This window comes from Arabidopsis lyrata (genome assembly GCF_000004255.2).
Source record: "Arabidopsis lyrata subsp. lyrata unplaced genomic scaffold ARALYscaffold_6, whole genome shotgun sequence".
Lineage (NCBI taxonomy): Eukaryota > Viridiplantae > Streptophyta > Magnoliopsida > Brassicales > Brassicaceae > Arabidopsis > Arabidopsis lyrata.
Genome location: NW_003302550.1, coordinates 18,374,381 through 18,446,469, shown reverse-complemented (window position 1 = coordinate 18,446,469; position 72,089 = coordinate 18,374,381). Strand labels below are relative to the sequence as shown.

General features: G+C 36.4%; 5 protein-coding genes and 1 pseudogene across 5 annotated transcripts; 3 read left to right on the top strand and 3 right to left on the bottom strand.

Moving 5' to 3' along the window:
• Positions 1 to 4,375: 4,375 nt before the first annotated feature.
• Positions 4,376 to 5,869, bottom strand: LOC110227398. The gene is made up of 2 exons (XM_021021490.1): positions 5,132 to 5,869; positions 4,376 to 4,942 (listed from the first exon to the last, which is right to left on the bottom strand). Exons 1-2 carry the CDS (start codon positions 5,867 to 5,869, stop codon positions 4,376 to 4,378), a joined length of 1,305 nt encoding a protein of 434 aa, XP_020877149.1.
• A 17,173-nt stretch (positions 5,870 to 23,042) lies between these two features.
• On the top strand, positions 23,043 to 24,015 carry LOC9308462 (extensin-3). Its single transcript, XM_021021849.1, has one exon. It carries the CDS (start codon positions 23,100 to 23,102, stop codon positions 23,826 to 23,828), a length of 729 nt encoding a protein of 242 aa, XP_020877508.1. The 5' UTR covers positions 23,043 to 23,099; the 3' UTR covers positions 23,829 to 24,015.
• A 6,221-nt stretch (positions 24,016 to 30,236) lies between these two features.
• LOC110227490 (extensin-2-like) lies at positions 30,237 to 31,170 on the top strand. Its single transcript, XM_021021848.1, has one exon. The coding sequence runs from the start codon at positions 30,278 to 30,280 to the stop codon at positions 31,010 to 31,012; it is 735 nt and encodes a 244-aa protein (XP_020877507.1). The 5' UTR covers positions 30,237 to 30,277; the 3' UTR covers positions 31,013 to 31,170.
• A 5,106-nt stretch (positions 31,171 to 36,276) lies between these two features.
• On the top strand, positions 36,277 to 37,901 carry LOC110227397. Its single transcript, XM_021021489.1, has 3 exons — positions 36,277 to 36,637; positions 36,727 to 36,854; positions 36,936 to 37,901. Exons 1-3 carry the CDS (start codon positions 36,277 to 36,279, stop codon positions 37,899 to 37,901), a joined length of 1,455 nt encoding a protein of 484 aa, XP_020877148.1.
• An 18,122-nt stretch (positions 37,902 to 56,023) lies between these two features.
• LOC9308461 lies at positions 56,024 to 58,996 on the bottom strand (annotated as a pseudogene).
• Positions 58,997 to 59,565: 569 nt separating this feature from the next.
• LOC9310597 (putative transcription elongation factor SPT5 homolog 1) lies at positions 59,566 to 65,674 on the bottom strand. The gene is made up of 22 exons (XM_021021791.1): positions 65,172 to 65,674; positions 64,743 to 64,975; positions 64,464 to 64,610; positions 64,180 to 64,341; positions 64,025 to 64,108; positions 63,760 to 63,830; positions 63,298 to 63,655; positions 63,046 to 63,201; positions 62,871 to 62,968; positions 62,741 to 62,789; positions 62,450 to 62,602; positions 62,227 to 62,370; positions 62,037 to 62,139; positions 61,609 to 61,767; positions 61,486 to 61,531; positions 61,312 to 61,406; positions 61,117 to 61,195; positions 60,826 to 60,880; positions 60,590 to 60,707; positions 60,373 to 60,510; positions 60,142 to 60,236; positions 59,566 to 59,938 (listed from the first exon to the last, which is right to left on the bottom strand). Exons 1-22 carry the CDS (start codon positions 65,497 to 65,499, stop codon positions 59,693 to 59,695), a joined length of 3,117 nt encoding a protein of 1,038 aa, XP_020877450.1. The 5' UTR covers positions 65,500 to 65,674; the 3' UTR covers positions 59,566 to 59,692.
• Positions 65,675 to 72,089: the final 6,415 nt, after the last annotated feature.

Sequence of the window (72,089 nt, the reverse complement as noted above, 5' to 3'; positions counted from 1 at the left end):
GCCTATTTCAGGATTGAGCTTGGTAGAACGTGTTAGGTTTGAGCCGACAAGAGTAGTATCTCATGTAGTTCCAGGCCACGTTTTTGGACTTGGTAGGACTAGGTGAGAACTTATATGGGAATTGCTATTGAGTGTGAAAAGAGAAAAGAAAAGAAACGGGTTAGATTCTTTAGGAGAAGGAAGCTGAAATTCATATTGATCTAGTGAATTTGTTTGGGAAGCATAGAATTGTTAAGTTATGCTCTAAAAAAATTGGCAACGAAAACATAAAAGAAAAAAATGATAAGAGCCACAGAGTTTAAGAAAAACTTCTCCTTAAAGACAGAGCCAAAAGAAAAGATGAGTTGATCCGAGAAATAATCGAGATGCGCCTTTAGAGCAAAAGGGTAGACTTAGGATCATCAATGGGTTTAGAGATAGGACCATCTACTTGTTATTCACCATTTATGTCATTGGATAGATGTGATGCTATTCTTGTATGCATAGGTTGGCGCTTACCTTTAGCATTCTTCTAAAGCTCATTCCCTTTTCTTTGAGAGTCCCCTGATATTGAAAACTTAACCACCTCAAAGGGATCATCTTTGTCTCATAACCCGTCCTTAGCCAAATGAGTTCCCTAACGATGCATTGCTTGATTCATGTTTTTGAACTTAAATGAATGTTAAAGGGATTGGCTGATCTTGACGCTTATTGCAATTGAGTATAGGTTTACATCATAACAGAGCATGGCTAAAGTTTTCGAGTCGAAGTCAATCGCATCGCATCTTAAAACTATTAACTTGGACATTGAGCTTATTTACTTTATCTTCTGCTTTGGTTCTGAGTCCCTAACTTCAAACCTCTCCTTCCTGCTATGTCTTCCTGTTTGCTTGAGGGCAAACAAAGGCTAAGTTTGGGGGAGTTGATGTGTCTATAATTTGCATGTCTTCTACATTCATTCATCATTGTTTTGAGTCTAGTTTCATAACATTCATCACTGTTTTATATCATTCTTCATTATTCTTGCAAACTTTGCATGATTAGGATAGGTTTGCATACATTTTGCATTTCTGAGTTGTTTTCAGGTGATTTGAAGCTGTTGGCGATCAAATTGGAAGAAACGAGCCGGAATCAGAAGAGTATACTCGACCACAAGGTCGAGTGCCTTCTGCAGCACTTACTCGACCATGTGGTCGAGTGAAAGAAGCCACCATCTTCTTGGTCTACTCGACCACACCACTCGACCTTGTGGTCGAGTGACAGCAGCTGCCATCCTCCACATTCACTCGACCAGGTCACTCGATCACAGCACTCGACCCCGTGGTCGAGTGACGCAGCACCAGGACTCCTGAAGCACTCGACCACCTCACTCTACCATTCACTCGATCACGTCTTCAAAGTCTTCTCAAATCCGCACTCAACCAGACAAGCTGAGCATAAGGAAGAGAAGAGGAGAAGAAGAAGTGTTTGGAAGCGGTTTAGAGTTTCACTCGATCACAAGCCCCAACTTTGGCCCGTTATCGCTTTATGGTCTGATCGAGTGGATTCGCGACCCATCTCTTATCTTTACTTTGTATAAATAAGTCTTCGAGGGTTTTGTCCCGAGACATCTAGTTTTTGCTTCGATTTTTCGTTTCTGTTTAACCTAGTTACTCTATCACTTCACCGCTTTTTTCCTGCGACTTTGTTTTCACTTTCAAGTATTTGTTATTTGAGTTTTTCGTTTGATCCCTTATCATTTCTGTCATATGATGTTTTCAATTGTTTCGTTGTTGTTGTCTTTGATTATGTCTGAGTAGTGAACTATATTTCTGGGGATGGGATAGAGTAGTCGTGGTTGCCTAGGTCGTTTTTAGATGGTTGAGTTTAGATTGTGTGAATCCCTTCTGAATTAGTTGCGCTTATTGCTTGTTCCTTTCTGATCAACTGGAATATGAATCCAGACATTCCCGCACCCAAAAGGTGTTTGATGGAATGTGTGATCTACTAATTCCTGAGATACTCGTCTTTGGGCCTGTTCTTTTCTCAATCGCTGCGACAGCAACCATACCGGAGTGAAACGACAATGGTTGTAACAGCCAATAAAGTAAAACTACAGACAAAGACTGAAACGGAGATGCCGCTGGAATAAATGGAGGTGTCGCTGCAGTGATGGAGGAGTCGCCAAAAAATTCAGCGACTAGAAAATCAAAACACGTCGTCTCCTCCGTACAATCAGCGACTGAACTTTTGTAAAAAACCTGCTGTCCGTTCCTCATTTCCTTCTTTAATTTCCAGTCGCTTGATTCAATTCCAGCGATCAACAAAAGAACAGGCCCTTTATCCCAAGGGATTGGCCGTTTAGAGCGAGTATTGGCTTTAACAAGTTAATTCGATATTGCCTGCATAGTTAGAGATAGCTAATGGTGATTAGGTCTGTGTCTAGCTCTGCTTGAGGATTTGTTGCACGGTAGTGAATAAATCTGCTTTCGAACTTGTTGTTTAGGGATAGCTTATTTGAAGTTTTGTCAACCATTTAAAGAGATTAAGGAGACCACACTATTCAATTATCCCATCCTTAGGAATCTCTTATCTAATTGATTTCTCTGTTTTCATTGCTATTGATTTATTGTTATCCTTGCCTGTTTTCGCATTTCTCACCTGTTATCACCATTTCACTCGACCACATCCGTGTCTAGCAACAGACTGTGTGGTAGAGTGCTTTTGTTGCAGTTTCTGTGTCTAGCAACAGACTGTGTGGTCGAGTGATTTCTGTAATTCTGCATTTTTTCCTGTTTTCTGCATGATCAATTAGGATTGTTAGAGACACCAAAACCTGCAATTGCTTGGCTTGACTTAGTGACTTCTGATCACATCTCATCTGTTTGCATCACACCTGATTGGATTGACAACTTTCACTACTACAACGACATGATAGTGCTTTAGGATTAATTGATCTGAAAAACCTATTATCATATAACAAGGCAGATGAATTCGTGGAATCCAAAGGGTTTTCCCTACATATAAGAAAACAGTTAAGCTTAGCTAGTAAAGGTTTACGAGTTCAAAAGTAAGGTAAATATATGAGATTGGAACTTATAGATCATGGTGAATATGTAATTCTAATTTATCCATCTTTTCAAGAGTGACCAGTTCAAAAGGATCATAAGCTACAGGAGAAAGAATTTTACTACGCACAATCCGCTTAACTAATGAACTCCCAACGTATGGGTCCAGCTGGGTAGAAGCAAGGTGTCTAGGCCAACATGGACGGTCAACATAATCTTCTTTAGAACAAAAGACTACCAACTTGTTTAGTGCGGCTGTTAAGTTCTTCTCTTTTTCTTTCTCTTCAGGATCAGACCACTCTGAGTCATCTGGTTTTGGTTTTTTCTTCTCAGATAAAGGAGTCAACTTTGACTTTTTGGGTGATGGTGGTTCCTTTTTTATGCATCTGCCAAGGAGAGAAGTCTTCTGTTTATGCAACATAGACTTACTCATTACTCCCGCTGAAGATCCTGAGTCCAAATCTAGATTTAGATTTTTCTTCTCAGATAAAGAAGTCAACTTTGACTTTTTGGGTGATGGTGGTTCCTTTTTTATGCATCTGCCAAGGGGAGAAGTCTTCTGATTATGCAACATAGACTTACTCATTACTCCCGCTGAAGTTCATGTATCTCTTCTATCCCAATCAGCTATTTTCGCCTCAGAGAAGGGCTTGAATTGTTTAGCAGGAGATGACGTTTCACCAATCAGATTATGCATTATAGAGTCACTCATTAACCCACCTATTGGATCCTTTACCAAAGGTGACATGCTCCCTGAATCTTCCTCCATAAACAACTTCTTGAACGTCTTCGTTGGGTCAACACATTCTGTTGTCTTTGATTTCTTTGAACCTGCTTTTCTTTTTCCCTTTCCCTTTTCCTTTTCCCTCCTGACGACTACGAAAATGGGAAAACCTTCTTGAGAAGTCTGCTTCTCCTGCTTATGCCATGACTAAATAAACATAGTTCAATCTAGACAAATAGATAGTGAGATTAAACAAATGCTAACATTTAAGTCTCCATTAACTACCCAATTATATTTTACAAGTTCACTTTTAAAAACAATGAGTTCAGGATTCATAATTCATAAGTAAATAAAGAGATATAAACTTGACCATTACAAATGCTAACATTTAAATCTCCATTTACCACTCAATTAAGTTTTACAAGTTCACTTTTAAAAACAATGAGTTCAGGAATCATAAGTAAATAAAGAGACACTACAAGCTTGAAAAATGTGACTCACAAAGCAACTAACTTGCGGTTTTCTGCATACATAAAACAGGCTCTTTGTGAAAATTTTGAATTATATTTACTTCATATGCTTCCTAATTAAATAGAGGATGTACACATCATACCTCATCGTTGGTTCATGTCCCTTCTTCTGAACCAATTGCAAAATCTTCTTCGCTCTCATCATTCTTCTCTTCTGCCTTCTTCCTCAGCTTCTCCACATCACCATACAGATCTGTCACACTTTTCTTCAGCTCTTCGCATTTTAGGTCTACTTTCTCAAGCCCAGCCACGAAATTGGTGTTCAATGTTTTCATTTCTTCAGACAAACTGCCTATCATCTTAAAAAGTCTCTCCATTTCTTGTTCCTCCAGAACCTCTTCTCCACTATCATCACTCACATCTCTTAATTGCTTCCCACTATTAGCTTTCTTCTTTATACGTTTCTCTGTCTCTGTTTTTCTCTTCTTAGGTGGGTCAACAAAATCATCCTCAGTGTCCACTTCCTTCTTCCTCTTTCCAGTTTTCTTCCCAATCTCCGGATCACCAAAACCACTTTCTTTTAAACCACCATTAATAATATCATGCAGGAGATTATCCACCAGCTTATTAGCACCTACACCTTCCCCATATACAACATTCTCTCCAGGCCAAACATAATAAATCTCTGCCATAGGCCTCACCACTAAATGCTGCACCTTGATCTACATGAGGAGAACATAAATAAGCTATTTAAGTGTTATAACTACATATGGGTAATGTAAGTTGAGGAGAACAAATATACCTTCTTCTTTCTCAGTTTCTCTGTATTAAAGAAATTATTTAAATAGATTCTTGGACGACCACCATTCCATTGCAAGAGAGGCACCACCATTCCATTGCAAGAGAGGCACTGGTTCCGGTTCATCTTCATCGCCATCACCATCGTCCGGTACTTTGTTCCCATGTGATTTCGCAAGATGTGGAATACTGTCAAATGCCCATATATTCAGGACATGCGGACAGCCATGGATAGCATAATGAATTCTATCATACTTCAAAACTTTTATTGACTCAATAAGCTCCTTAAAACCAACTCGCCCCCATGGAAATCTCTCAAATGCCTCTGTGTCAAGCACTCTCTTGGCATAGTCCAAAGGTATCCTACTTGACCTAGATATCCCCAATATACCTACATGCACCACGAACAACAGACCAAGCATCTTCTTCTTTTCTAAACTCCAACTCCTACAACTATTTAATGCTGACTCCAACTCATTCCAGTTTGGCCCCTTCTCTGCAGCCAACTTTAAATCTCCCCAAAACTCTCTGTGGTCAACCGCCACTATGTCCTCTACAATAATTTTCGCACAATTCAAACCAGTTATGTCTTCATATTCGTGAAGCGTAAACCTTATTGGACTCCCTTCAATGAGACACCAAATCTCATATGGCCTACTGATTGCCAATTGATGAGTTAACAGGTGATGCACAAGCTTTGCCCACCATACAAAAAAACTGTCAGCAAGCTTCAACAATACTCCCACTTTAGACTGATCACGTATCTGAGAGTAAGCATCTTCCCCAATCTTCTCTTTCAATCTTGCTAAACTCTCCAAGGTGCAGTTAATATGCATGCTCCTTCCCTTCATTGGTGCTTTCCCTGAAACATAAAGTCTTTTGGGGTAGCTCTTCTTCGGAATTACTGCACAAAGTACAACTTCATTATGTCTCTCTTTTGTAACTCTACTACATACTTACAAAGAAACTCTATCCTATATTTCTATCATTAGATTATCAACCCCGCCAAATTCAAATACATAATTTGTTACCTTCTTCTCCCATTTTTTCACTCGCTTGATCAACTAATCAATCCACCTCTTTATCCCATCGGAACATAAATCAGAAAACAGAACGATTAGGTTTCAAATTATTCCAACAGCTACCTATTTCAAATCCCTCAAAGCTTAATATAAGGGTTTACTAAGAAATTCTTACCACATTCGCCGCCGTCAATCCCCGCCGTTTCTTCGTCGTAACCTCCCCATCGCAAATTGTACACAAATCTATCTGTAAAAAAAATAACGATTTCTACTTTAAAATCATAGCAGAGTTTGATACTTTTGCTAAAATAATAGCAGAACAACTCAAACTCATTAATTGAAACACAACCGGATATCTTACCGGAATTTCTCCCTATCGCCCGACTGTTGTTCTTGACACACACCCAAACACAAACACTCTTTTCCACTTTCTCACTCTTCTTAATTAATCTCGATTAACGGTTCTTTTTTCAATTCTAAATGGGAAACATGTAAATAAAATAGTTAGAGAGGCTTAAAAGACTTTTGGCAACTTTTAAGTGTTATTTGAGTAAGACATGTAAATAACACATGTAAATAACTCCACGGGTGTTATCTCAGTAGTTAAGTCACTTTTAAGTGTTATTTGAGAACATTTTCTCTTACTTTATTGGTTTAGTAACCTATGTTTTCTTAAACCAGTATTTTTTTGGCATTTTAAAAATATTTATAAGAAAATCAAATATTGTGATATATCTTAAAATGATGATGTACTCTATAATAAAATAATATAATAAGAATATAGAAATGAGAAACACCACAAATTTTCTAATTTTTAAATATAATGTCAATCTAAAAGCACATAACTTCAAGTGTGAAAGTGATGGAGTAAGATAACGTCCATTTTATGGGAGATAAATAAAACATTACTGAAAAATGGAAGAAAAGATAACAAAAATAAATCAAGTGGGCGGGGTTAGGTACTATATTTTGAAAATATATTAAAACTATGTAGTTATAAAAGTATATATAACGGAATAGCGTATTACAGAAGAAATTTGTTTTTTTTTCAAATATAGATAAATGAAAAAAAGAAAGAAATTTTTTTTGGACAGTATTCTAATGATTTTACATTTAATGAAAGTGGACAGTATTTTTGAAAAAGAAAGAAATTTTTTTTGGACAGTATTTTTGAAAAAATCAATGATTTAACATGTAATGAAAGTGGATTATTTTTTAAATAATAAGATTATTTTATTGGTTTATTAACCTATGTTTTCTTAAACCAGTATTTTTTGGCATTTAAAAAATATTTATAAGAAAATCAAATATTGTGATATATCTTAAAATGATGATGTACTCTATAATAAGAATATAGAAATGAGAAACACCACAATTTGTCTAATTTTGAAATATAATGTCAATCTAAAAGCACATAATTTCAAGTGTGAAAGTGATGAAGTAAGATAACGCCTATTTTATGGGAGATAAACAAAACATTACTGAAAAATGGAAGAAAAGATAACAAAAATAAATCAAGTGGGCGGGGTTAGGTACTATATTTTGAAAATATATTAAAACTATGTAGTTATAAAAGTCTATATAACGGAATAGCGTATTACAGAAGAAATTTTTTTTTTTTTTCAAATATAGTTAAATGAAGAAAAAAAGAAAGAAAAACAATTTTGGACAGTATTCTAAAACAATGTGTCACATCTTTGTGATTACTTAATTTCACTTAAACAATATTCCATTTGCAAATTTATTATATTAAAAAAAGATACCATAACATCAATATTTAAAATTTACAAAATGTAATATAATAGTGTATCCAAATTTAAATTGACGATTTCGAAGTCTACATACTCAACTGCAAGACACATTCATAAACTACATTAAACAAAGATTCCAAATGTCATAATGGGTGCTATTTAAACTGCTTCTATTCTACCACAATCCATTCAAAAATAAATCTTATACTATTATTTCGGAAGTATATTAAAGAAACTAACATTGCCCATTGTAAAATGCTACTTAAGAAGATTGGTTATGTGTGAATTTTAGATGATGGACCTGGAATTTTTGGTTAGTTCCGCTTCTTATTTATTTTATTTTTTACCATTGGATATAAAATTCCAAAGACCAAATTAATTCTGCTCATTAAAGATAAAAAAGGCAAATACTAATTTATGTAATTAAATTATAAAAAAAAAAAACATTATTAATTTTCATAAATGCAGTAACCAATCAAAATGAACATATAAGATTTGATATCTAACTTACCTTATTAATTCGTTATTAATCATTATATTTAACCTTTCATCTTTATATGATTATATTTTTATGAAACAAATAAATCATCATATCATCCATATAATTAAAAAAGTATATTTTTTTCCACATATACCATGATTTGAATTTTTAAAACTGAATATAAATAGTTTAATCTATGAAGAAAAAATTATAACGGGTCAAAAATTCAGACTTCAGTAATATATTCGATATCACTTTTAATCTTTGAGATGATGTTCTAAGTAACAGATCAGAATTTTAATATTTATATTCTATTTCATACATTTCTTTTTTTTTGAAATGTATTTTTTATATATTACATTAAAAAATTTAAATATTTTAATTTGGAATATTTAATAATAACCAAACTTGATATTTTTGAAAAATATCATAAATATTAATATATCAAAATCTTAAGAATTATAAATACTTTAATTTCATTTTTAAATAGGTATATTTAAAATATTTATAGTAGGTGGTGTGTTCAATGTAATGGATTATATGATGGAAAGACTTATGATCCTGATAACATTTAAATAGTTATATTCAATTTCATACAATTCTTTTTTGAAATTTATAATTTTATGCACTATAATAAAAAATTTAAATATTTAATTTGGAACATTAAAAAATAGTTTAACCTGATATTTTTAAAGATATCATTTAATAGATTAAAATTTAAAAATTATAAATATGCTAATTTGTATTTTTTAAACATATATAATTAAAAAATTATAGTAGCGGGTTAAATATAATGAATTATATGATAGAAAGACTTATGGCGTGTTGAAATTCTATGATGAAATAGTTTAAATAAAGTTTGACACCTCTAAATATTTGAAAATTTGATTATGCAAGCAATTTTGAAAATAACGAATGATAGATTGTGCAAACAATTTTTTCATTGAGATTCTAAAATGAAAATATGGACTCCACCCATGGGTTGAATTAGGTATTATTATATACCAAAAATATGTTCTTAATATATTGGAATATCCGAATAATTGTTAAATTCCGTAATTACAAATCTCCATTTAAACGACCAAAAAATTAAAAATTAAAAAAGAGACTTCCTAAACTAACTCAAATAATAGCTAACTTCCTTAATTAATTTAAAATAACCTACATTTTAGATGCGGATCATTTACGATATTTTAATTTTGTTCAAACCGAATTATATGCAATCTCATTTTGTGGTTGTTAACATATATAAACTCATCGTTCAAACAGTATTAATTTTTAAAAAATAATATTACTTTTTGTTTCTATATCTTAAAAAAAATATGCATAATTGAATATTATATATATATAAATATATATTCATTCGAATATTATATAAGGACTGACAAAAATAATAATTCACTTACTACTATAATATATCAAAACTTTATTTCAAAATATATAAATATAAATTTTGTACTAAATAATATTTAACATCTACTCTGTTAAAAATAAGAATAAGACACAAAAGTTGAAATTGCAGTTTTATTACATGGTAATTATCATCTCTTACTACTAGAAGATGCTCATTGATGTCTCTCAAATCATCCACGTCAGCTTCCAAAAACTCATTCCTTAGATTACCACGTGGCATACGCCAAAACTCAATTATATTGTAATAGAAGTAAGTTATTTAATAAAAAACTGAGACTTGCCTTGGCACTTGACAGCTGCGCTTGGAGGAGGTTCGAAAAAGGGTTTTTAACTATCCCACTTTATTTTCCATTTTTCTTATCGGCTTTAGCTGAAATAAAACTGAGAGTTTTAAATCAAAAGAATTTGTGACAACTGACTGCTATGATGTGGAGGATCTGTTAGCATAATAAGAGTAAGAAGAAGGCTGAAGAAAGACTGCAACAATATGTTCATTTGTTTTACTATGAAAGGTGTAATGTGTGTTTTCTACAGATTTGTGAAAGAAAATTTACTAATGAACTTACCTTTATTCCATGTTTTAGATTTAGGATCTTTACATGATTTAGACCTCTCATTAAAAATTTAATGCTGGTTAGCATATTCTTTAGCTACTAATGTTAAGGCCATGACGGTTTCTTACATAATAAGAAAAACTTAGTCATCACATGAATGAACGTACGTAATACCTCAATTACCATGTCTTTGTGTAATATAAGAAACTTTTTCTCTACAATAACCTCATTTTTATTATATTTCCTTGTAAATGTGAATTAGTACTGGTTCTGTATATGCATGTTGTCTTTCAGGGTTTCAAGTCTTTCGATTGTTGTTAATGATAGCAACCTGCGTACTTCTTGTTCATTCTCTTTTATGTCGTTGAACAGGGTTGATGCGGATCTGAAACACGTAGGAGTTATTGGTGAACGAAGATTCAAACCCTTCTTGATGGAAAGTGAATCCAATTACCCTAATTTGGTTAGTACTATACATAGTTTATACCCTATACTACTAGAGCTATTTGGTTTATTGTCTAAGTCATGTGTATTTCAAATTGTTAAATGAAAAATATGAAGCATATCATTGCTAATATTTAATATTTAATATTTAACTATGTAAAATGCGTAAGACTTGATGGCTATTGTTATGATGTGCTCTTCATTCTTTCAGAGTTATGTTGTTTTAGCTCATCAGTAAAGAAATGTTTAAAAAGTAAGTGAAAGGATGTGAATTGAAATATGGAAGTGGTAAAATCCACCGGAAGGCACTTTACTAACAACTAGATCATCACTCGTACTACAGTACGGGTTGAATTTCATTTATTATAAAATTTATAAATGTTATGTTTTAGAATAAAGCTATGATATATTATAATAGTAAGTTAAAAAATAGTTTTTTTTTGTCAGTCCCTATATATAATAGTCCTTTTTCTATAGTATTTAATTATGAATATTTTTTTTAAAGATATGAAAACAGAAAATAAGATTATTTTTTCAAAATTAATATTGTTTAGTTAACTTATGTTAACAACCACAAAATTAGATTGCATATAATTCAGTTAGATCAAAAATCAAAATATCATAAATGAATCGCATCTAAAACGTATATTATTTTGAATTAATTAAGAAAGTTAGCTATTATTTTGAATTAATTTAGGAAATTCTTTTTTCAATTTCTAATTTTTTGGTTGTTGAGATATTTGTTTGAACTAATTACGGAATTTACCAATTATTTGCATAATCGAATATGTTATGAACATATATTTGGTATATAATAATTTCAAATTCAATCTGTGCGTGGACTCTATATTTTACTTTTAGAATCCCAATGAAAATATTGTTAGCATAATCTATTATTCGTTTTTTTCTAAAATTGCTTGCATAATCAAAATTTCAAATATTTAGAGGTGTCAAACTTTACTTAACCCATCTCATCATATAATCTTAACAGGCCGTCTGTTATAAGGATCATAACTTTTTATTAGCATAAATAGGACTCCAGTAAGCATCGGAGTAGATCTCTACTAAACAAAGCCAAATTCATGCATTACTACTTTGCGTCTACATACACTTAAACTTTATAAAATCAAAAGAATTGACGGACTCTTCTAGTTTCCCCCGTGCACGTGGGGGACAGCCTCCACTATTAATACATTACATTTAACCCGTCGTCTGATATAAATATTTTCAATATATCTTTTTAGAAAATCAAATTAAAGTATTTGTAATTTTTTCATTTTTTTAATCTATTGAATATTTATTATATTCTTTAAAATATTAATTAAACTATTTTGAAATGTTTCAAATTAAAATCTTTAATCTTTTTATTGTAGTATATAAAATTATGAATTTCAAAAAAAGTTATATGAAATTAAATATAAATATTCAAATAGTTGTAAGGATCATAACTCATTTCATCATATAATACATTATGTTTAACCCGCCGCCTATTATAAATATTTTTTTAAAAAAAAAATCAAATTAATATTAGAGTATTGATAATTTTTAATTAATCTATTAAGTATTGATGATATTCTTTAAAAATATCAAGTAAAACTAATTTTAAATGTTGCAAATTAAAGTATTTAAAAAGTTTATAAATGTTGCAAATTAAAATGTTGCAAACTAAAATGTTGCAAATTTTAAATGTTGTAAATTAAAATATTTAAAAAGTTTATTATAGTATATAAAATTATACATTTCAAAAAAATAAATGTAAGAAATTGAATATAAGTATTCAAATTCTGACCCGTTACTCATTCAAAAGTTTTGTTGAATTTATTTTTGTCTAAAAGGAATATATTACTCAAATCTGAATTTTTGACCCGTTAAATTTTTTCCTTCATAGATTGAACAATTTATATTCGTTTTTAAAAATTCAAATCTTGGCATATGCGAACAAAAATTTTTACTTTTTTTTTTTGTTATCCGGATGATATGATGATTTATTTGTTTCATAAAAATAGAATCATATAAAGATGAGAGGTGAAGTATAATGATTAATAACAAATTAATACGGTAAGTTTAGGGGTGTCAAAATGGTTTAAAATTGATGGATCAATCCAAACCAATCCAACTTATGGATCTAATGAGTTGAAAATTTGGATATTAATGGATTAATGGATTGAATGGTTTAATGAGTTTCATGAGTTGGATTGAAATGGTTTGGTTAAAATGGATTAATAGGTTATCCATAACCAAACCAATAAAAATTAAATAATTGAATATCAAATATGTAAACCAAATATAACCGAATTGAATAGCTAAACCGATTTTAGTAAACCGAAACAAACATAATTTTCTTAAATTGCTTAACCTTCGATCTCTCTCGGCGTCAAATCTCTCACTGTCGATCTCTCTCAATCTTATGGTTTCACCGGCAAATCCATCGACAATGTTAAACGACGAAGCCAACAACGCCGTTTACCGGCAAAGCCACTGACACTCGAATCCCTCATCGCCACTCATGGAGTCTTTGGACGTCGTTTTGGGACATCAAGTCGAACTGTCGATTGCGTTAGTGTAACCGTGTTGCAAGCGTAAACGTTTTTTTGTGATCAATTTATGAACAAATGATCATAGATACAAGTATTTCGATGGCATTGATAATGACAATTTCGACTACACTCTATGACGGAACTTCGCTATGGTGAGTGATGATCAAATTAGTTGATGATGTTGATGATGATGACGATGACGATGACGATGACGATGATGATGACGATGACGATGACGATGACGACGACGACGACGATGACGACGACGACGACGACGACGACGACGACGACGACGACGACGACGACGACGACGACGACGACGACGGTGACGGTGACGGTGACGGTGACGGTGACGGTGATGGTGATGGTGACGACGACGACTATGACGATGACGATGACGATGATGATGATGGTGGTGAATTGATGACGATGGAGTGATGAAGATGATGATGGAGTGATGATGATGATGGTGGTGGTAACATGATAGTTACTAATTATCAATTAATTAGGATTTAAATTATAAGAAAACTATGTTATGGATCAACTCATTAAATCCATTAATCCATTCATTTAAATGAGTTATGGGTTAATCCAAACTATTTGCTAAATGAATTGGATTGATTCATTAACCATTAAACACTAAATCAATATGGATATGGGTTGGTTTGGTTTGGTTTAACCAACTTGACACCCCTAGGTAAGTTAGATATCAAATCTTATATGTTCATTTTGATTGGTCATTCTTTTTAAAAAATTAATAATATATTTTCGTTTTTATAATTTAATTAAATTACTTAAATTAAATAAATTAGTATTTTACTTGTTTATCCTTAATTAGCTGAATTAATTTACTCTTTAAAATTTTATCTCTAATGGCATTCCAATGTAATAACTTACAAAAAGCAAGGTTAATTCTAAAATGTACTCCCCACATATGGGATTTACAAAATCTCGAATTAATATTTGAAGATGTTCCAACTAACTTAACATATTTTCTCCATACCAAAAAAAAAAAAAAAACTTAACATATTTTCAAGGCACTAAAACAACTTTTAACGGATAGGTTTGGTTGAAAAAAAAGATATGTTCAGTTCTTTCATATATGATTATAGATATTATCGCATATGAGACCAAATTAAGCGGTCAGATTCTTAGACCGTAATCTATAATTACTTTGAAAAATCACAAAAAAAAAATCACGCATAGCTTTCTGATTTTCTTCTACTGGCTCTTGATATTCAGATTTTGTCTTCGCGTACTTCATTGAACTCTTTCTTTTCTTTTTAAAGTTCCTTTTTAATTAACATCAAATTTGCAATCATTTGAAAAATTTAGGCAAAATGAGTTTTAACTTTTATGTATATATGTAAGATTCCAAATACTTTGACCAAAAACCCGAAAAAATCGCCATATATTTTTTTTTTGGCCGTTTAATATCTGTGATTTTAAATTTGAAATATAAATACCTCATTTAATTTCGATTGCCTTTTAAAACTATCGTTTTTAAAAAGTTGGTAATTTCGAACCCGAAACTTAACAGTCATTACTGGACGTAACGGAATTATTTAACAGTGTTAAATTTTAACGGGAAAAAACCCAAAAAAACCGCCATCTATTATTATTTTGGTCGTTTAATACATGTAATTTTAAAATTGGAATAAAAATACCTCGATTATTAAATTTTGTCTTTAAAAATATTCGTTTATAAAGGTTGGTAGAATCTTACCCATGGGTTAACAGCCGTTAATACGGATAACAGAATCTCTAACCGCCGTTGAAAGTTAACTCTACATATTTAAATTGATATATATTGTCTGTTTAATTACCGATACGAATAAATTGACTTCACATGGTGGCAATAAGCAGGTTGAGTTCCCCTCTAAACCCGGGAACGAATCCCACCTATCATACTTTTTTGATTTTTTTTTAATAAAATATTTCATTTTCTCTTTCAGAGAAACCCTAATGCCGCCGACAACAGAACTTCGGCCACGAAAGACGGCTGGTGTTTAGGTCTAGGTTTCGATCAATGGCTCATACCATATAATCTTGTGAATTTGACTATGATTATTGATTGAAGAGAGTTACATAAATACAGAGAGAATACTCACAAGAATAGAAAGAAGATATTTGTACAGTTATTGAAAATGATACGGAGGAGAGATTTGAGTCAATCAAATCTTCCTTTACATATATAGATAACTCTAATATCTTCTCCCTCAACAACGATCCGCCGCATCTTTTCACCAGATTGAGAGCCTGATCGACTTCGTCGGCTCCGTCGACTGGGTGCGGCAGAGATAGGAAAGGGAAGCTGGCGACGAGAAAAAAATGGAAAAATAAAATAAAAAAGTGTGGCATGTGCAATTCGATCCCAAGTTTATGAGTAAACAATAATATATATATATATATATATATATATATATATATATATATGTGTGGAGATAACTTTTAACTATGGATAGAAATTTTGTTACCCGTGTTAACGGCTGTTAACTCGTGGGTAAGATTCTACCAATCTTTATAACACGAATATTTTTAAAGACAAACTTTAATAAGAAAAGTATTTTTATTCCAATTTCAAAACTAAATGTATTAAACGGCCAAAATAATAATAGATGGCGGTTTTTTTGGGTTTTTTCCGATTAAAATTTAACACTGTTAAATAATTCCGTTACGTCCAGTAACGACTGTTAAGTTTCGGGTTCGAAATTACTAAGTTTTTAAAAACAATAGTTTTAAAAGACAATCGAAATTAAATGAGATATTTTTATTCCAAATTTAAAAACACAGGTATTAAATGGCCAAAAAAAAAATAGACGGTGATTTTTTTTGTATTTTTTCCCCAAATACTTTTGTAAAAAGTTTGTTTCTTGTCCCTTCAAAGCGCAACAAATGAAAGGTCAATAATCTATCCTGATAACATATTTGGATGTGACATGAACTGGATAATATGTTAAATGCGATGGAGAAGCTTATTGCAAGACTGCTTCGTCAAAGATCTACAATCTCATTGGAAAAAATCATAAAAAAAAATCAGACATCTTAAGTTGAATTAGAGAAGGCGATAAACATGGCATGTGTGCTCTGATAGAATATAGGGATATATTCTGTTATAACTACTTAGATAAACTCGTAAATATTGTTTCCTATATCCCTGATTTTGGGGAAAAGGGGATTTTCATACCCGTACTATCTGCGTCGTGGATTTTCATACCTGGACAATTTTGTAGGGTATTTTGTAACCTAAACTTCAATAAAATTTGAATTTCATACATATATTTGATACAACGTGCAAAAATCGGAGTCAATCTAACAGGTATTAGTCAACTCCGTTACGGTGCTGAGTCATCGTACACGTGTACGCTAACATGTCTCAAAACAACGTCGTTTTCATACCCGTACTGTCTACGCCGTAAATTTTCATACCTGGACAATTTTGTAAGGTATTTTACAACCTAAACTTCAATAAAATTTGAATCTCATACCTATACTTGATATAACGTGCAAAAATCCGTAACGGAGTTGACTAACACTCGTTAGATTGACTCCGATTTTTGCACGTTGTATCAAGTATAGGTATGAAATTCAGATTTTATTGAAGTTTAGGTTATAAAATACCCTACAAAATTGTCTAGGTATGAAAATCCACGGCGCAGATAGTACGGGTATGAAAATCCCCTTTTTCCCCTTTGACTATTTAACATCTTTGACTGTTTAAAGCCTTGTAAACTGTCAAACTGTTTGACTGTTTGACACGCTCATCTGATAGAGATTCAACCTGAAAATCCCCTAGAATTTCTCCTCTCCTTATTCTCCTTCTTCTAAAGCGTAACTGCTAACTGTTCTTGGGAGATTTTGATTTTGAAACCAACTTCAGATTTTCGAGTTTCGTTTCTCTTTCGTAACCACATTCGGTTTCTCATTTCCGATAATGCCTCCAAAGAAAACTGGATTAAAGAGGAAGAGAGAAGTACCAACGACGGAGCAGCAGCCATCGTCGACAGAGTAGCAGCCATCCTCGACGGAGCATCCATCTTCGATTGCGCAGCCATCCTCGACCTCAAGTCCGGTTTTAGAGCCATAGAATGAGGAAGAAGAGAGTGAAGAAGAAGAGAGCGAAGAAGAAGAGAGCGAAGAAGAAGAAGAGAAAGAAGAAAGGAATGGGGAAGGGAATGAGGAAAGAGAGGAGTCCTCCTCCGATGATGGTAGTAGATCCTTGTGCGGAGAGTCCTCCTCCGATGAGAGTAAGGAGGATGAGATTGTAGTGGAAAATACGCCGGAAAATGCTATGGTAAGTATTTGAATAGTGTGAAACTGGTAGAACAGAGTAAAACTATGTATATATCTGGGTACTACTTGTAGAACAGGGTAAAACTATTATTTATTGGTAAAACTGGTCGAACTGGGAATACTATGTGTTTGAATTCTGGGTATAACTGGTAATACTAGGGCATTACTATATGTTTGATTTCTGGGTAATATTGATATTACTAGGGTATAACTATATGTATGAATTCTGGGTAACACTGGTATTACTAAGGTATAACTATGTGTATATTTACAGGGTAATACTGGTAATACTATTCACAGAATAATGATATATGAATGAATGTCTGTTCTGTTGCAGGAGATCGACGATGAAGGTCGCATGTATAGCTTGATGATGAAGACATCATGGGAAAAGATAACTCTCTCCATGTTAGAAGCTTACCCAAGATTGAATGTTCAAAATGACTGGAGAAGATGCTACGTCAGTAGAGCCATTTGGGAGAAAATTTCGACTTTTTAATTTATTCCACACGGTCTTCTACTTCTTATCTAGCATTGTTACTGGGCACACAAAGATTGGAGAAGATGCTACGTCCATGGAGTCATATTTTCTGAGAGCGTTGTATGATATGAACTATTTTGGGTTGTAATATTTCTAATATGTGTTCATTGTTTACATCCCACATGAAATTGATAGTATCATGGTAGCTGGAGGTGAAGAAGAATATACTTTCTTTACTATATCTTTGTCTTATAGTTGTTGTTTAGATTTGTACAATTGGTAATACTAGGTAAAACTATGTTGGTTTTGTTTTTTTGATTTATACTACTGGTATTACTAGGTAAAACTATGTGCACCGTCAAATTTATACATGTGCGAGTCAAATTTACACATGTGCACCGTCAAATTTGGGAGAAAACCCAAAAAAAAGGGAGAATTTCAATTTTGGGACACGTGGGCCCCATCTTATCCACGTGTGCGCCGTTTTTTTTCCACCAGTGCACAGCTTTTTTTAAACATAGTTGTACCCTAGTTATTGGTTGTACAAATTTTCTACATAGTTGTATTTTTGGTGTTTTTCAGTTTAACCAGTATTACATATTCTTAAAAATTGCTTATCTAGTTGTACACTTGAATGAACTCTATAATTATAGAATTATTAATGTTTTTTGTAATCATACGTTAAAAATATATAAAATTGTAAATTTTTCATCCTAAGTTGGTATTTTTATAAAAAGTGAACTTAAAAGTATAAGGATTATGTTGTATGGAGTCTATTAAAACAATCTGATATGATATAATTTTTTTTTCTCGCTTAATTTATTTTATATCATTTATAAGAGTTCATTATCACTTAATAGTCAGTGTAATATTTAATGTTGGAAAAAATTAATTCGAAATTCAAATTCCTTCATAAGTTATACCAGTTTTACTAGTATTACCAAATCTCGTTAATAATACTAGTTTTACCCATTTGCCATAGAAAAAAAACATAGTATTACATCAGAAAAAACTAGTGTTACATAGTTGTCCAAGTCGAAATTATTTTACAAATCATAAAGTGCAGATAAAATCAAATATTATGATTGCCAGATAACAACCACAAACAAAACAAAACATAACCTCTACTCTCCACAGTTGCTCAGACAATTCTGGTTGAGTGATGACTTCCACATACAAAACATATCTACGAACTACGGTTATTTTCACCTAAAACTATATAGACACCAACATCCTCATCATCACAAATGTAAATCTCTTCCTCTGGTCCCAACACCACTGCATTATACCTCATTTACAATTTAACCTTACTTTTATCTAACACTAGCTTCTTGCATATCCTACCTTCTAACATGGAGAGAGTTATCTTCTCCCCTGATGTCTTCATCACCGAGCTATACATGCGACTTTCGTATTTAAAATATATGATCACGTTCTCCCTCATTGTATCCTGCCAAAACAATACAAAAACTCTGCGAGTTATACTAGTTGTACTACAATTCTGGGTAATACTAGTAAAACTAGTAATACTACATATATCTGGATAATACTAGTGTAACTAGTAATACAACATATATATATCTGGGTAATACTAGTGTAACTAGTAATACTACATGTATATGGGTAATACTAGTGTAACTAGTCATACTACATACATCTGGGTAATACTAAGTGTAACTAGTAATACTACATATATATTTTTCAATAGATTCAGGTTCAATTCTACCCAGTTCTACCAGTTGTACTTTCGCGTCAAGAACTCAAATCGAATGGTTTCGGGTTCTCAACTACAATTCACTATGATTCAGTTGCTGCAATCCATTTCTTATCCATTTACAGACCTATTCGACCCAGAAGCTATGCATAAACTTCCAATGTGCATACCAAACAATTAGCTAAATCCAATTGGATTCAATCTCCTTAATTCTAAATGGTTTTGATTCAATTTCAAGCTCAAAGGAGCTCGAGAAACATACATGTCCTTTCTATCTCGACCCAGCTCGCTGGAGGAGAGGATACGACAACAATGACGACTGCAAATCGAATATGTGGAAACAATGGCGGAAGAGGAGCACGACGAGAGCGAGAGCTCGTTTTTTTTTTTTCCAGTTTTCGTTTTTTTTTTTTTAATTTTAGTAATTAATTAATTATTCTAAAAATAAATGAATGGTATAATGGGCAACACACATTTCATTAATAGAGAAAGAGATATGTAGACAAATAAAGGATATAAAAGGTTAGTTGCTTTCAAAAAGGGACTTGAGAGACATTTTCTCCATTGTTATATCCAAATTGGGTTATGGACTCAACGGCAATAACTCATCTCTCGGCCTCAGAAGTACACTCCACTCTAATATTAATCGTAATATCTCTCATTCGGTCATTGTTGGTAACCGTTCCAAACTCCCAGTCACTTGAGCTGGATCCTCTTCCTTTCAAACTCCCTCCAAAAATTTCTCTCTCAATCATGTCTTGTTACACCTCAAATTGTTAAAACTTACTATCTGTTCGTAAATTCACAACAGATAATTGGTGTAGTGTTGAATTTGACCCTTCTGTTTTTTCTGTGAAGGATCTTCAAACCCGGACAGTTCTACTCCATGTGATAGCTCCGGTGATCTTTACTGTCTTCCAGCGTCCCTCAATATAACAACATCTTCATTAACTGCTCTTTTAGCTTCCACCCCAACTCTTTGGCACAAATGTCTCGGCCACACAAATAGTTCTGCACTTCATTCTATATTTACGGTAAATTCTGTCTTATGTAATAAAGACAAGCTTCCTAGTTCTTGTCAACCTTGTTATTTGGGAAAGCAACTAAAATTGCCATTTCATTCTTCTCCAAACACGTTTTACTCAACCTTTTGAAATTGTGCACTCTGATGTTTGGTCCTCACAAATTCCAAGCATAAGTGGAATTCGATACTATGTCTTATTCCTAGATGATTTTACACAATTTCTCTTGGTTTACCCAATTCGTAGAAAGAGTGATGTCTCTTCAAATTTTCTTCACTTCACGGCTGAAATCAAAACACATTACAAGGGTCAAATTCAATCGTTCCAATGCGACAATGGCAGAGAATATAACAACCTCCAATTTCATGATTATTTCGATAAGAATGGGATAAAGGTTCGTTACTCATGCCCACACACTTCTCCGCAAAATGGGAAATCCAAAAGGATGATAAGAATCATTAACAACGCAATTCGAGCTCTGCTCTTTTAGGCTCGACTTTTGCCTTGCTATTGGATTGAGGCTTTCCATGTCATAGTTCATATATTGAACATTTTTCCGTCTTCCGCAATTCAAAATCAAATTCTCTTCACTCTCTTCCTAAAAAAACAGCCCACATATACTTACGCGTTTTCTGGTGCTTGTGCTTTCCAAATTTAAATCACTCCAACTTCCATAAGCTCTAACCAAGAACAACCCCATGTTTGTTTCTTGGTTATCTATCTCAACATCGGGGATATCGCTGCCTTGATCTCAAAACAAACAAAATTATCATCTCTCGTCATGTTCACTTTGATGAAGATATATTCCCAGTAGCTAATATGCCGTCAAATCAAGTCTCGTCTTATCGTTTTCTTGAGACTAACGATGAACCTTCACCTCTGTTTAAACAGATATTGCAGACACCAATTCCACTTCCTCTCCTACCCACTATACTACCGTAACCCACTGTTCCAACACAAGCTCAAATTCTCCCACCTCCTCCTCGTCATCCCATGACAACCCGATCCAAATCTGGTGTTATCGGACCAAAACTTGTTATATCTCTTCTCACCACTACCAAATAGCCACTTCCCAAAGGCAAAAAAAAAAACTAATAGTTTGAGCCCATTACTAAACAAAACTGTAAGTAAAATATCCAAAAAATAAAGAAAAATGTTTGCCAGCTACACGAAAGAGATGCCATCAAATCAAAGCATATATTATGGTGTTTATAAAATTAAAGAGAAATAATAGAGAAAAATGAATTTATATACTTTCATTTTGTTAATAAAATTTTGGTAATATAACAAAATATACATTTTCCTTTTGGCATTTATTTTTTTACCATAAAATAATATTTTTTCCTTCTCGGTTGTTTAAATACCACAAAAATGATTTTTTTTTTTAAATATATATTTTTTTATATTACCAAAATTTTATAAATAAATATAGCACAAAAAAACAAATTATGGTCTATTTTGTGGTATATTTAGTTATATTACAAAAATATATATACTAAAATTTTGTTGTATAATTACTATGTGGTATATTTATATTTGGTATATTTTTTTTATATTTTAAGTAAAATTATGTAATAATCTAGTTTTTAAATTTTTTTTATCAAAAATAAATAAAAAAAGAAAAACATATTTTTTTGAAAATTATTTTTGGCCAACATCGGTCAACAGCAGTCAATGCCGGTCAACGCCGGATTCCGGTAACCGGATCACTGGAATTGGATGGTTATGGTGTTTATAATATGACCTATGTTACTTCGGGGATGTCCGTATGTGATGGCAATACTACATACATGTAGCTAACAAGACATTTTTAAAGTATGCATGTGTTACTATGTGATGGCGTCTCTTTCGTGTAACTGACAAACATTTTCCCAAAAAATAACATATATGAGGCTCAAACTCGACATTTCAAGGGCATCAAGATAAAGATTTGTCACTATAACACAAGCTACTTTTACAAAATGATGCCCTTAACTTTAAATATATATGTCATGCCTAAAGCACCAGCTTCATGTGCTTTAGCCATGGGCCTGATCTGTGCATTTTTTGTTGTGTCCAATCCGGTGTTCCATGAGCTTACGAAACACGTAGAGCTGGAATGTCACCTCAAACGAGATAATATTAGACGACGAATTATCCAAACGAATAGATGATATTGGGAGATGATATATTGTAATTGGGCTTAATGGGCTTTTTAAGGATATTTTATGTACATTACTAGAATTAGGGTATTCATGTTAAGGGTAAATCTTAGCTTTTGTATAAATAGGATAGAGCTATCTTTGTAAAACTCATTTCAGATATACATAAAGAATTTTAGACCTTACAATAGCTGCCACCAGAAACAAGAGTACAAAAACTCAATAGACATGGCCAATACTAGTAATTTGCCATCATTTCTTATGTTGGCCTTGGCCTTGTATGTCGTTGCAGCACATACAAGTGCTCAGTGCAAATACTCTCCATCATCACCACCACCGTATGTCTATAGTTCTCCACCACCATATGTCTACAGTCCCCCACTACCATCTCCATATGTTTACAAGTCTCCCCCACCGGCTCCTTACCTCTATAGCTCCCCACCACCTCCTCCATACGTCTACAACTCTCCACCACCACCTCCTCCATACGTCTACAGCTCTCCACCACCACCTCCTCCATACGTCTACAGCTCTCCACCACCACCTCCTCCATACGTCTACAGCTCTCCACCACTACCTCCATATGTTTATCTTTCTCCTCCTCCTCTTTCATTCGTCTACAGCTCTCCACCATCCCCTCCATATGTTTATCAGTCTCCTCCTCCTTTTCCATTCATCTACAGCTCTCCACCACCGCCTCCATATGTTTACAAGTCTACCTTTCATCGTCCATTCATCTACAGCTCTGCACCACCTCCTCCATATGTTTACAAGTCTGCCCTTCATCGTCCATTCATCTATAGCTCTCCACCACCCCCTCCATATGTTTACAAGTCTGCCCTTCATCTTCCATTCATCTATAGCTCTCCACCACCCCCTCCATATGTTTACAAGTCTGCTCTTCATCGTCCATTCATCTACAGCTCTCCACCACCCCCTCCATATAATAAGCAATAAAAAATTATTTTCTAAATTGTCATATATAAGAACTGAAATGTATTTCTTTGGTTATACACCATGTGCACTTTTGTTGTTTAATTGCATCTTATGATGTTGTTTAACTCTTTAAAAGATCGATGTGCTTGTCCTCCGTCTTTTACTGTCTAATAAACTCAATAAATTTTATTGAAACAGTTTAAATAAATCCATCAATATCGTTTCTTTGAACAATTTCAGTTTCTATGAAAAGGATATACAAGTGTACCAATGTAACTTGGAGTCAGTATAAAAATCGATTTTTTTCTCATAAAAAACAAAGAAAATTAAGGTAGTGATGGAGCAAGATATTTCTCAATGATATATGTTAACGCAACTAAACTCGGAACTAACAAAAACCATTAGTATTATTAATTTTATCTTTATTTATTATTATCTTACAAATTTCCTCTATAAATAATAGAGTCTTAAAATTATAATTCGTAAGTAGGTAGTTCGAAACGTGTAATTATTCAGTTTAAAAGCACATAATTTCGAATGTGAAAGCAATGTAGTAAGATAAACGTCCGTTCTATGAGTGACAAACAAACTACTTAAAAAACCAAGAAAAGATAACAAACAAAATAACAAATAAAGTGGGGGAGATTATATACTATATTTTGAAATTATATTAAATGGAAAATCCCAAAAAATAATCTTCAAATTTAAATATTTTCCCAATTAAAATTTCCAATTTTTCGTTTCCATATAAAACCTCCAAGTTACAACATTTTCCCAAGAAAAACCTTAAACTTTTGTTGTTCCCATATAAAACTTTCAACTAATTAACTTTATCTATATAAACCTTTGTTTTTGTCCATCATCATATATTGTGAATTTTTAATCCACTTTATAAATCCAGCATCAATAGTTATTCATAAAAGGTTGGAAAAAAAAGTAAAGGGATGTTGCAAGGGAGGTAGAAAGGTAGAAAAGATATAACTGGATATAAGGTTTAAAGGTTTTCTTTTAAATGGAAATAAAGTTTATTAGTTTCTTTAGAAGCTGTAGAGAAATTTAAAATTACAATAGATGGTCTCACAAGAAGAAACTCAACTTTCATTAAAACTATCATGGTTGCACAAACGTGGCTATTATGGCCAAGGCCAGAATCTTGATGTCAAGATTATCCTCTATCTTAACAATAGCGTCCAACCCGTCGATTCCGACCATTAAGGATTTTCACATGATCATTCTTCCTTGGACGAACTATCTCCAGTTCGCTTGGGGGGACCATTATTGTCACCTTCACCGCTAACCCCGAGAGACACTTTACACATTCCATCCTGACAAAAGTAGCACATGGGAAGAATGCTCGCGTTAGAAAGGAGCTACCATTCATAATAACTTCTCGCTATCAAGATCATTGAATTTTTTTTCTGGTTTTGTTTATCACTATCAGTTCTTTTTATATTTTAAAAACAAATTCTGGAGTTGGAGAAAAGCAAAAGACTAACCGAAACATCTCGAATCACGGCCACTTCGCTGTCCCATCCAGCCTTTCGTACGTACGTGAACCTTGCTACAACATTCACATCAGTGGCATTTACGAAAAGCTAAGAAAACAACCATAGATATGGAAATATTTATCTTACATTTTATTAGATACGCTTCCTCTTATTAGACACGCTTCCTCTTACATTTGATTAAATCTAAACTGACATGGATCTATATGGTTTGTGAAATAATAATAAAAATTTCATATATGCATCCATTTGTGTATATCTCCATCCTTCAAAATCCATCGATCATGTCTAGGGAAACATTCGCATATTATCCTTCATGATTCTTGAGCTCCCAATGTATGAATACCAATCTTGGAGTACGAAAGAATCCATATAAATTTATGTTTACTATTAATTGGATCATATCCAACAAGGTTCACGTAAATTCACTAAAAAAAGTGGTCTCGGGCGACAAAATCAGGAGCTGGGACGTGGCGGCTCGAGTAAGTTGTGTTTTCTGTGGAAAAACGGTGGAGACAAGAGATCATCTTTTTCGCTTGTCCTTACTCATCTCAAGTGTGGTCATCTCTCACAAGAGGTATCCTTCAAAACCGTTACGCAGCAAGTTGGAGCCTAGTCTCCTCTCTTTTGCTCGACACTTCTCAGCCTAAGTTACATACTTTCATGTTAAGGTATGTCTTCAAATTAACAATTTATACTTTGTGGAGAGAGCGCAATGGAAGGCGTTACGGCGAGAGTCCTACACTACCTACTAAGCTCGCAAGACTCATTGACGAGAATGTAAGAAATCATTTCAGCTCTATTCAAAAGTCGGGAACAAATGCATACAAAGGGGGGCTACAATACTGGTTTAGCACTCGTACTCATATCCGTTAAATTCTTTTCTTGGTTTCAGTTTTTTTTTAATTTCCAGTTGGTTTTAAATTTCAAACAATGGACTCTCGAGCTGCATTTATTGTACAACGTCTTTTTGGTGAATAAATTTTACATTCATACAAAAAAAATCACTAGAAAAAAAAATATATGTTTTTGTGTCTTTAATTTGTACATTTGCATCGGTTCTAATTGATGCGAATTAGTTTTATATCATTTAAAGACGCGGCTCTAAAAGTGAAGATGCAGATATTTTGCATCAGTTGAAATAAATAATTGCATCGGTTTTTGTAATCGATGTCAATATGCACCGGTTATGGGAAAATGATGTTAATTTTGCATCAGGTAAATAAATGGTACTTTTAGTAGTGATGCAAAAATTAGTTAATTTTTTTATAAATTTAATTAAATTTTTATTTAATTAGTTATATATGATGGTATGTAACAAGGTCCTAGATACTATTTATTATTTAACTGAAATAAATATTTTAAAATAATCTCTTGGTGTCGATGAGATTTTTTATTCATCTACCACACATTTATAAACTTATTCCAAAGTTATGAGTTTGTTGTAAATGAGTAATTTTCTCTCTCAATATTTGTTTTGTCAATGTGGGATTTTCCTAAGAAAATGAAATTGCATTAATTACTTATTTGTTTGAACAATAAACACCAATATTTATTTTGTGTCTTTTTCTTTTAAATGATGCAAATCATATATATGAAAGGAGGCTATCTCTCTTCATCCTTCCGCCACGTCAGCATTTTAGGCTATTCTGGAGCTGACACATCAGCTTTCTATTCTTCCAATCAAAACATTTCATTAATATGATTCACCTTTTATTTTTTACACATCAGTTATTGTCAAATGAGAAAAACAGAATAGTCCATGAGGGATGGGGCATATGGATTTGAAAATCTATTTCACAAGTTAATAATATATTTATTATTTAATTATATATATTATTTAATTTTACATATTGATTTCTACTAATACTAATAACTTATTTTGTTATTTTATGTTTTTTTCAATGAAATTATTTTATTGGTTTTATATACTCCAAAGTTTTTTTCGCTAATTTTTGTAATCTTAACTCAAAATATGAGTGGATAATAGTATAGTGGATTTGCTAATGGTTTGAGTAAGTTTTTCTCTTAATTTTTTTATCTATATATTACACTGAGGGTGAAGAGTACGTAAGGTCATCAAATTTTTGAGGTTCTATAATCCCAACATTACCATCTATAAAATTGGTTTACGACAAAGATTGTTTACGGATTGTGTGAGTGATGCATTGTTGACTATGTTGGTTGAAAATGTATTTTAATACTAAGAGTAGTTGTTCATTGCATGAGTAAATGATTAGATAATTAAAAATTACATTTATCAAAATATAACATCAAGTAAATCAAAATAAAAAAAACGGAAAAAACTTGCGGCGTAAAGCGGGTGATCAACTAGCAACAAGAACAATCAAAATAATTTGTTCTTAACAACTTTTAAAACAAACCCACGCGTAGCGTGGGTATTCATCTAGTTAAGATAAATTTGTATCAATTTGACTTAATTAATGCCAAATAATTAGTTTTGGCGTCACTTATCCTTTAAATGGTGACCACTATTAAGAAAGAGAAACAGCAGCAATGTCTTATTCCGTTTTATTCCCTAATTTATTTTTTTACTATTTTCTATTACAAGGATTTTGTTTTCAATAACTTTGCCCTATACATTTCCTCTTCATTTCACATGAAAAAAATGATGGAACAAAAATGTTTTCCTCCGAAATTGTAGAGGAACAAATATTAAAAAAATTATTAAAATAGCACGAAGTGAGTGTGAATGTGGAAGCTATTCGTAATGTAGTGACTTTTGCGAGATCTTCTACCAAGATATTGATCTCATTTGATCAAAGGTTTGATCCATTGAATACGAGTAGAGGAAGATTGCCTTGGAAATCACCACCAGGTGGAATTCAACATTTCTGATGCTTACAAAAGCACAAAAGTTTAGAGTAGCATTTGATATAGATGGAAGCTGAAGACAAGCTCTATAATAACGACTTCCTCAACGCAGAAAAGGGTAAGAAAAGGATTGATCCTCCTACTTATATTGATTGGATGGCTATAGACAAAATGATGTAAGATTGGAACCCCCCAATCTTATTAATCACAAGATGTCAAGAGTTGACAAACTTTCTTGTGGAAATGGCCGTTGGTAGAGATAGAGATGGAAGTTGCGATTGATTCCACTATCATCATATAAACAAGAAGGCTTGATTCCACAAGCAATATGATCCGTAAATTAGTAGAAAAGAAGTGATTCCACACTTAGATTTTAAAGACAAGAACACAAACAATTCAAAGACACTTATTGAAAGAAAAATAACTTTTATTAAATCAATGATAATGGGTGCTTTACAGTAAATTCAGGACTGAGCTTTTATAGGCTTATGGGTGCTGGTGCATGGGAAGACTTTTTCTATATGTCTAAAAGTCTCTCCTTGTCGTCAATGATAGTTTTGGAGTGAACCAAATATGAAAAGATCCATTTTTGGCAACATATGGCCCGCGGGTAAAGCTAAAAGAGTAGCTCCTAAACCAACTCAAACCCGGGGTGATGTGGCTCACCCATTCTTCATAAAATCTGCATAATATTGGTGAATATTAAAGCTAGGCCGAGGAAATGTGACTTTGGGTCGCTCGAATCGATTGGTTCAGTAGTTTTTGAATCCGTCTCGCATAAATGTTTTGAAATATGTAACTTCCTGGTGAATCTTCAATTTAGGTTGGGCAAAGTCTTCATTGGGTCGGTAGATTTGAGTTTTGTGTGCTCTGAGTGAGTTATCGTGGACAAACTTCAATTCTGCATGGTGATTTATGTTTTTAGCTGAATCATTACTCTTATTAGGATGTATTCTTTCTAAATATCCAATCTTATGCCAGTTGCTTGATTAGTTGCTTGATTAAAACTTGGTTTGCGCCAAAATTCTCCTTTTTGGTCTGGTTTGGTTTGGTTGATGCTTGAACCGGCTGGTCTAGTCAACTCCATGTCTGATTTGGTATTGATGTCCACATCACAGAATGGTAAAATTTCTAAACCTCTTTTACACTTCTACTTGTATTCTCACAGCTTTTACATCTATGAGCTCGTATATGTATTATGGAGAGATTGTTACCAGAGGGAAGAAACTGATGTTAATGAGTTTTATTTCAGATAAGGAAATGAAGACCATGACTTTTGATATGGAAAAGTTTTTGACAGAAAAAGTCAAAAGGATGGATCCTTCACTAGACGAGCATCACTGACCCCCGCAATACTAATTTATCCAGCTCCAAAAAAATCGACATGATCATGTATGAATGTTAATGCAATTAGTATTGCTTTCACAAAAATCGTTAGTATATTTCTTTTTTGTTAGAATATAAAATTTAAAACAAAACGATAATCGTAATTATAGTGGAAAAACGATAGAATAAGAAAAGGTCCATTAAATGGACCACGACCAGAAGATGTCTAAAAGACGAAGAGAATATGACAGAAACAAATCAAATGGTTAAGGTAAGGTAGCATTTTATGCAAATATTTTTGAAAATTGGTAGTTGTATTATACACATTACGAAATATAATGTTAAAGTAATTACCATTTGGCAAATTTACTCGAAAGAAAATCTCAAAATTATAGTCACGATAACATCCGTATTTAAAATTACAAGATGTAATATAGAAATAGAGTGTAGATATTCAGTAGTGATAGAGAATTCAGAAAGAAACATTCTTAAATGGCTTGAATTTAAATTGACAACTTCAAAGTTTACATATTTAAATTTAAAGTTTGTTTAGAGGTAGATACCAAAGACATATTCTTCTCGACTTCTTCTTTAGATTTATAGACAAAATCAAAAACTAGTTAATTTGACTTATTAAACAATATAACTGTATTCAATAAACAAATATTCTAGTTATCATAATGTTTTCTATATAAACTGGTTCTATTGTATTACAATCAATTCAAAAATAAATCGGGGTTTAAAGTAAGAAAGAGACAAACCAAAAGTTGAGTCTAGAAACAAGAGCAAACAAATTCAATCGATATGGCTAATCCTAGTTATTGGCCATCTCTTCTTATGTTGGTCCTGGCCTTGTATGTCGTAGCTGCGCATACAAGCGCTCAGTACACATACCCCGCACCATCACCACCACTGTATGTATACAGTTCTCCACCCCCATACGCGTACAGTCCACCCCCATCTCCATATGGTTACAAGTCTCCCCCTTACGTCTATAGTGCTCCAACGACATACGCCTACAGTCCACCACCATACGCCTACAGTCCACCACCATCTCCATATGTTTACAAGTCTCCACCTTACGTCTATAGTTCTCCACCACCATACGCCTACAGTCCACCACCATCTCCATATGTTTACAAGTCGCCACCTTACGTCTATAGTTCACCACCATACGCCTACAGTCCACCACCATCTCCCTATGTTTACAAGTATCCACCTTACGTATATAGTTCTCCACCACCATACGCCTACAGTCCACCGCCATCTCCATATGTTTACAAGTCTCCACCTTACGTCTATAGTTCTCCCCCACCATACGCTTACAGTCCACCACCATCTCCGTATATTTACAAGTCTCCACCTTACGTATACAACTCCCCACCAGCATATGCCTACAGTCCCCCACCACCATCTCCATATCTTTACAAGTCACCACCAACTTCTCCTTACGTCTACAGTTCTCCTCCATATGTTTACCAGTCTCCACCGCCATCTCAAAGCTATAATTATAGCTCTCCCTCTCCTCCAATATACTAACAGACATACATGATGAACTGAGTTTCAAAACAATTACAGTTTCGTATATCAGCCATCATATTCGTGGAATATAACTTTTTTTTCTTTCTAAATTTTCATATATATAATAAATAAAATGTATATCTTTGCTTACAAAGAAGGTGCATTTTTGTTGTTTGGTTGCTTCTTTCGATGTTGTTTAACGCTTTAATTAAGAGGTCAATGTGCTTGTCCTCCATTTTTTGTGTCTAATAAACTCAATAAATCTTATTGAAATAGTTCAAATAAATCCATTAATCCTGTTTTTTGTGAAACAATTTCAGTTTTATAAGAAATTACTATAGTATTTATATATATACAGCTGTAGCTATGTAACTAGGAGTCTGTATAAGGATCAATTCATTCTCATAAGAAAACAAAGAAAAGATAGCGATTGAACAAGACATTTCTCAATTATATATTTTAAAGCAACTAAACTGGGTTTTACAATAACCGTTACTATTATTTTATCGTTATTTGTTACTATTTTAAAGTTTTCCCTATATATATCGGGAAAAAAACTAGTTTGACCCATAACTAAGGTCTAATTACTAGAATAACTCATAAAAGTATAGGTTAATCTAGTTATTTTTCTGACCAAAATATCCTTTGTCTCTATGTTAGGAACAAAAAAAATTCAATATTATCCTCTGATTTTTTTGGAGACGTGGGTGAAATTTTTGCGAAAAAACAAATCTGCCATGAAAAGTATGCCGGTCTCGTTGGGATAGTTTTATTTTCGACGACAGACTTAATGGGCAACAACTAGACATGTCAATTAGGGCCAAAGCCCGCGGGCTAGCCCGGCCCAGCCCTAAAAAACAACGGGCTCGGACTTCAAAATATATGTCCAGAAAAAATCGGGCCTTTCGGGCTAAGCCCGTTTGGGCTAAAGGGTTTTTTGGGCTTAGCCCGGCCGGGCTCGGGCTAGCCCGAAAAACCCTTTAAAAAATATTTTGACTTTTTTTTTTGTTAATATTTTTGTTTAATCGTAAGATTTGTTGTAAAAAAAGTTTTTGATAGAGTTGAAAATCCTAAACTTAGTTTTTTAATTGTGTATTACTATAAATCTAAAAAGCAAATATTAACTCTACTACCTAATTTGGATTATTTTTATTTTATATTTTATCTAGTATAAGTTTAAACAATTTATTTGGATTATTTATTTGATTTTAACTCTCTTTTTAAAAAACTAAATTAGCGTCAGTGGTTATTTAAATTTTGATTGACTCGTTTCATATATAGATTTTTTTTAAGAGATATTATAAACTATAAGTTTGTTTTTTATTGTCAGAAGAAAAACCGAAAAAAGCCAGGAAAAGCCCTGTAACCCTGTTAGGGCCGGGTTGGGCTTTAAAATATAGGCTCGGACTTTTTACAGGCAGGCCTGGGCCGGGCTCAAATATGTACGGGTTTTGCGGGTTTCGGGCCGGGCTAGCCCGATTGACATGCCTAGCAACGACAGATTTTTTGCGGCAATTCCCCCCCCCCCACAAATTTATTTGAATATGATTACGACAGATATTTAAATTGTAGCAGATTTTTTTCCTTTGCCAGACTTAATTGCTCTTGATGCCTCAGACTTTGGTAATTTTGACAGTTTAGTTTGAGTGTATAGCAGATTTTTGTTTCTAGTGTCGCCAGATGACATATAGTCCCAACCGATATGTGTAACGTTATGACAGATTTTTTTATGTTATGCCAGATTTATGTTTAATTTTAAAAAATCGGGTGTTTAATAGCAGATTTGTTGACAACATATTTTTAATTGTTATGACAGACTTTTATATTATTTTGACAGATTTTTAATATTTATTTGAAGTCAGAATTTATCTTGAAAATATTATGTTTGGCAGTTTCTTAAAAATCTGAAAAAATATGACACGGCAGACATAATTTTAACGTGACAGACTTTTTAAAATTAACTGCCATATTTGATTTTAAAAACAATTAATTACGACTATAACTTTCCATATTTTCTAGGGTTTTGTGGCATCAGTTACGGTTTCCTTTCTCCTCCATTCTCACTCACGACGCCACAATCCCTTTCTACAGAATAACGTTCATCTCTTTTAAGGTTCCTATTCAAGTAGATTAGTTATTTATTTTTCCATTTTCGGTTAATCTCTTTAACTTTTCTTTCAATCCACGTTTTATTCTACAATTTGGAGTTCTATCAACGATGTCTCAAAACAAAGGGAGTGAATTGGATATGAATCAGGTGATTCTCGTATGTGGCAAATGGATCTTCGAGAAAAACATATGGTCGTTTGTCATTGATAACAATAGGGGATGTCGCGTGATGGAAGTTAACCGTGAAACAAGTTACGATCAATGCATTCAAATGTTCTTTGAGGATTATGGGCTGCATAACAGAGTCTGTGATGTTGTCTTGAGCTACGAGATATCAAAGATGATGTTGCAGTCCTTACCTGGTGATACACCACCAATATTATAAGTAATTCTAGACAGTTTCACACTTTTCTGGGGTTATTGAAGAGCAATACAATTCGTCTATGTGTTGAAGTGAAAAGGAAAAACTCGACTCAATCCAATAAAATCGACAATGAAGGTGTCACTGACAACAAATTGCAGAGAAAACAAGGAAGAAACGAAAATGTGATGGAAGAAGATGAAACTGATTTGACTCAGGTAGTCGAAGTCGGGGTTGAGGTAGACGAGGAAGATGAAGAAATTCGATTTGATTATTGCGACGATTATGACGGAACAGACTCCGATGATGAGAATATTAGCTTGTATGGGATTCCACCAGAAGAAAAAGAAAAGCCAAATTTACCAATGAAGAAGAGGAGTCTAGGTACTTTAATTGAAGAACAAAAAGAAGATGATCATTATGCAACGTTAGAAATGTCTGCTGTGGAATTGGCTTTTGGACAATGTTATGAAACGAAAGAGCATTTGGAGACACGATTGAAGATACTTACCGTGGTTCAAAAATTTGATTTTTATGCTTATAAATCGACACCATTTATATTGGTTGTCAAGTGCTGGGTTAAAGGTTGTACGTGGAAGGTACGAGCTACAGCAACAAACGACTATCCAAAGTTTCATGTCCGTAAGTATGTTTCGGAACATACATGTTCAGTTACAAACTGTTCTGCACGTGTTCGACAAGCAACAGATGATATACTTGGTGTATTGTATAAGGATTTTGTTGCTGGAGTTTGTGGATGTAGGATTCACACTCGATTGTCTTTAAGTATATTTGTGGAGAAAAACTCTAAAATCAACAAATGAAAATATGGAATTGAAAAGGGAAGTAACCAAGAAACTAAATAAAAGCAAAAGAACTTGGAAAGAATAAAATAGTAAAAAGCCTTGCAAAATTGTAAAAGAAAAACTATGTTGAATTGCTTCATCGTAAGAGGAAAAAGTTGTTCTCTCCCCCAAACACATGCGTTTGAGGTTGTTTTTATAGAGAAAACATGATCAATGCAGTCATTTACTGCTTATAATTGTATTGATCCGCATTAATCATGTAGGTTACAATTTGACCGAAACGGCTTGAATTTGAACTATCTTGGGCTTCGCGTGGATCTTCTGAACCCTTTCTTGTTGACTCTGAACTCCTGCGTCTTGACGCTGCCGCGAACCTCGAGCAATATTCTCCTCGCTTCGGCCTTCTTTTATGCGAACTATATATTGAATAAGAGCGAACTCTGTACTGGTAAAGATCGAGCTCTTTAATAAACTGAATCAAACTTCCGACAGGTCGAGCTCGATTCTCGCAATGAAACATCTAGAAATCCAAGAGGATTATTATGTAATAATGACGTGGACAGATCCAAGTGGATCCTACCAAAGATATGTGGGATCCGACCCCAACATTTAGCCCCCCAAGTCTTGCGAGCTGAGTACTCGGCTTGGAAGACTTAAGTAAACTGTAATTAATGATTCGAGATCTTTAACATTCCGGAATTACTCCATGTTTTTCGCTATTACGCTGATCTCGGATAATCAGATGATTTGATTTCATTGACAACTGTCATCATTAATTTCTTAATTTTATATTAATACCACGGGGAAAACTGTCCCACTTCCCAATATTCTCGAGGCGGTTTTCCATCATACTTTAGGGTTCTAAGAGGTAAAATCACTTTTCCATCTTATCTTCTTTACCTAGAAAACTTTCATTCTTATTACAGAAGTCATTGTTTCCTTTCGGTAAAAAATCCTTTTTGTAAAATGTTGAACCTTTCTTCCGAATTTCGCGAGTATGAAGTTGATGACCTCGAAGCTCTCATGGGTGATGGATCCGAACCTCAAATCCATACTGGAGATGAGTTTGATCTTCACCCTCAGAGTGAATCGACTGTCGATTCTCTCGACGATCTTCGCAGACTATGTCATATCCCTCCTGAGGTGGAGATGATAGTTCCAGAGCCCTGCGAGTCTCCTGAGTCGGGACGAGATGGTTACTACTGCGCTTATGAAATTTATTTCAAAGGGTGCAGCTTATTCTTTCCCCTTCCCGAGATACTTCTCACTTACCTCAACCATCTGGGAATTGCCTTCGATCTCAGATGTCGCCCAACATGCTTCGGTATCTTTTGTGTACCTTTACTGTTGCGGCGGAGACTGGCTACTCGTTGGGACTTTGCGAACTCTTGGAACTTTTCCAGGCTCGCGAATCCCAAACTTCTGGGTATTATGCCCTTTATCCGATCGCGGATCGGAATCTTATTGATAGCCTGCCCTTAAAGGACAACGCCTGGAGGAAGTTTTGGTTCTTCTTCCGTATAAATAACTTTTCTATTCAGAGCTCTTCTGAACTCCTTCGAGTCCACTGGTCATTGAATTTGGGTAGAAACTAGGACTTAACTGAATAAATTCCCTATGTTATTTCAAACTGCGTTTTAACATTTCCTTGTTTTCTCGCAGGTCCCCAAATTCGACCGGTCACATCCATCGATTTTCTCAATTTCTACAAGGCCGTCTTGGAGAGGCCAGTTAATTGGAATTCCTTTAATTTGGAAAGGATTCACGGTACCGGATTTTCTGTCAGAATGGGCTTTACTAACCCCGTCGACCCTCCTCCCGCTGGGATTGATCTCTCGAGTCTGAATGCCCGAGATAGGAGAAAGATCAAAGAAGCAAACAAGAAGATCAAAGATCAGATTTCTCTAGTTGGAAAAGACAAGAAAAATGCAACTTCCACCGGAGACGACAAGGTCTACCGGAAAACTCTCCTGGTTGACGATGGATCTCTCTAAGGTTCAAAGTCAATGGCGGTTGCTGTGATCAATGCTTCTCCCTCCATCCCAGCAGCAGACAACATGGCCGCTGCCACCGTTGAGGAGGAAGACCTTGCAAGTGACACTTCTCTTATGAAGAAGAGGAAGGCTGAGGAACTTGGACCCCTGCCCCAAGGACGTCCCAAGAGCATAAGGAAGGGTAGAGCCGCTCCTTCGAATCTTCCAATTCCTGAACCTGCTGAAGCTCTGGATGCAAATCCTTATTCAGGAACTGTTTTGAAGGAATCGCTGGGTTCAGGGATGTTACCCCCTAGACGCCCCCGAGGCAATACCTCTAGGGTTCGATCATCTCCGAACTCAGGACTGGTTGCCAGAGCTTTGTCTCAAGCCGGTAACCTTTAACTATCATTTTGTTGTTTGAGATTAATAGATTCTTTCTTTAAAGAAAACTCAATTCTCACACAACTAACTTTATTCCAGATAAAGAGAAGATCGGGAATATGTTTAGGTGCTTTCACACCCGTGTTGGGAAGAAGCTTTCATCCTTTGATTGGTGGAAGCCTGATATCAAGAATATGTACATCAGTCATTCATTCCATTCTTCCCAGGTTTGACTGTTTGTATCCTTAAACAGCCGATTTTGAAAGAAAATATATATATTTTTTTAAAGATGAAACTTCTTTTATTAGGCAACTTTGGATGTGAATGGCATTGTGAACTTTTACGAAGAGGAGCTCGCCAAAGTTTCCAAGAAAGTTGTTGCCGCTAAAGGAGAGATTGAAAAACTGCAATCTTCCAGTCGGCTTGTGCAAGAATCTGCTGGCCTTGACTCGGCTCGCCAGGAAGAGATCGAGAGACTTGAAAGATCCGGCGAGGAGACAAGGGGGACTTTGATTGAGAAAGAGAAAAAGCTAGAGACTGCCCTTGCTGATCATAACTTTGCAAAAGGCGAGATTGAGCTTCTGAGATCAGAGCTTAACAAGGTTAAAGCAGCTGCTGAGGAGCTCGAACGCAAAAATGAGTCTCTTTCCGAACTGAAAGATCGTGATGTTCGCAAAATATCTCATGATGCTCGGAAAGAGGTTAAGGGAGCTGGGCAAAAGTTTCTTCTTGCTGTGCAGGAATTTATCGCTGCAGACAAAGCTTGGAACAAGCTTAACTTCGAACGCGATGAAATGAAAAGCAATCTCGATTTGATCAAAGAGATAGAGGACGGAAAAGTCAATTTGGCTGAAGAGAAAGAGACGGTTGGTGCTAAGCTAGCTGAGACTGTAGCTAAGCTAAATACCGCTCCTCAGCCATACCTGAATTTGCAGCAGTTTGCTTCTGAATTTGTTGATTCCCCTCCATTGACCGAACCAAACATTGGTTCGTCTTTGGACGAGATGGTGTTAACCGGTTCTCCTCGCACTCATTTTAATGAGTTTGGAACCAATGTTGACAGAATCTCCTCGGGACGAGCTCAGGGGCTCTCTGATCAGGGGCTTGTCATCTCCTCGATTATGGGAGACGATGTTGAATCGAGGAGCGAGACTCCTCTTGATGCTAGCTCTCTTAACCCTGAAGTGGTTCTCACGACTCAAGACGATGACGTTGGGGGTGCTCTTGTCTCAAGTGAAGTAAGAGAAGAAGGCGGTTCGCCTGTGAATGAATGATGGTGATTGCATTCACCTTATGTGGGGATTGTCCCTTTAATTTAAAGACATGAAATTTGCTTTGTTGGCCATGGGGCCGTTTGTTTCTTTTCCAAATTTTCTGCCCGAGGGGGCTTCTATTATTGTTTTGAATAATTTGCCCAAGGGGGTTTTCGATTAAAATTTCTTTAGGAAGAAATATTTAATCTTGGTGGAAACCATCGATTTTACCTGGAGGGTTTGCAAAGTCCTCCTAATCGAAGTGGTTTAGGATTATAGGAGAGATAGGCTGATCATACCTACTTGCCTTTTTTAAAGAAAAAACATTGGAATTTTTCCTCGGTCTCTCGGTAGCGAGGTTAGAGCTCGGCTTACAAGAACACTTTGCGATACTTCAAATGTGTTCGATTAGGGAAATCTCTAGTGAGAACTGTTTGCTTTCCCTAAGAGATAAAAAGGTGTGATACCATTTATTGATTGTCTTCGAATTTCGAGTTCGAAATTAAGTTCGCCTACTAGGTGTTAAGTGATACTTGAATAACCTATATTTCGTAGGTCTTATTTGTGCATGTACACGAGAATCGAGAGGTCATAACAATCATATCAATAGATTGACGTTTAACTTTCTTTTTCAATAAATACTCAAGTGAGTGCCCTTACATATTTTTTCTATATAAGGAGAGTTGGATTTTGGAAATTTTCCAATAGATTTTTTTTTGTAAAGAACTTTGTAATTCTTCTTTTTTAGATCAAAGATGACTTCTCACCAAGGCGAACCTTCCGGTCCTAACTCACCACGATTCCCTTCAAGTGAATCTCTTTTCCCGTCGGGGGATGGATTCACTCCACAAGGGATGGCTATTCCTTGTTTTCTTCCTTCCATGTCCCGGGAGGAACAGATCGAGTGCCATGAATTCATGGAGCAGGTTTGAACCTAGTACCAATAGTTTCAAGGTTTTACTTAATAGATTCGTAATGTATTTGTTATTTACAGATCACGGAAAGATACGTTTTCCTCTGCTCTGAAAGGCAACGTCTCGGAGCGAAACACCGTATCCTTGAGGATCGGATTGCTGGAGTAGAAAGGAAGATCCAACGTTTGGAGTCGGACGTTCACAACTGGGAGAGGAGGGGATTTGATTCTATCGCCCGCATTCGCGGCTGTCTTCGAGAACACATTAGGTTCCTGAAAAAGCATTGGGATATCTACCAAAGGAGCCTCGAACCCGGTGAACGCGAAGATGGTTCGCCATCAGACGAAGTTCCTCCTGCGAACCCCCCTCCTTCTTAGTTTTAGTTTTTTTTTATATATATTATGTAAAAAACTATTGGGCTAGAGGCCCAACAATATTAATTACATTCCCCTTTTGCTTTAAATTTGCCGTTTAACTCATCATATTTAATGCGTTTAATCTAGGGAATATTATTAGCAATTAATTCGATTACATTTTCCATGAAAGTCGTAATTTCAGATTTGGGAAATCGTCAATTAATCCTCTTAAATGCAATCGAATAAATTTTTGAGTATAAAATGGGTGTAGTTTGTCATTGAATTTCAACAACAATTCTACAAAAATGTTCAAGGGAGGTAACTCATCAGAGAATCCTTCAGACTTGTTCAAAGTGATGAGCGTTGATCCTTCGAGGACGTCGGACATCGAGCTTATAAAAGCAGGAGAGTCTGGCGAACCAAAAGATTCACAAATATTGAAGAAGGGAACTAGCATTCAGGTTCCGATCGTTTTAATCGAGAGATTGTCGCCTCAAGATCGTGTTAAGGCTGAGGAGTTTATCAATAAGGTATTTTCCATCCTAGTGATTAACTTCTTTTTGTTATTGCTAAACGTAGCGTTTTATTTTCTTCAGCTTATCACTCGGCATGATGAGCTCGAAGATGAGAAGAAAAAGATTAGGAGACGGATAATGGAGCTAGAGAAGCATCGCCTCGACATATCTCGCGAGCTTCATCGCCTCGAAGCCCATCCTTCAGATTGGAGATAACTAGGACTTCAGGAGTACGGAAACATGCCAGGTTGCATTATGAGCATCGTTGACTTCACTGGTCAAGGAGCGGAGTTGTTCCGTAATTCTAGACCCTTCTAGATCCGGTCTTAGCTTAGCAAGAAATATTTATTTATACATTGTTAGCAACGTATCTTTATATTCATGCTCAAATATCGAATTTTTAAAAAAAGGATTCCATGACTGGAATAATATTTTTGTTTTTATGTTATAGCTGGACTCGTGATTAGCGAGCTGCCTACGTACCCAGAATGGGATCAAGCCAAATCGTAGTTCGAATGTGTTTGCTTTAGCAATAGAACTTTTTCAAGTTGATTATGTTCCAAGGCCTTTGAACGGGATATATTTCCATCAAGGTCTTGTAAACGGTATACACCGTTTCGGGTTTTTTCAGCGATTTGATAAGGGCCTTCCCAGTTAATACCGAGTTTTCCAGCTCCTTCTTCTTTTGTATTATCGAACACTCGCCTTAAAACAAAGTCTCCTACATTTAAAGGTCTGTTTTTCAACTTTGAGTTATAGTATCGAGCGGTCAACTGTTGATAATTCTGAAGTTGAATAAGGGATTGGTCTCGCCTTTCATCGATTGTATCGAGAACGTCTTCTAATAATTTAGAATTCGATTCTTCGATAAGTGGAGCTTCGCTTCGGCGCAAACCTGGGACATTTAGCTCGTCCGGGACTACGGCTTCCATCCCATAAACTAGTGAGAATGGAGTTTTGCCTGTTGCCCGCCTCGGAGTTTTCCGGTAAGCCAACAACACAGGTTGCAGCTCGTCATACCATCCACCTTTTCGAGCACTCAAGCGTTTTTTAAGATTGCTGAGAATGGTTTTATTGGAGGCTTCCGCTTGTCCATTTCCTTGAGGATACCTCGGCGTTGGGTAGCTAAGTTTTATTCCCTAAGCGGAACAGAAATCTTCAAAATCATTTGAAATGAATTGAGGACCATTGTCCGTTACTATTTCGTAGGGAACTCCATAGCGACAAATAATGTGTTTCCACAAGAATGTCTTTACTACGGAATCTTGTATGCTTATATAAGCTTCAGCTTCAATCCATTTGGAAAAATAGTCCGTTAGAACTAATAAGTATTGGACGCCTCGTGTTGAACGATGCATCGGACCGATTATATCCATCGACCACCTCATGAAAGGGTATGGAGCGGATATATGTGATAGAATTTCAGATGGCTGGTGAATAAGAGGAGCGTGCATTTGACACTTTTTACACCATTTGGCGTAATCAATGCAGTCTATAATCATAGTTGGCCAGAAATATCCTAATCGTTTGATTTTGAAAGCCATTGCTCGCCCCGAAGAATGACTACCACAAAGCCCTTTGTGGACCTCGCTTGTCACTATTTCAATTTCGGGGCCGAAAATATATAAAAGGTAAGGATCACTAACGCCTCGCTTGTACAATGACTCTTTAATTATACAATACTTAGCGCTGATGATTCTTAATTTGCGAGCTTGCCATTTGTCAGATGGTAGTTCTCCATTAAGAATGAAATTTTTGATGGGTACCCTCCAGTCAGCCCCCCAATCATTAGCGGAAGTATTATCTTTGAGTATAAACTTCTTTGGTTCGGGTTCGGAAGGAATGTTAGGATCTTCAATTGTCTCCTGAACCTCCACATCACCTGTAAGTGACTGTTTGGTTCGAGATGGTTCTTTAATGAGAACCTCTTGATCCTTTAACTTTCTTTTTGACTTTCTTTTAGGAAGTTCCAATGGTGGAGTAAGTTCGTCATCTTGAGACTTTACTCGTGATCTGGTGATGACAAGTGAACTATTTCCGGAACTTTGTTTTGGAGTTTCGATGTATTCGGCCGCCGAAATGTTATCGTTTTCTGTTTCTTCAACCGAAATACTTCGCGAGGAAATACATTCAACGGGGATAACTCGTTTGAGTTCAGGATCTGAGGTAGAAGCTAGGGCAGCTAAAGCGTCTGCCGAAGTGTTTTCTCCTCTAGGTATTCGAACTAATTCGAATTCTTTGAATTTTCCGGCTAGCTTTTTGACAGCCGAAAGATAAGCTTTCATTCGAGGAGCCTTAGCTTCGTAATCTCCAGCGAACTGGTTTACAACTAGCTGAGAATCGCAATAAGCTAATATTTTTTCTGCTCCAATCGCAAGAGCAAGCCGAAGTCCTGCTAAGAGAGCTTCGTATTCTGCTTCATTGTTCGAAGCTGGAAACATTAACCGAAATGACTGCTCGATTATTTCCTTTGTCAGAGTTTCGAGCCTAATGCCGATTCTGGATCCTTGTTTAGAAGAAGATCCATCTACATGTAATTTCCATGTAGAGTCCGTTTCAACAAAGATTCCATCATCTAATGGTAATTCGGTTAGAAAATCAGCCAGAACTTGTGCTTTTGCGCTAGTTCGACTTTTATATTCTACATCGTACTCACTGAGTTCGATTGCCCATTTTGCTAACCTTCCGGACTGACTTGGCCCGTGAAGAATTGAGCGAAGCGGATGGGAAGTTAGTACTTCTATAGGATGAGATTGGAAATAAGGTCTGAGGTTTCTAGCAGATATGACCACTGCTAAAGCTAATTTCTCCATCATGGTATATCTCGTTTCTGGACTAGTAAGAGATTTACTTATGTAGAAAATTGGCTTTTGCTCACCTCGGTCCTCTCGAACTAAAACCCCACTTACGGAATGGTTAGAAACTGAAATGTAGAGATAAAGTTTCTCATCTAATTCAGGTTTTGAGAGAATCGCCGGTGTTGTCAGATAAGTTTTGAGCTGACCAAATGCTTCTTCGCATTGATCATCCCACCGAAATTTTTTGTTCCCTTTCAAAATTTGATAAAAGGGGAGACATCTATCGGTAGACTTCGATATGAAACAATTTAATGCAGCAATTCTGCCTGTCAATCGTTGGACCTCCTTTATGTTTCTTGGCGAAGGCATATTAAGGAAAGCGTTAATCTGATTAGGATTAGCTTCTATCCCTCTTTCCGTGACTATGTACCCCAGGAATTCTCCGGAAGGCACGCCAAAGGAACATTTAGCGGGATTTAATTTCATTTTGAACTCGTTCAGAATTTTGAAACATTGCTCGAGATGTGTGATGTGCTCGGATTTCTTAAGAGATTTTACAAGCATATCATCAATATATACTTCCATCGTTTTGCCCAAATGTTCTGAAAACATTTTGTTAACTAAACATTGGTATGCTGCACCGGCATTTTTTAGACCAAATGGCATAACTCTGTAACAATAGATTCCTCTATCTGTTATGAAGGATGTTTTCTCTTCATCTTCGGGATTCATCATGATCTGATTATATCCAGAGAATGCATCCATAAAAGTTAAGAGTTCTTTTCCGGCTGTTGACTCAACGAGCCGATCGATATGTGGGAGAGGAAAGCTATCTTTCGGGCAAGCTTTATTAATGTCGGTGAAATCGACACATACTCTCCATTTTCCGTTTTTCTTTTTGACTACCACGGGGTTTGCTAACCAGTCCGGATATCTCACTTCTCTGATGGAACCAATTTTCAAAAGCTTATCGACTTCGTCATTGACTGCTTGAGCTCTGTCTGGACCAAGTTTTCTTCTTTTTTGCTTTATTGGTTTAAAACTGGGATCGACGTTTAAATCATGGGTAATGATACTTTTGTCGATTCCAGGCATATCTTTCGCCGACCAGACAAATGTATGTTTGTTTTCTTTTAGAAATGTTACCAACTGATCTTTGATTTCTTAATCTAAAATAGTACCGATTTTTACTTTTCGATCTAGAAATTCGGAATCAATTTCAATTTCTGTGGTAACTTCACTTGAACTGAGACCACTTGGGTAACGCGAAGTGATTTCTTGCTTCGCGTTTATCATTAATTGCTATTTAAGCTTTAAACGATGTCCCATGAGGTAGCAAGATCGCGACGTTTCGTGATCTCCACGAATGGTTCCAATTCCTGCAGGAGTTGGAAATTTCACACACTGGTGATAAGTTGAAGGTATAGCCCTCATTTGATAAATCCACGGAGTTCCGAGAATTATGTTGTAAGCGGCCGGACGGTCGAAAACAATAAATTCTACAATTTTAGGAACCCCTGCGGCGAGCACTGGTAGTTTTATGTTCCCCAAGGACATAGACGTGTCACTCGTGAAAGCTACTAATGGTGTCGGTAGACCGATAATGTCAGCCTTACTGATTCCCATTCTTTGCAAAGTGCTTAGAAATATGAGATCTACCGAGCTTCCAGTATCAATTAGACACCTAGTTACTTCGAAGTTCGCAACATCTAAAGTTATCACAAGAGCATCGTCATGAGAACCTGTTAATCCTTGAGTGTCCGAATTGTCGAAAGAGATAGAAGGTGTTTGTTCATTTGACTGGAAACCCACAGCGGTTTGAATTGCTGCTGATTTCTTGTGTCTTTTGATTGATCTGATCGAATCTCGGCACAATTTGGTTCCTCCCATTATAACATCGATCCTTTTCTTAGGAGTGTTCGGAGTTCCAGGCCCATTGGGCTTGTGTTTCTTTTCGAGAGGATTGGACGCTTCGGAATCTTCTTTTTCTTTATGATAAGATTTCACAAACTCTTCGATATTGAACTTAGCGAGCTCTCCAGCTGCCCAAAGTTCGGTGAGGTGCTTTTTGAGTACGCTGCAATCTTTGGTGGAATGCCCATTTACTCTATGAATATCGCAATAGGCACTCTCATCTCTAACCCAGGTATTAGAAGAATTGTATCTTCCTTTGTTTGGGGAGGGTTTTCCTACGGCATTAGTAGCATGATTAACTCTGAACCGTTTTTGATCTTTTGGTTCGAATTTTTTAGTCGGATTTCCAACAACCACTTTTACTGGCCGATGCTTTTTAGCGAAGCTAAGCTTTTCTTCTTCTGCCTCCATCCAATTAGTAGCTCTGAATAAAGCATCTTGGATAGTGCTCGGACGATTGACGATGATTTCTTCCCGAAATCGGGATTCATGCCAAAGTCCGTTCCTTAAAGCAGAAAGGGCAGCAGCGTGTGAAACCCCCAGAATTTTGGCTATCACTTCTTTGAATTTAGCGATATACTTGCGAAGTGGTTCATTCTGACCTTGGATTAAATTCCATAGATCTGCATCAGAGGTTGCCTTTTCCATAAACATGGAATACTGTTTTAGGAATGCGGAGGACAATTCCTTAAAACTATCAATAGATTCAGGCTCCAACTGAGTGAACCATAATAAAGCCGATCCGGATAGATTCTCATATAATAGTTTGCAATATCCGGCATCTTCCTCGTCTGGTTCTAGATCAATTCTGCCAGCAGCGATCTGAAAAGCAGCGAGGTGATTTTTAGGATCACCTTTACCATCGTAAGTTGGTAATTTGATCTTTCGAGAATCTTTGATCCGAAGGTTCGAGATTCTCGAAGTAAAGGGTGTTCGTCGAGTTTCTTCGATTACTCGATCGATCTCAGGTGCCGAACTGGTCGCCTGATGAAACTTCGACTTCATCTCATCAAGCTCTTGACAAACTTTGACGAAATCATCGGAAAGGATGACATCAGGTTCTTCCATAAGAAGTCCTTCGTCAATAGCAGGATTGCCCTGATTTTGGGGATTTTCATCCCCGGTTGGATTGGACCCATCTCCTACGGTTGTCTGATTGCTAGTACTAGCAGGACAGCCCGTAGGAGGAGTTTGAGTGCTCCCGGATCTGTTTAGTGTGGGAGTTTGGAACAGCCTGCGCTAATATGCTGTCGTTTGTGCTGAGGACAAATTATCTAAACGGCTTGAAACAACGTTCTGCGCGTTTGATAAATTTGTTTGAGTATTTTGAACACTCGTTAAAGTTTGCTCGATTGAGTTTAACCTTTCACCAAAAGTGGCGTTGGGACTAGCGAGTGTACTCATCTGATTGGTCAGATCGGTGGTTGACGGAGTAAGCGAGGCAATTGCATTGCTCAAAGCTTGCTGATCAGCCATAGTTTCTTGGTTTGAAAAAAAAAAAAAGAGATTTTGAGATCAAAGAGTTTTGCGGTAACTCCCCACAGACGGCGCCAAAATGTGGATGTAGGATTCACACTCGATTGTCTTTAAGTATATTTGTGGAGAAAAACTCTAAAATCAACAAATGAAAATATGGAATTGAAAAGGGAAGTAACCAAGAAATTAAATAAAGCGAAAGAACTTGGAAAGAATAAAATAGTAAAAAGCCTTGCAAAATTGTAAAAGAAAAAGTATGTTGAATTGCTTGATCGTAAGAGGAAAAAGTTGTTCTCTCCCCCAAACACATGCGTTTGAGGTTGTTTTTATAGAGAAAATATGATCAATGCGGTCATTTACTGCTCATAATTGCATTGATCGCATTAATCATGTAGGTTACAATTTGACCGAAACGGCTTGAATTTGAACTATTTTGGGTTTCGCGTGGATCTTCCGAACCCTTTCTTGTTGACTCCAAACTCCTGCGTCTTGACGCTGCCGCAAACCTCGAGCAATATTCTCCTCGCTTCGGCCTTCTTTTATGCGAACTATATATTAAATAAGAGCGAACTCCGTACTGGTAAAGATCGAGCTCTTTAATAAACTGAATCGAACTTCCGACAGGTCGAGCTCGATTCTCGCAATGAAACATCTAGAAATCCAAGAGGATTATTATGTAATAATGACGTGGACAGATCCAAGTGGATCCTACCGAAGATGTGTGAGATCCGACCCCAACAGAGTTGGACCCAAGGTATTGCCAATGCACGTTGCCAAAGCAATGAATAAAAGATTTCAGATAAAGGTACATTTTTTGATTCGTTGGAATAGATATTTGCTAGAATTTGCGAACCTAAACAATTATTTTTAACTTTCGGATAGATGGAGAATTGGAAGGCATATCGGACACTACGTTATGCTCGTGAATTGGTGAGGGGAAGTCCAGAGAATGGATACGAGCAACTACCCACATACTTATACATGATGCAATCAAAAAGTGCTGCAGCCTGAAGCCTCGCCGCCGTTTATGTGGCCGGAGACGCAGATCTGTCACCACCAGAGAAGTGAAAAAGAGAGACTCAAAATCGACGAAGGAGAGGAGACCCAAAGTAAAGTCCGTGAAAAGGGGAAAAACAATTAAACCCTAAATCGAGTTTATGTTTGGTTTTATGGTTTTGTTTCTTATTCTGATTTTTTTTTTTTAATTCCGAAATCGTAAACAACTTTTTTTTTTTTTTGTAAAAGGAAATGTTGGAGAAATCTTGAATCAGGTTAATTAGTCTTTTTACACAAAATTTGAGTTAGGCTAGTTATCCATTACCAATGAGAGTTATTCTAGTTATTTTTGCTAAGTTTTAAGTCAATCGGGTAAATTTCAGATATATATTTTAGGGAAACTTAAGGAACACATATATAGTTTTAACAGTATAATTTGCAAGTAGGTAGTTTAAAACGTGTAATTATTTGACCAAAGAAAAAAAAAATGTGTAATTAAAAAACAAATGATTTTACTTTTATTGAAAGTGGCTTATTTTAAAAATAATAAGATTACTTTATTGATTTAGTAACCTGTGTTTTTTTTTAATTGAAATATGGTTTCTAATAATGCCTAATCATGTTTTATGGACACATTAGAATCCAAAATCTAAACATTCACACCTAATTATTTCTCTAAAATTAATTTTAATAATATGATTAAACAAAATGAAAAAATATTGTGGTAAAATTAATCAAATCCTCGACTAAAGAATGCCATCATTGATTCGTTATGAGTTCGTGGAACAAGAGCTTTACCAGGCTCGTCAATAGTAGCGAAAGCGATGTATAATAGGGTCACTGGAGTTACACAGAGCGAGAAAAGCTTTGGTTGATTCGTCGATCTAATGAACCTTCCGTCGTAAACTTCGACGAATGAGACAATAAGGATAGCATCTCCCTAACGCATGAGATTCTTATGATGAAGCAATTTTAACAAGTTGAATTTTGTGAAATGTGAAGGTTTTTCAATTTAGGAGCTGCTCTTACTTGGGGAGCTGTTAAACAATCTACTCATATGATGGTAAATGGGACACCAATGACACAAGACAGTCAACCTGCACTATCTTTTTTCATGTACAGAGCCGGACTTTAACGCATTACAATGAAATATTTCAATGGGGCCCCCACATTAGAGGGGCCCTACTTTTTTTTAATTTAGTTATACATATATATAATTTATTGTTAATATGTGAGAAATATGAAGTTTGATATAATTTTTTGCAAAAAACCCCATAAAAAAGTTACTTTTCTTAAGATTTAAATTATTGTTACCTTTTTTTTTAAGATATTATTGTACAATGTTATTTACACAGTAGTTTTGTTTAAATTGATTTTATTTTATTGTCTAACTTTTGATATTATGAAAACTATATTGTTATTTTTTTCTTAATTCGTATGGGGCCCCGAATTTCATTGGTCCGGCTCTGTTCATGTCTAAAAAAAATGCAAAAAGATTTGCTCTTGGATTGTGTGAATGTGTAGAGCTGCTCTCAAAGTTGGGCAAATGTTGAGCATACGGGACTAGAGTCTTGTTCCTGCTCCGATAACTACCAAATTGGTTTCTTTTATCTACTCTTACCAGCTTTAGTTTGATATCTTTTGTAGATCTTGAATGTTCTGGAATATGTGCGTTAAGGTGCTGATGTGATGCCAAGGAGTCAACTTAATCCAGTTTTGGATGCTGAGTAAGGTCATAATTGGCAATCCAAGATGACTAGTTTTGATTATGAACCGCTAGCAGCAGCTAGTATTGGTCAGGTACTATTAACTTAGTTTCTACGATTGTATTTTGATGACGAGATGTTGGGCTTCAGGGATTTCGCAGAGTATCATGGATCGGGTTATTCTAGGGTTCTAAACAAAGGAATACCTATGCTTTTAATGGTTCATGAACATACAAAACACTTATGTGTAATCGATTTGCTTATGATAAAACGACTACTTATGTCTAAGAACTCTGTTACAAAACTTACGCATGCAACGACGAGATTGAATAAGCATTATTAATGAGTTTGTACCAATAACTCAACTTTTGCAGGTTATAACATGATACTCACATCTAGGCTAGTGAACGCGGATTTACACTTGAGATGCATAAAACCACCTAAGATCAATTGCTAGTTAGCTATTCAAGCAATATGCATTAAGAAACAACCTAGAACGAAGAACTAATAGGACCTAAATAAAGATCTAACAAACCCTAGGAAACAGATCCGCAAATCCCCATCAAAACCCTTATGCCCAAGGAGTAAACTACGCACACATACTCACCGAAAGCAAAGACATATGAATAAGAGACTCCATAAAAGAGTATGAGTATAAAAAGGGTTTAGAGATCGTCTCTGGAATACATAGTAGATGATTTATCTTCCTTAAACAAGGAGAGAATAGAGACAAGCGAGAAGAGAGGTGGTGGTGACGACTCCGGCGGTGAACGATGGCGAGAAACGTCAGTGATAAAGCTTCGGCGAGCTTGGAGGCTTCATGAAGGTCTCTGGTCGTTTATCCTCTGGATGTTAGAGACGCACGAAGAGGCACACCCTAATTAGGATTTAGAACTAGTATTTATAGGCTTCGGGAAGTAGAAAATCGGTTTAGGGCTTTTTGGGCAAAACTACATATTTTCATTAAAGTTCAGGGACGAGTTACTTTAGCCCGTAACGAGGCTCTCTAACCATGCTCAGAATAAGGATCTAGACCGGTCACGTCGGCTGTGACCGGTCCCAACAGGGGATTGTGACCGGTCTCGGACAGGCTTGCGTTCGATCGGCTATAACTTATGGTTGGAAGATGGGATTGAGTTGATGCTTCCTCCATAGTAATATTGACTCTTCTAAATTTTCATAGAGTCCAAGATATCTTAAGTTTTTTCACGGGAAGGCCTCCAATGGACGCTTAACATCTGGAGCTTTAAATCTGTCCTAAAACGGATTTTGCTCGTCTTTTGGTCCATTTTGCTTTAAAACTCCTAAAACCTTCTTGAATCTAAAATTTCTTGAATATCTCCTCTTTGGCCCTGAAATCACAGCAAACACTTCCTAAAACATAAGAAAACAATAGCTAAATCAGGCGAAAATGCCATGTTATCAACTCTCCTAGACTTAGTCTTTGCTTGTCCACAAAGAGAATGCGTGAGATCTGAAAAGAGGATAGGGTTTAAAGGTAGGAACCACTAAAAGTGAGTGGTCATTCAGGATCAGCAGAGAGTGGTAGAAAGGGGTAAGAAGTCGTGAATGTATATGCTCGTTTCCTTGATCTAACACCTCCTTTGAGAAAGAATTAAGGTCAGGTTAATCGTCCAATAAAATAGAGTTCAAACTTCAGTGGCAAAGATCCAGTTGAGGGTCTTCTAGGTATTTTTCGCTCTTAGCGAGTCCTGCAAAACTTGTCATTTAGAAAATGAATAAGAACATATGAACTGTCGAATTTCATCATATGATAAGGTCATTGATAACATGGTATTTTCGCCCACTTTTACTATGTTTTTATTAGGTTGTGAATGGCAAAAGACTAAGCAACAAGATTCCAGATGACACCCATATCGCTGTCCTCTCTAGCTAGTCTTCATAGTTATTCTTGATGTCATAACAACCATAATTTGAGTGATATCCAAGCTTATTCTGCAATCATAATTTACCATTGTCAGACATGTATTGAGAATTTCTAAAAATATTGAAACAATAACCATGTTTGTATAACAGAACAAGCAATCAAACATTGATGCAAACTCACTACATCATTAAAGTGAAAGACGGGGAGATGGAAGAGAAAATAAATAGAACGCAAAAAAAAAAACTTATTTAGGTGTGTTGGTGTCGGAATTAAGCACCTCCGAAAATACCGTCTTAAACCAAGAACATTTCGAATTAAGCTAAACAATTCAATCAAACCGAGGTATCCAGGTTTAGCCTGTTAGTGGGCCAATGGACAAAGGCCCACAGAATTCGTTAGCCGACCTCCAACTGAAAAGGAAGCAGGTCGCCGACTTCACTGAAAAGGAAATAAAGGCAAATTCATGTTCCAATAAAGAAAAGGAAATCTAAAGGTTCAAGCCCTAAAGAAGAGGAAATTAAGCTTATCTTTACACCGGCTTTTTCTCATATAAATAGAGGGGTTTGCCCTCTATTCGGGTGATCTCCGTAGTTATAAACCCTAGTTTTCTCTTGTTCTTTAGTAAAGCCTTTTTTTTTTTTTGAATACCAGGTGGCTCTAGGCCAAAGCCTGTAATATCCATAACCCCGAAACCACAGCATGTAATATTAGTTTCGTTCCAAACGTCACTCGAACCGGCGACCTCTAAGCTTTGCTTAAGATCTTTACCAGTTGAGCTTATGACAATTGGTTAAGTAAAGTCTAATTTGCTTCACAAGAGATTAAAACTCCCTTTGCAATCGAGTTTTTGATCGAAATTTAAGAGTTGATCAAATTTGTTTTCCCCCATTCACAAATTCATTGTGTGAATTCTAGATTCAACAAGGTGGACTCATAAGTGTGTAAGGATTCTTAGCTATATCACGCATATGTTTCTTCATTCCAACATGGATTGGTGTAGCTGAAACTTACATATACAAATGATCATCTTAAGGTGTCATATCCAGGGTCGTGATGTAGTGAGAGAAAAAGAAGCGGCCGCTTATGAGATAAATTTTGGAAATAAAGTTGAGGGCATATATTAATTAGTGGCATAGTTTACCCCAATAGAATTATATAAATGTGGATTTATACAACGTTGAAGATTCAAAGTATGAAGAATATGGGCTTCTACAATACAATTCCAAACATAAGCTTCTAATGCTATTTAATAAAAAAAAAAAAATAGACACTAACGTTAGTTAATTACCCAATAGGGTTATACGAAGAAATTTGCTATGTGCCTATGTGGCTTTGTCTTTCTATATGTTGTCTTTCCTGGTCTTTTGATTCCTAAGGTAATTCAGTGACCAACCACCTTTTCTTTCAATACTTTCTCACCAAATCGTCTTTACTAGGTTGAAATTAATCTTGTTTTTACTTTTCTTTTTTTTCTATTGATTCTGTTTTGTTTTGTCTGTATATGTTCACTTGTTTTTCCAGAAAAACATCATTAATTAAAAAATCAACCTTCTCGAAACAGAAAAAAAAAAGAAAAAAATAAAAGATGAACAAGCCAAATCTCAAAAAAATGCTTAATCTCTATTTTTCCCCATATAAATAGAGTTAAACTTTTTAAAGGAAAAAATAGAGGAACACATTTAAGTAAAAATAGAGAAAATTCACCTCTATTATAGAGATAGAGCTAAAAATAGAGAAATACATTGGAGATGGTCTTATTCACGTATTTCAAAAACCCTGAAACTTTTGATAATTTAGTGGAAAATAATGATAAAGAACATGACACTCTTGGAGATGGAGTGGAAGAGAGTATATAAATGAATGTCAAAGAGAAGAAGTCATTGAACAATGTAGCCAACGCGATCTTTTTTTTTACACCATATGTCTTGTTCAATGGCTTTGAGTAAACTGGCAAAAGCCGTTCTTGTTTTAGTCCATCATCATATATAGTGAATTTTTAATCCACTTTATAAATCCAGCATCAATAGTTATTCATAATAGGTTGGAAAAAAAGTAAAGGGATGTTGCAAGGGAGGGGGTCAAACATGCTAAACTAAAAAGGTAGAAAATATATAACTAGATATAAGGTTTTCTTTTAACTGGAAATAAAGTTTATTAGTTTCTTTAGAAGCTGTAGAGAAATTTAAAATTACAATAGATGGTCTCACAAGATGAAACTCAACTTTCATTAAAACTATCATGGTTGCACAAACTTGGCAACTATGGCCAGGTCCAGAATCTTGATGTCAAGAATATCATCTATTTTAACAATAGCATCCGATATGTCGATTCCGATCAGCTTGCTGTAAACCACCAAGGATTTTCACATGATCATTCTTCCTTGGACGAACTATCTTCAGTTCGCTTGGGGGGACCATTATAGTGTCACCTTCACCGCTAGACCTACTTTACACATTCCATCCTGACAAAAGTAGCACATGGGAAGAATGTTGGTGTTAGAAAGGAGCTACCATTCATATTCACTTCTCGCAATCAAGATCATTGAAATTTTCTTCTGGTTTTGTTTATCACTATCAGTTCTTTTTGTATTATAAAAAAAATTCTTAAGTTGGAGAAAGGCAAAAGACTAACCGAAACATCTCGAATCACGCCCACTTCGCTATCCAATCCAGCGGTGTGTACGTTAACCAAAATATCAGGCATGAAACAGGATTTAACATCTTCATCTGTGGTATTTACGAAAAGCTAAGAAAACCGCCATAGAAATGGAAACATCTTGTGTATGAAACTATGACCAACATAAGGGCGATGCATGGTCGGACAAAACTAAACATTTATCTTTTTAACTAACCCCCCAACAATAGAAAATACTAAGGAATTCATACCTTAACTATTTATAAATACTAATTGCCAAGGCTCATGCAAATAAAGAACAAAATGTAGAGTTCTGGATATATATACCTGGATATTCTTCGGCAGAGGACTGAAACTGATGATCCATATTCTCAAAACTTTTCTCTCTTTTAATTAAGGTTTTGGTTTCTCGAACTTGTCTCTCTTAATCATCGAATGATTTGCTGTGGCTATATATATATACACGCTTATAAAACCTAAGTCCAATTAGAACACCATTATCAATGGTCTCTTAATTTTGGTTCTTAAGAAATTTTTAGTACTAAATTTATAAATTTTAGCTCTTAATTTTTATTTTGTTCCTTAGCTAAGAAACCCATCTTAGATTTAATGCATATTTGGGAGTTAATTTAATCAATTAAATGCTAAGATCATCTTAAGATGGTCTTAGGTTTACAACACGTTGACTTTCTAACTACCTTGCGTGGGCTTTTTTTTAGCAAACCCACTTCCATATCCAATTCGTAATCTCTTTTTTTTTTTTTAGAAAATAGAGACACATTTTTGTCTATATTTTGTCTTGATTTGTCTCCACCATTTAAAAAAAAAAAGAACCATACTTAGGTTTACCCCTGGGGTGAATCTTTAAATTCACCCAACAGATTATAGCCAATTGTTTTGCCATGTCATTATTAATACTAGAGAATTAAAAAAAAAAAAACACAATTAAAAAAAAGGATATCACAAAATAGATTTAGGGTTTAAGGTTTAGGGTTTAGGGTTTAGGGTTTAGATTTTACAATTTAAACGAAATTAGATGTCGGTTTGGGTTGCCAAATGAGTGGTTAGGGTTAGATTTTATAATTAAAACTAAATTAGATATCGGTTAGGGTTTAGGGTTTAGGGTTTAGATTTTACAATTAAAACTAAATTAGATGTCGGTTTGGGTTGCCAAATGAGTGGTTAGGGTTTAGATTTTATAATTAAAACGAAATTATATATCTGTTCACCGCTGGGTTTAGGGTTTATGGTTTAGGGTTTGGGTTTAGGGTTTAGGGTTTATATAACAAATATTTCACAAACCTAAACAGATATATAATTTCGTTTTAATTGTAAAATTTAAACCCTAACCACTCATTTGTCAACCCAAACCGATATCTAATTTCGTTTAATTATAAAATCTAAACCTTAACCACTCATTTGGCAACCCAAACCGACATCTAATTTCGTTTTAATTGTAAAATCTAAACCCTAAACCCTAAACCCTAAACCCTAAATCTATTTTTTGATTTCTTTTTTTTTTAATTGTGTTTTTTTTTTAATTCTCTAGTATTAGTAATGACATGGCAAAACGATTGGCTATAATCTGTTGGGTGAATTTAAAGGTTCACCCCAGGGGTAAACCTAAGTATGGTTCAAAAAAAAACCATTAACAACATTTATCTTATGATATATTGATTTAACAATTTATGACATATTTCTATATTTTAACTCATTATATAATTTTGAAGGTTTCTCTTACTCCTGGGTGTTCGGGCATTAAGATCGGTTTCGGTTCTATTCAGTTTAGGTTCTTTCGATTTTAGAGTTTAAGATTTATATAAATACCAAAATATTCGGTTATGTTCCAGTTTGGATCTTACTCTTTCGATTCATGGTTTATAACCCATTAGGGTATTTTTCAGATATTTCGCATATTTTTGTTTCTGGATATTTTTGAGTTTTTGTTTTGATAATTTAGGTATTTTATTTAATATCTTCTTAATTCTTTCTTTTTGGTCCTTTTTGTCATATTTTTGTCATACGTGAAAAAGCGAAAATGCTCTATTGTCCTCCAAAATTGACAATAGAGCATTTTCACTTTTTCAGGTATATCAATTTCTAGAGTGAGCTATATATACAAATCTATTAAATCACATAATCAAATTTCACTTTTACTAGAAGTTTCAATGTTTCAGATAAAATAAACATGATACAACGTTAGAATGAGCTAATGTTAGAATTAATAGTTAGCTTAATTTTTCTTATATATGTCGTACTACTTGACTGACTTATTTTTACTTCAAGACTTCACGTATAGCAGGACTATGATTTTCTATTTGATGTGGCATGAATTATGAATTTGATGCAAACCATAAAAAAATAAAGTTGTAGGCTAACATATATCAGTAGAAACATTATTTAATTTGAGAATACGAATACGATCATGCCAGAACCAAAGCTGCATGAGGCACGGAAAGATAACACACAATTATACGATGATGATCATGTTAAGGTTATCATGTAATGTTAAATATAGGTAGATAAATAATTGTCGGGAACCGGTTCCTTATCTGGTAAATAGTCACTATAATCAATGTAAGCTCAAAGAAAACAACAATCCAAAAACAACATCTAATACATGATTAGCGTAGCATAAGCAAGAAAATTCGAAGTTCGGTTTCTTCATAAAATAAACGAAAAGCAAACAGTGAACTCGCTATATACTAAAAGTAACATGCTCAATGTTTATATATGAAAATTCTGGTTTTTAGATTATCAATTTAACAAAAAAATATTGTAACTTACAAAGAAGCAAAGCTTAAAAAAGAGAGCTAGAAATCCTAAAAAAGAGAGCTAATTAAGAAACAAAACCAAATCCCAAATGAAAATAACAAAGATAGATCAAACATATAAAGCCCAAGCCGTGTATAACTTCTTTTGCCAAATTAGCTGACCTTCCAACATTCATCTCTCAGAATTTGTATCTTCATCATCTACCCATGGAGGACAGATTACAATCTGACTTATTGAAGACGCTCTCATCTGAATGCGTAGCAAGCAATAGTAAGAACAAAATCTTTCGTTCTCTTTAATAATAAAGAAGGGAGCCACTCGTCGAAGGCACCGCTCAGTTTTCTTAAATGAAACAGAGGAGGCTCTGTTTGAATATGGAAAAAAACGGAGCAGTAGAGAAGATACAGTCCTATGGCGATCCATGAATGACAGTTTCAAACCATTTTTCTCGACGAAAGACACTTGGAATCACATAAGAACAACTTCGACCACAGTCACTTGGCACAAAGGAGTATGGTTTTCAAATGAAACCCCTAAATACTCCTTTTGTGTATGGCTTGCAGCTCATGATCGGCTTTCTACGGGAGATCGTATGCAACAATGGAATGGGGGTGGATCGGGACTCTGCATTTTATGCAAAACGTGCACAGAATCTAGAGACCATCTATTTTTCTCATGTGCTTACACATCGAAAGTATGGGCAGCTGTTGCGAAAGGATTATTCAAAGCCAAGTACACGACAGTTTGGTCTCAGCTCATAGATCACATTTCCAACTCTCAACAAGATCGGGTGGAGAGGTTCCTAACAAGGTATGTTTTTCAAACAACCGTCTACATGATTTGGAAGGAGAGAAATGGCCGTAGGCACGATGAACAACCGCACACAGAGAATATCCTCACGGGCTGGATTGATAAGCAAATACGAGACCAAATTTCTATGATCCGAAGAAGGGGAGATAGACGATACGACGAGGCGTATCAACTATGGCTCCTAGCCCGAAGCTAATCTTCAAAGGCTGTCGTTTTTATTTTTGTTTCTATCAAACACTATTTCAACTCGCTCTCAAACTTAAGTCGCACTTGGTTGTAAAAACGTAATTTTTCTTTTGAATATAATTTAACATTAGATTCAAAAAAAAAAAAAAAGAAGGGAGCCACGCAACGAAAATGAACAGTGGTTGCAAATCGGTTGTGAAAATGTTTCGTTAAACACCAAAGCAATGCTGTATTTGATCTTTCCTTCTGGTTTGGCGTACCTAACATTCCCAAGTACACAGAAAATATGCAAAGTGACTCCGCAATCATTACATGTGTAGAACCAAGTCTCCGGATTTGTTTCTCTTTCGCAAATATCACACCAATACTTGCCGTTTGCTTTTTCACCATAACAAAGAGTGAGTGGATGATCGTCATACCTGGGAAGTTTTACCGTTAATGGTAGACTGGCGCAACGAAAATCCAAAAAGTAGTTGCATTTGATACAACCTAGAGCAAACTCGTCTGCAACATTGCTACAATTCTGGCAAGCCTTCACGTCATCATCATATTCACATGGATAAAAGGCATAGTAATTGAACAACACAATACATCAAAGCTAGCACTATACATGAATCCACTGCAGCAAAGTTGTAGACAAGCCATGCATGTTGTTTCGGTGTTATCTCTATTGAGGTGAAGAGTGAGAGGTCTTGGGCTAAGAAAATGTCGTTTCGTCTTTGGAAGATTAGCGCATGTTTCGTGGAGGATAAAACTGCAATCTGAACAGTTGTAGAATGGTGTTAGAAGCGATGGGACGAACACATGCTTCACACAATATGCTTTCCACTAAAGCAATACCGTCTCTGCCGAGACTTATGTTATGTTCATGAGCAAAATGAGTGATTGTGTAATTGTGTTGTCATCATTCATCTTGAATGGCTCAGAATCTTCAACTTCTTCGGGTAATCCATCAAGATCTTCCACATCCCACATGTCGTTCCTTGTTGCACATCTTGAATGAAAAGCATAAGTAGGACAAAGGGAGCAAGAATAAGCCCCATATGACCAATCAATATCTTCTAAAAAAATTTCACAGGTCCATTCTCCAGGACCAAGAGGATACGTGTAAGAAACGCGGTGTTCGTGGCGATTGACGTGAATAACACGTGGAAAACTAGCACAGTCTTGATGGAAGAACATAAGATCACATTGAAGAGAAACATAGGGAGTACGGTCACCTCCTGTCCCACAACCATCACAAACGAAGTAGATCAATCTTGGGATGAGTGTGAGTGTATCCGCATGAACCGTCAACTTTGAAAGAGCAACTGGTGTGACTGTATGTTGCCGGTGGTATTCAACCACACAAACCATATCCAAGTTGAACTTACAAATATCACAATGATACAAAAAGCTTTCAGTATCTCTTCCACACACATGACATTCTAGATCTATATAATCGGGAGCTCCTTCGGTGAGAAGCTTAAGAGGGTGTCTCACATGAAAAGGATGAGTGATCTCCGGCAAGTCGAACACGGAGACGCATTTATCATGAACCATCAACTTACAACGAGGGCAAAAGTAGCCATATCCATATGAATGAGAATGACCACAAACTTTGCATAACATCTTACAATTAAAGTCAAGCAAGAGTAGAGGATGATGGTACCACGACATATTCAGATGTACGTGCTCGGGCACACATGTCATCAACCATGCAATCAATGTCCAAATTGAGTTTACATATAGAACAATGATAAAGGAGACGCTTAGTGTTTTTACCGCATATGTGACATTTCTGATCGGTGTGATCAGGAGCTCCTGTTGTTAGAAGCTTAAGGCAATGTCCAACATGAGAACGGTGCTCAAATGTCTCCGGTGTACTGAACACAAAGACACATTTGTCGTGAACAGTGAACTCGCAGTCAGCGCAATAATGGATGCCATGGCTATACGGCCGATCGTCACAAGCATCGCATTTCAAGTAACCTCCATAATTACCTACGTGATGATCGTGTCCTTTTATTTCCATTTCGCTTGTGGAGAGTATTCTCCTTGTGGGGATAATGGATCAATATCGATGATGCTTACTCTATAAACTTCAATCAATGCTGTTACTTGTTATTTTAAATACATTAACATAACAACGTCAATAAAACAATACAACTAGTGGACAAGTAGTTTGTTTAGTTTAAACATTACTGATGACACAGATTTGGTCTGCCATGTTTAGTTACTTTATTTCGACTTAGTTTTGCTCTTCTAACTCTCAAGAGGCAAATTTCTTCCCGTTTTAATTAAAATTCAAATTAAATAAAAGATTAAAGATTTGATTTCATCGAAGAAATCCAGATCATCGAGAACAAAGGTCACATTATGAAAACGAACATCATCTCGTGTTTTTGAAAGATTAGTAGTACAATGGCCGCGATACCGAGAATCGAGTCACAAACGAGTTGATGAATTCTGGAGTGGTTGTAATGTAAGACCATAACTTAAGACAGAGAGAGGTACTGCATATAAGAACTAGAAAAATATTGAAGATTATATGACATCTCTAGTTTTTACATTTAAATTTTACTATCTTTTTAATTTTAATTCACTTTAGACAGTTCCCATCAATCGTTAGGTATAATTTATATTAGGTAGGGGGAAAAAGGTAAGGCGATTAACATGCTGAACTAAAAAAAGTAGAAAAGATAGAGCATTACAAGAAAAGCACAAAACTGGAGAAAAGATTCAAAGGTTTTCTCCGATAATTGGAAATAAAATTCAAAGTTTCTTTATAAACTATAGAGAAATATGATATTACAATATACGTGTCTCACAAGATAAAATTAAACGTTCATTAGAAGAACACTATCACGGTTGCACAAACTTGGCTAATAAGGCCAGGTCCAGAATCTTGACGTCAAGATTATCATCTATCTTAACGATTCCGTCAGACCCGTCGATTCCGATCAGCTTACCTGTAGACCCACGATATTGGCCACCAACTATTTTGACACGGTCAGATTTCCTCGGAGGAATTATCTCCAATTCGCTTGGGAGGGCCATTATAGTGTCACCTTCACCGCTGGACCCGAGAGACACTTTACACGTTCCATCCTGACAAAAGTAGCACATAGGAAGATTGTGGGCGTTAGAAGGGCCCATCACTCCAACATATACAGAATCACTTCTCACAATCAAGGTCTACAAGCTTCTCTATGTGTAACTTTGATCATTGTCCTTTCTCCTGGTTTTGTTTATCACTACTAGTTCTGTCTTATTGAAATAAAACTGGAATTCATGAAAAGAAAAAGACGAACCGAAACATCTCGGATAACGCCCACATCGCTGTCTTCTCCAGCCTTGTGTACGTCAACCAAAATATCGGGCATGAACCATGCTTCAGCATCCCCACCTGTCATATTTACAATAAGCTAAGAAAACCACCATAGAAATGGAAACTTCTAACTACGGGGGACTGACAAGGAAGATGCAAGGTCGGACTAAACAAATTTTTTATCTTTTTAACTATACCCCAAGAATAGACATACCTATAACAGGAGACATGACATCAAGGCCAGTTCCAGGAGTCATTGGTTGTCCTCCAGGAGTTCCAGGTAAGTATGAAGCCGAGCTTGGTGTCATGGGTTGCCCAGGTGTCGATGGCAGGTAAGGACTTGGGGCATTAGCTGCATGACAAGGTAAGTGAGAAAAAGACAGGCCAGACAAGAAAAGTCAACACTTTGAAAAAGATTACACTCATCTTACCATAAGCTGAACCATGGTCTCTAGGCGTCCCCGCATCCGAGTAACTACCACCAGGAGTACTAGCCCATCCTGAGCCAGGAGTTGGTGCTTCATATGCCCGTGAAGGAGGACTTCCCGGCTGAACAAGTGTAACATAAACGATTTTAGTTCGCAATCAATACAATACTACATATATCCGGAAACAGTTAAAGCCAATAATAAGGTTGAAAGCAAAACAATAGATGGATAACTCCTACTTGATATTGAGGACTCGTTCCCCAAGATCCCGGATTTCCATCTTCCCAGTTATCCCTGATGCCATAACAACCATACTTTGAGAGATATCCAAGTTTATTCTTCAATCAAGAATTACAATTCTCAGAAGTGTTAAGAATTTCTGGGAATAATTAAGACAATAGCCATGTTTGTATAAAACATAACAGACAACCTCACATTGATGCTAGATTACTACAGCATTGAAGAGAAACAGGAGGGAGATGAAAGAGAAAATCCAACTTTTGAAAATAGAAACGCAACAACAAACTTACCTTGGTGGACTCATAGGCGTGTAAGGATTCCACGCTCTATCTCGCATGGGTGTCCTCATTCCATCATGGATTGGTGTAGCTGAAATTACATAAAATAACCTAGGAACTTGAGAACATATTACAGAGGAGGTGGTATATAACATTAAAAATAAACAGATATTGGATCCTAAGCAGTGTAATATCTAGAAAACAAACCTCCAGAGTCCCGCATTGGAGTCATATAAGGATGAAGTGGAGTCCGAGAAGGATGCATAGGTGTTTCGCTTCCCATACTATACCGAGATGTATCTCTGTGTAGAATTCAAATGATATAATCAAAATAATGATTGAACTCAAATTAACCAATGAGATAAAAAATTAGTAGATTACCTAAAGGGTGTTGTCGCAACATTATCTGATATTGCATCCCGATCAACTGCATATACAAACTATTGTTAAAATTCCTTCGACATGTAGAAACCCACATGCGGAAAAGCGAATTCAAGAGCTTGCCTGTCACAATTTTCATCTCAAGTTCTACACGCACTGAATTTCCTTTCACTTCTACTACAGGTCCCCTATACCCCTTGAAAGGTCCTAGACGGATCTTAACAGTAGTACCCAACAAAGAATCGTCTCCCCGTCCTCTTCCGCCCACATGCCTCCCTCCAGCTGCATTTAAAGATACAAATAAGAGTATGTGAAACTTTACGTAGATAAGATGTATAAGCATGTCACAAAAGATATGCAAAGTATTCTTGGTTTGAAGCAATGAAACATTGTACTACCAGAAGACTGTACAAGTCATATATAGTGGAAATTTTGTCTTATCCTGAATAAATATTAAGAGCAGCAGACCAGTGAAGAATGCAAATATCAACTAAACAACACATTAGGTGTTCTTACTCATAACCAAAATAGAAAGAAAAGATCGAACATACAGTTATTATATCCTCCGCCTCTGCCACGTTGAAATCTTCCTGGGGATGAGGGTACTGGGGCAGGTGCCTTGAAATTGCCATACCTTGAAAAAGAATCACCACCCTAGAGTAGAAAAATAGCTGGATAAGGTGAAGCTACAGTTTGATGAAAATATAAAAAAACATGGCCACATCACAACAAGACACTTACATTTCTATTAGCGCCAGAACGTGATCCACCAACAACAATGCATGATGTGCATTTAGCGCAGATAAATCCAGCATGCTCAAGGTGATGCCGATCATATATAAATAAGACTCCTTTGTAGATATGCTTCACCGGACCTTGTTTACCCTAATATGCAGAAATTAATTGATATGAGATCAGTAAAGTTGAGCAGGGTAACCAAAAACCAGACAGCAAAGGTACTCACTTTGCTAGGACCCTCGATGACTCTGACGTCATCTTTCACAGCAATGACATTTTTGTAGCGATCTTGAACATTGATTTTCTTCTCAATTTTGCATTTGATTTCTCTGAGTTTGACAAGAGCAACCTCTGGTCTGTCAGGAACCCCTTTAAGAACCTAAGGACATTGAAACAGAGTTATTCCTAGCTCCACTGGGAGTTTACAGAAAAGTATCCCAAAAGAAAAAAAAAAAAAAAATTCTAGCAGTTAAGCATAGACTTAACTAGTGGTATTCTCGGAAAATTGGCAATTTACCTGAAAAGCTTCATTCTCTAGTCGTATAATTACTCCAAAGCTCAGGTTACTGCATCAAATAAATAAGGCTTTCATACACGTGTAAACAGGAAATATGCATCATTTCCTGGTGATTAGGTACTCCACTTACTCCAGAAGCACAAGATCATGAAGTTCATAGTCCCCAATTTTGGTAACACCAGTTGTCACTTCTGAGCTCTCAACAACATGATCAGCAAACACTCGGACCTACAAGTATATTCTCTGGAATTTAGTAACCCTACTAGGCAGAAATAAGCTCAATCCATATGCAAAAGTTGGTTTACATGTTCTTTGGTTGTGTCAGACAGAATGATAAGCACGTGTTGATCAACTTTGACAACCATGCCTGTTGCTCCTTCATGGGTCCCAGAAACAACCTTCACATGATTTCCAGGTTCAAAGTACTTGCAAAGCTCTCTCTCATTTACAGCAAGAGGATCCTGCAACACAAGAGTCATGCTCAGCAGTTTTTCTTGGCTGGATCATCTCAGAAACATGCAAGCAGTAACAAACAGCCAAAGAGTAAGGATGCTTACAGGGAGACCTTTCATTTCTGATCTGATAAGGACATTTTCTTCATCTACTTTCTCAACCCAACCCTTCAAGTTTTTCAGATCCCCCTTTATAACAATAACTGCATCACCCTTCATGAAATGCCCTTTCTTTCTGTTTGCAAATAAAGTTGACAGACCACCAAAATCGCCCTCTCCATTTTCACTTGGTTTATTGAATTTTTCAAGTTCGTCAAAAGTTGGTGTAACATTCTGAACAGTGATGGACTTCAATGATACTGTTTTGTACAGAAAACCATCTTTGAAAAGCATGCCACCAATATTTTCAAAGTAATCACCCGTCATGTGATCACGCCGACGCTCAACACGTATGTGCAATTCCCTAAAGTCATGTAACAATTTTTAAAATCCAGCACTTTTGTAAAACCGTCTCCATAACAGGTTTTATAATATTAAAGTACAACGTTCAGTATCTAAAAGGAGTACCTTGCTTCATCAATGTTCATGAAACGTGGAGGTGGAACAAAGGCTTTTTTCTTTGAAACTTCTCTTCCGTCCTGCAATTAGTCAAGCATAGTGTGCCCAAATAATTGTATCGTTTATATGACTAGATCACACTCAAAAACCTTACAATGCAAAGGACAGTCGTCGTAATTTTCTTTAACATGCTAAGTTTAGCTATTACTTTACTATACATGTTTACCAAACACAATAGCACCATCTTTTTCATAAGCACAGAAAGAATCCATACCAGCTTACTGGCTAGTGCCTGCAGATCAATTCTTGGGATTAACTTGACTGTGACCCTCTGACGCACATTATCAACGTCAACAACCTGCAAAGGACTTGCATTTCAGCAGTCTGTGGGTACTTTTATCAATGACTACACATGAAAATGCATCATACCTTTGCAAGATCACCTTTATACGTCCCGATTTTCATTCTAACCCAGGTATCCCGAGATAGATCAATTGCTTTGCTTTCAACAGAAAGCACATCTGTCATTTCTCTTATCGGGACAAGTAAGATCTTCTGATTAGAATATATATTCCTCATGCCCTTGATTGCCTAACACAAGTAAAAGAAACAGCAAAAATACTGTCTTCACACCCAGTCACAACAAAAATGAACACTATCACTGGCGCGAAAGATCAAAATCTATATCATATAATAGGGTAACCATCAAATACCTCTTTCACATGAGCTTCCTTGTCTGCTTCAACATATATATAATTCTTAAGGTGGTCAAGGGCAACAACAGATCTAATCTGCAAATCTGCTCCTCGATCTATAAACTTTTGCATAAGACAAACAGCAACCTCCCTTTCGCGACCAATCTGACATCGCAACGTGAAAATCAGAACGAATCAGTTCCAAGTTTCACAGAACACAGAACCTTAAATAAAGTAAATAAGAAGACAAAGAAACAAGACTTCTAACTTCCAAAGCCAACTATGTAAAACACCTACCGCACATTTCACCATCCACAATTTCGGATCACGAACTGACGGCAAAAGCGCTTGCTGCTCAACATCAGTAGCTTCTTCATCATATTCTTCATGATGCCTAGAGAACCGCTCTTGAATTCTTCTCTCAAGATCTTCCACATCCTCATCATTTTCGTCACGAGAAAGAAACCTCCGTTCGTAACGTCTATCACCACGCTCATCAGGAAGGTCCGTTCCAGCATCCACAATAAAGTCTGCATAAAAAAAAAATCCTTCAACTAGTTAACATCTACAGTGACTAGCAAAACGAGAATAATTATGAAAATGCTTAAGTAATACAAACAAGCAACCATTTCTTATCAATGGTGACTTCTGAGAAACAATCTCAATCACAAAAACAACGCAAATCTTTACAGAGAATATCCAATTCGTAAATTGAAGAGTACTTACCATCTTCTCCTTCTTCTTCGTCCTCTTCCTCCTCATCATCAACCTGATGAGCTTCTCGGTCTAAGAAAATGGAAGCAGAAGGCTTCTTTCTCTTACTAGCAGCTCCTTTACCTCCACGGCTACCATAATCTTCATCATCATCGTCTTCTTCCTGAGAATCTTCATCCGCATAATCATCAATAAAATTCGATCTTCCTCTCTTCCGTCTAGAACCGCCGCCGCCTCTTCCTCTCTCTTCTTCTTCTTCGTCTTCTTCCTCTTCTTCCTCTAAATCCAATCCTTCGTAGTCTCCGTCTATCTCATCGTCTTCGTCTCTGCTTCGCGGCATCGTTTAGGGTTCCGATCTGGAAAATTCCCAAATCTATAAATTACAGAATTTGAGTTCTCTTCGTTTGTTTGAGCGAACCCTAGAAATCTGAGGAAGTGAAAAAGGGACTCGACGATAATCGAAGAAGGTGTTGTTTTTGGTTTTTAACCGGATTGGTTTGCAATTACGGTTTGATTGGTTAGATTAAATTTGGATTTGGTTTTTAAGATAGAACTAGACCGGAAAGGTTTGCAATTACCGGTTTACTGGTTTAATGGTTTAATCCAAATTTAAAGATGCTTTGCCTATATAATAAACGGGAAAAATGTCATTTAAATAAATAAATAAAAACCTTAGTGGGAGTGGTAACTAAGAACTCGCAAATTAAACTTTTAGACTATAAAGTGATTGTTGTGAAATTTATTGTTATCTTATTCCATTCTATGAATAACGATACATATATATAGGCATATAAACCTAGGGTTTTAGAGTACATAATGAATAACCCTGATGGACTTATTGGGCCCGGTTATAAGTCCAATATGATGTATTATAACACTCCCCCTTGGACGGAGTAACCGGACCTGATGGTCAATCGGGATCTCGATAATACGCTGGGGAATGTTGCCTCATTAAAACCTTACCAGGAAAACCCAGTGGGAAAAACCATGGTGAAGGAAAAAGAGTACAACACGCATTACTCCCCCTGATTAGAGCATCACCGTAGATCTCTAAGTCTACGCATTCCTATTTGTTGGATGAGCTTCCGGAGTGTTGAAGCGGGCAATGATTTGGTGAAAAGGTCGGCGGAGTTATCGCATGATCGGACCTGTTGAACGCTGATCGTACCATCCTTCTGCCAATCCGAGGTTGAGAAGAATTTCGGTAGGATGTGCTTCGTCCGATCTCCTTTGATATTATCTTCCTTGAGTTGAGCAATGCAAGCCGCGTTGTCTTCAAACATAACCGTGGGCTCCTTATCTTCTTTCATACCACAATCTGATCGGATGTGCTGAGTCATGGATCGTAGCCAAACACATTCTCTGCTGGCTTCGTGAATGGCCAAAAGTTCTGCATGGTTTGATGAAGTGGTAGTGATTGTCTGCTTTATCGATCTCCAAGAGATAGCTGTTCCTCCATGCATGAACACATAACCAGTTTGAGACTTGGCATTGTGCGGATCTGATTAATAACCTGCATCAGCAAAACCAACTAGTCCATCCTTGTTGTGGTTAGTGTAAAACAGTCCTAAGTCTTTAGTACCTTGAAGGTATCTTAGGAAGTGTTTGATACCATTCCAGTGCCTCTGAGTTGGACATGAGCTGAAGCGAGCTAGGAGGTTCACGGCAAAACAAATGTCTGGTCTAGTGTGACTAGCCAAGTACATTAACGCTCCTACAGCACTGAGGTATGGCTTTTCTGGACCGAGAATTTCTTCATCGTCCTTCTTGGGACCAAATGGATCACTGTCCAATCCTAGGCTCCGGACAACCATTGGGCTGTTCAATGGGTGGGCCTGGTCCATATTGAATCGCTTGAGTACTTTTTCAATGTAAGCCGCTTGATGCACAAGGATTCCTCCTTTAACGTACTCAAGTTGTAAACCCAAACAGAATTTAGTTTTACCTAGGTCTTTCATTTCGAATTCTGCTTTCAAGCAGTCGACTGTTTGGGAGATTTCACCAGATGTTCCGAGGATGTTTAGGTCATCCACGTAAACTGCTATGATTACAAATCCTTTGTTTGAGTATTTCTTGATGAAAATGCATGGACTGATGGGATCGTTTTTGTAGCCTTCTCTGATGAGATATTCGCTTAACCGGTTATACCACATACGTCCACTTTGTTTCAGTCCATACAAGGATTTGTTCAGCCTGATGCAGTATTGATCTCGAGATGCATGCTTATCTTTAAGCTCTATGCCATCTGGTAATCTCATGTATATTTCATTGTCGAGGGGCCCATAGAGATATGCGGTGACAACATCCATTAACCGCAAATCTAGATTTTCTCTTATGGCCAGACTTATGAGGAATCGAAAAGTAGTTGCATCCACCACCGGAGAATAAGTCTCCTCATAATCGATTCCGGGTCTCTGTGAGAATCCTTGTGCTACAAGCCGTGCTTTATAACGAACGACTTCACCGAGTTCGTTTCTTTTACGCACAAAGACCCATTTATGGCCCACTGGTTTGACATTGAATGGTGTCCGGATGATCGGACCAAACACATTCCTGAATTTGAGACTCTTTAACTCCACGTTTATGGCTTCTTTCCATTTTAGCCAGTCTGTTCTATGAGTGCACTCTGTGATAGACGTGGGTTCTAGATCCTCTTGCGTGTTCGCAATATCAAGTGCTACTTTGTATGCAAAGAGTGCATTTAAGTCGACTTCTTTTCTGTTCCATTGGGTTCCAGACATGTTGTAATTGATAGAGATCTCATCGTTATCGATCTCGTCAGAACCTAGAGATTCGGCGTCCCGAACCTCTTCTGGTGGTTCATTAGAGTGAGTCTCAGCGCACGCTATGTCTGTTATATTGGGAATCCCGGTTTCAACTATTGCACCTTTCTTTGATTTCCGTGGATTCTTGTCTTTGGAACCTAGAGGTCTGCCACGTTTATTTCGTGATGTAGACGCTGTAGCAACTTGAACTTGTCCCGTTGGAACAGTGATTCGTACTGGTGCATTACAAGCTGGTATGTACGATTTGGTTACTTTGTTCGGGTCAGCAAAGGAATCTGGCAATTGATTAGCTAGCTTTTGATAGTGTATAATCTTTTGGATCTCCGAATCACATTCTAGAGTCCGAGGATCTTGCCAATTTAAGGATGTTTGATTCCATGATAGCTCTTTGACCAGCTTGTGTTTCTCTCCACCCAATGTTGGATATACCGATTCATCAAATTGGCAATCCGCATATCTGGCCTTAAATAGGTCTCCAGTGGTCGGCTCGAGATATTTGATGATGGTGGGAGAATCAAAACCAACATATATTCCCATCCTCCTTTGAGGTCCCATTTTGGTTCTATGTGGTGGAGCAATGGGTACATAGACTGAGCACCCAAATGTTTTGAGATGGGAGATGTCTGGCTCATGACCCTGTAATAATTGGGATGGGGAATATCTATGCTCACTAGATGGTCGGATGCGTATTAGTTCAGCAGCATGTAATACTGCATGTCCCCAAGCTGAGACCGGGAGTTTCGACCTCATGAGTAATGGTCGAGCAATCCATTGGATTCGTTTAATGAATGATTCAGCAAGTCCATTCTGAGTATGGACATGTGCCACAGGATGTTCAACGGTCACCCCCATGGCCATACAGTAATCATTAAACGCTTGGGAAGTGAATTCACCAGCATTATCAAGACGTATAGTCTTTAGTGGGAAGTCTGGAAAGTGGGCTCGTAATCTGATGATTTGAGCCAACAACCTAGCAAAAGCTTGGTTCCGAGAAGACAACAGGCATACATACGACCAACGGGTCGAAGCATCTATTAGTACCATGAAGTACCGGAATGTCCTAGAAGGTGGGTGAATGGGACCACAGATATCTCCTTGGATTCTTTCCAGAAAATGCAATGTCTTTTTGGACACTTTTACTGGTGAAGGCCGAGTGATCAACTTCCCTTGGGAGCAAGCTGTGCACATGAGGTGCTGAGGGAAGACTCGGTTTTCTCGAAGGGTGTGTCCTTGAGAACTTTGGATTAATTTCCGCATCATGGTTGTACCGGGATGACCAAGCCGGTCGTGCCAAATAGTGTAGTCTTGGAACCGGGCTTTGAGAGCCTTATTAGCCTCAATCATACTGACCTTAGCATAGTAAAGGCCAGTAGATAATGCGGGCATAGTCTCGAGGACTTGTTTATGGCCAAGTGTGATCTTAGTGATCAGTAGGGATTCTTTGTTCCCTTCACCCTGGGTTTCTATGTGGAAACCATTAAGTCTGATATCTTTAAAACTTAAAAGGTTTCTTTTTGAACTGGGTGAGTTTAATGCATCTGGAATGTCCAGATGTGTGCCGTTTGATAACAACACATGTTCAGATGATAGAATCAATCGAGGAGATCTGAGATCTCGTAGTCCATGGGATCGGTCGGCTCGATGGTGGTGTCGTTAGCATCAACTTGCTGGGCCATGTTAGCTTCAGCAGGTGCTTTCCCATGTTTCTAATACAAATCGCAATGAAACTTGGGAGTACGACAGTTCTTTGTCCAGTGATTGAACATTCCGCATCTGGTACAGGCAGACTGATTGGTTGGGTGGGCAGGGCGGTTTGGTTTAGAGATACCACGGCTGTGGATGTCGGATTCACACACTCAAGTATTTTATTAAGTGGGAAAGATTATTCTTGAGGGACAAAAATGAATGTATAAAAACTTGTGAATTGCTACGAAAATTGCTATAATATTTCTCTCTTGAGAGGAAGATCCCCCTTACATGGCCATTGGCCTCTATATTTATACATAGAGAAACGACATTAAAATGAGTAATTAAGCACAATTATTCCTTCTTAAATGTGTCCGTTTTGATTCTTTGACTTTAATGCTCAACGTTTGAATTTTGAGTTGACTCTGATCTTCATGGGCCTCGCCTTTTTGGCCCAAGTGTCCTTGAGCCGGTTTACCCGTGTCTTCTACACCGAACTCGTGTCACAGTGCAATCACTTCGGATTCTCGAGGTAGTGACAACCACTTCGACCGCTTTTTCGGCCCATGGGTCCAATGGGCTTCATCCTTTATGGGCCATTATTTTGACTACGTGGCAATCTTTGGTTGGTCGCGGACTTCTGGTGCGGGATCCGACACCAACAATTAGCCCCCCAAGTTCTTCGAAGTGCTATTCCAATTCGGAGGACTTTAAATGCTCAAGTGGCCAAAGATTGCGCTCGAGAATCTTTCTGATTTCCCGCCGAAAATCTCATCACTCCTTTAATTTCGGCACTAACCATTTTTAACCCAGTGACATCTGTCATCATTATGACCGTATATTGATTAATTACTATTAAAACGGGAAAAAACCTTCCCACTTCCCACACAACTTCCGAGGCGGTTTCATCATTAGCTTGAGGTAACTTCTTTTCACCATTACTCTCTTCTTTTACTTTTGTACTTTAATCGGAACCTCTCTCTTTGTTTCATCACAAAAACCCCTTTTCGCTGGATCTTGAATTTTTCCTTCTTCCCAATGACTTCCGATTCCGATAGACCCGAGTCTCCGTCTTTCGATGAGAGGCGTTCTAGCAATGATGAGTGCACCCGCTCGGATGATATTGCCGGTCCGCACTATAGGTCCACTTGTACTCTTCAATCCCTCGAACGGTTGAGAGAGCTTTGCCGGATTCCGCCGGAAATTATGGCGGAAGCACAAATAGCTTCCCCCACAGAATCCCCAGAGAACCATCGTGATGGTTACTTCTGTGTGTACGAGATTTATTTCAAGGGTTGCGGGCTGACCTTTCCTCTTCCCGAAGCCCTAGTTCTATACCTAGCGGCTCTTGAAATCGCTCTTCCTCAATTAACCCCCAATCTCCTCCGTACGATTCTTGGAATTATAACAATCGCGGCGGAGGCCGGTTACGTTGTCGGAGTTACTGAACTAAATGAGCTTCTAAGCGTGAGAAGTTCATCGAAGAAAACGGGGTATTTCTCAGCATATCCTAATGCCAACAGGAATATCATTTCACATCTTCCGAACAAGGATGAAAATTGGCATCATCCTTGGTTTCTGATTAAGAAAACTCCCGCTTCGATTGGAAATCTTGCAGATTTTCTCCCTTCGAAGTGGTCTGCGAAACCCGGTAGTGATTAGGTCGCCCGTATCTTTCCCAGTTGTTTCTTTATCTTTATTGACTAACACCGTTGTTTCATTTCGCAGCTTTCGTCGCTTCCACTCTCCCATCTGAAGAGTTCATCGAATTCTTCAAAATAATTCTTGAAGGGGAAACCCTTTGGAATTCTTTCACTCTTGAACGATTCCTAGAAGCTAACCACAGACTCAGGATGAGTCCACCTGGTCATCTTCACCAAATTCCGCCTCCTCCCTCAACTCAGGGAATGTCATCTCGGGCCCTTGCGGCCAAGCGTAAGTTGCTTTCCAAGCCGATGGCTGAGGCTTGCGAGGAGAAGAAAAAGTTTCTCGCGACTTCTATAGACAAGAAGAACTACAGTAGGACCTTGCTGGTTGATGATGGCAGCACCGAGGGAGCTCGATCTGTCGCTTCCTTCAGATTAACTCCTCGTTGCGATCGTCGCGACTCACGTTCTCCTCGGAGGGATCAATCTCCTCGCCGTGACTCACCTCGTCCTCCCCGAGATGACTTTAGTAACGAACCAATTAAGAACTTGGTTCGCCAGAAGAGAGACAAGTCCTCTCGCAGTGATTCTTCCCCGCGGAGGGAAAAGTCAAGGGCCCGGACTGACCGCTCACCTCGATCATCTCCTCCTCCTGAACCAATGGGTCCTCCACGACCGGTTGATATGTCTTCCTCTTCCCTGCCTGACAGTGGAAAGACTGCCCGGAGTGCGTCTCCGAAAAAGGGAGATTCTGAATCTCGAGATGCTTCCTCGAGGTTAAAACCTGCTCTTGTCCCTCAAGTCAAATCGCT

Excerpts from the sequence above, each read along its gene's own strand:
- LOC110227398 (XM_021021490.1), bottom strand. The coding sequence starts at position 5,869 with ATGAAGGGAAGGAGCATGCATATTAACTGCACCTTGGAGAGTTTAGCA. Across the intron at positions 4,943-5,131 it reads ATGAAGATGAACCGGAACCA|ATCAAGGTGCAGCATTTAGT; the intron begins GTGCCTCTCTTG and ends CTCCTCATGTAG.
- LOC9308462 (XM_021021849.1), top strand. The coding sequence starts at position 23,100 with ATGGCCAATACTAGTAATTTGCCATCATTTCTTATGTTGGCCTTGGCC.
- LOC110227490 (XM_021021848.1), top strand. The coding sequence starts at position 30,278 with ATGGCTAATCCTAGTTATTGGCCATCTCTTCTTATGTTGGTCCTGGCC.
- LOC110227397 (XM_021021489.1), top strand. The coding sequence starts at position 36,277 with ATGGCGGTTGCTGTGATCAATGCTTCTCCCTCCATCCCAGCAGCAGAC. Across the intron at positions 36,638-36,726 it reads CAGAGCTTTGTCTCAAGCCG|ATAAAGAGAAGATCGGGAAT; the intron begins GTAACCTTTAAC and ends ACTTTATTCCAG. Across the intron at positions 36,855-36,935 it reads ATTCATTCCATTCTTCCCAG|GCAACTTTGGATGTGAATGG; the intron begins GTTTGACTGTTT and ends TTCTTTTATTAG.
- LOC9310597 (XM_021021791.1), bottom strand. The coding sequence starts at position 65,499 with ATGCCGCGAAGCAGAGACGAAGACGATGAGATAGACGGAGACTACGAA. Across the intron at positions 64,976-65,171 it reads CGAAGAAGAAGGAGAAGATG|ACTTTATTGTGGATGCTGGA; the intron begins GTAAGTACTCTT and ends TTTTTTATGCAG. Across the intron at positions 60,511-60,589 it reads AGACCATGGTTCAGCTTATG|CTAATGCCCCAAGTCCTTAC; the intron begins GTAAGATGAGTG and ends CTTGTCATGCAG.